General features: G+C 37.4%; 1 protein-coding gene across 1 annotated transcript; it reads right to left on the reverse strand.

Moving 5' to 3' along the window:
- Positions 1 to 21,784: 21,784 nt before the first annotated feature.
- LOC136406888 (alcohol dehydrogenase E chain) lies at positions 21,785 to 41,197 on the reverse strand. The gene is made up of 9 exons (XM_066387170.1): positions 41,111 to 41,197; positions 37,614 to 37,715; positions 33,004 to 33,142; positions 30,761 to 30,848; positions 30,443 to 30,662; positions 27,592 to 27,852; positions 24,572 to 24,707; positions 23,565 to 23,703; positions 21,785 to 22,046 (listed from the first exon to the last, which is right to left on the reverse strand). The coding sequence occupies exons 1-9, from the start codon at positions 41,126 to 41,128 to the stop codon at positions 22,022 to 22,024; spliced, it is 1,128 nt and encodes a 375-aa protein (XP_066243267.1). The 5' UTR covers positions 41,129 to 41,197; the 3' UTR covers positions 21,785 to 22,021.
- Between the last annotated feature and the right edge of the window lie 30,892 nt (positions 41,198 to 72,089).

The raw sequence follows: 72,089 nt of genomic DNA on the forward strand, positions 1-72,089 counted from the left end.
CTATGTACTTTATTGTTTCAGGTCTTATGTTTAGATCTTTGATCCATTTTGAGTTAATTTTAGTACAAGGGGACAAACTGTAGTCAAGTTTTATTTTTTTGCATGCGGCTTTCCAGTTTTCCCAGCACCATTTATTGAAGAGGTTTTCTTTACTCCATTGTATGTCGTTGGACCCTTTATCAAAAATTATTTGACTATATATATGTGGTTTTATTTCTGGGTTTTCTATTCTGTTCCACTGGTCTGAGTGTCTATTTTTCTGCCAATACCATGCTGTTTTGATTGTTGTGGCCCTATAATATAGTTTGAAGTCAGGTATTGTAATGCCCCCAGCTTCATTCTTTTTCTTTAGGATTGCTTTGGCTATTCAGCGTTTTTGATAGTTCTGTATAAATCCAATGATTTTTTGCTTCATTTCTTTAAAAAATGTCATTGGAATTTTGATGGGAATTGCATTAAATTTGTATATTGCTTTGGGTAATATGGCCATCTTGATTATATTTATTCTTCCTAACCAAGAACAAGGTATATTCTTCCATCTCATTATATCTTTTTCAATTTCCCTTAACAATGGTTTATAGTTTTCATTATATAAGTCCTTTACATTCTTTGTTATGTTTATTCCTAAGTATTTTATTTTTTTTGTAGCAATCATGAAGGGGATTGTTCTTTTGAGTTCTTTCTCAAATGTTTCATTGTTGGCATATAGAAAGGCTATTGACTTCTGTATGTTAATTTTGTATCCTGCGACCTTACTGTATTGGCTTATTGTTTCTAGTAGTCTTTTTGTGGATTCTTTGGGGTTTTCGATGTATAGGATCATATCATCTGCAAAAAGTGATACCTTTACTTCTTCTTTTCTGATATGGATGCCTTTTATTTTTTTCTCTTGTCTGATTGCTCTGGCTAGAACCTCTAGTACCACATTAAATAAGAGTGGAGAGAGTGGACAACCCTGTCTTGTTCCTGATTTAAGGGGGAAAGCCTTCAGTTTAGTGCCATTTAATATGATGTTAGCTGATGGTTTATCATATATGGCCTTTATCATGTTGAGATATTTTCCTTCTATACCCATTTTGTTGAGAGTCTTAAACATAAAATTGTATTGTATTTTATCAAAAGCCTTTTCTGCATCTATTGATAAGATCATGTGGTTTTTGTTCTTTGTTTTGTTGATATGGTATATTACGTTAACCGTTTTACATATGTTGAACCATCCTTGAGATTCTGGGATGAATCCCACTTGATCATAATGTATTATTTCTTTAATATGTTGTTGTATTCAATTTGCTAGTATTTTGTTTAGTATTTTAGCATCAGTATTCATTAGAGATATTGGTCTGTAGTTTTCTTTTTTTGTGCCATCCTTGCCTGGTTTTGGTATAAGGGTTATGTTGGTCTCGTAAAATGTGTTTGGAAGTATTGCTTCTTCTTCAATTTTTTGGAAGACTTTGAGTAGAATAGGAACCAAGTCTTCTTTGAATGTTTGATAAAATTCGCTGGTATAGCCATCTGGGCCTGGACTTTTATTTTTGGGGAGGTTTTTAATGGTTTTTTCTATTTCTTCTCTACTAATAGGTCTGTTTAGACTTTCTGCTTCTTCTTGACTCAGTCTTGGAAGGTTTTATTGTTCTAGGAATTTATCCATTTCTTCTAGGTTGTTGAATTTAGTGGCATAAAGTTTTTCATAGTATTCTACAATAATTCTTTGTATATCTACAGTGTCTGTGGTGATTTCTCCTCTTTCATTTTAGATTTTGTTTATATGAGTTCTTTCTCTTTTTTCCTTGGTAAGTCTTGCCAAAGGTTTGTCAATTTTGTTGATCTTTTCAAAGAACCAGCTCCTTGTTCTATTAATTTTTCTATAGTTTAACTGTTCTCTATTTCATTTATTTCTGCTCTGATTTTTATTATCTCCTTTCTTCGGCTGGTTTTGGGTTGTCTTTGTTCTTCTTTTTCTAGTTCCTTAAGGTGGGAAGTTAAGTGGTTCACTTGGGCTGTCTCTTGTTTGTTCATATATGCCTGAAGTGATATGAACTTCCCTCTTATCACTGCTTTTGCTGCATCCCATAGATTCTGATATATCGTATTGTCATTTTCATTAGTCTGTATATATCTTTTGATCTCTGCGCTTATTTCTTCTTTGACCCATTCATTTTTTAAAAGTCTGTTGTTTAGTTTCCACATTTTTGTGGGATTTTTTTCCTCTTTTTTTGCAGTTGAATTCTAGTTTCAAGGCTTTATGATCAGGAAATATGCTTGGTACAACTTTGGTTTTTCTGAATTTGCTGATGTTGTTTTTGTGGCCCAACATATGGTCAATTCTTGAGAATGATCCATGTACACTGGAGAAAAATGTATACTCAGTCACTTTGGGATGAAATGTCCTGTAGATGTCTATCATATCCAGGTGCTCTAGTGTTTTGTTTAAGGCCACTATATCTTTGTTGATTCTCTGTTTGGATGACCGATCTAGAGCCATCAGCGGTGTATTGAGGTCTCCAAGTATGATTGTATTTTTGTCAGTATTTGTTTTAAGGTCAATAAGTAGCTTTCTTATATATTTTGGTGCTCCTTGGTTTGGTGCATATATATTAAGAATTGTTATGTCTTCTTGATTCAGTGTCTCCTTAGCCATTATGAAATGGCCATTTTTGTCTCTGAGTACTTTTGCTGTCTTGTAGTCAGCATTATCAGATATGAGTATTGCTACGCCTGCTTTTTTTTGGATGTTATTTGCTTGGAGTATTGTTTTCCAGCCTTTCACTTTGAATTTGTTTTTATCCTTGTTACTTAGATGAGTTTCTTGTAGGCAGCATACAGTTGTATTTTCTTTTTTAATCCATTCTGCTACTCTGTGCCTTTTTATTGGTGAGTTTAATCCATTTACATTTAGTGTAATTATTGACACTTGTGAGTTCCCTATTGCCATTTTATAGATTACTTTCTGTTAGTTTTTTGTCTTGTTTGATTCTTCTCTTTCATTTTTCTATCTTTTGTTTTTATTTAGTTGTATTCCATACATCTTTCCTCTGTTGCTATCTTTTTTAAATCATGTACTTCTGTGGTCGTTTTTTCAATGGTGGTTACCTTTAAGTAATGGAAAAGGTTCCTACCCTCTTCATTGTAGTGCACTATTTTGTGAGTACTTTTGCACTCCATCGTCCTTTGCTACTGTTAATCTCCATCCTCTCCCCCCCCTTTCTTTTTGTTGTTGTCACAGTTTAAATTTGGTTTTATTGTGTTCTTCTTGGAGCTTTTACTTGTGGCTTTTTTTTTTTTGGTTCTTTGAATCTGATTGGAGAACCCCCTTTAGTAATTCCTGGAGTGGGGGTTTTCTGATGATAAATTCCCGCATCTCTTCTGTATCTGTGAATGTTTTTTATTTCTCCTTCATATTTGAAGGATAGCTTTGATGGGTATAGTATTCATGGCTGAAAATTCCTCTCTTTCAGGACTTTAAATATTGAGGTCCACTCTCTTCTAGCTTGTAGAGTTTCTGTTGAGAAATCGGATGATAATCTAATGGGCCTTCCTTTATATATTGTATTCTTCTTTACCCTGGCTGCCTTGAAATTTTTTCTTTGCCATTGGTTTGTGCCAATTTCATTATGATGTGTCTTGGAGTAGGTTTGTTGGGGTTAAGAAAACTCGGAGTTCTGTTTGCTTCTTGAATTTGAGGCTTTAGTTCTTCCCACAGGCTTGGGAAGTTCTCATCTAGTATTTGTTTATGTTATCCATTCCATTTTCTCTCTCTTCTCCCTCTGATATACCTATTATTCTTATGTTTTTCTTTTTGATGGAGTCAGATAATTCCTGTAGGGCTATCTCATTTTTTTAAAATTTTTGAGTCTCTTTCTTCTTCTCTCTGTTGTGCCTCAAGTTCCTTTTCTTCTATTTCACTAATCCTACATTCTATCTGGCCTGTTCTATTAGCTAAGCTTGTTACCTCATTTTTTAGCTTGTGAATTGAGTTTTTCATCTCTGTTTGATTTGTTTATAGTTTCAGTTTCTTTGGAAATATATTCTTTTTGTTCATTGCGTTGTTTTCTGAGCTCCCTAAATTGCCTTTCTGTGTTTTCTTGTATATCTCTGAGTATTTTTAGAATGTCTATTTTGAGTTCTCTGTCGTTTAACTCCAAGGTTTCCAACATATTAAATTTTTTCTCCATAGATTTTTCCTCATCTATCTGTGTTACCTCTCTTTCTTTTGTATCCATGATATTCGATTTTCTCTTCCTTAATGGCATCTGAGGGTGGTTTTGTTGATAGTATTAATGAGATTTAATAAAGAATAAAAAGTTAAAAAAATAAAAAAATAAAAAAGAAAAAAAAAACAAAAAGAGTCAGTTTTTTAAAATTAATAATTAAATAAAGAAAAATAAAATAAAAATTTTTAAAAAGGAAATTATTCCTCCCCCTCCTTTTTTCCTCTCCTCTCTTCTCCCCTCTTTCTTGAGAAAATCTTGTGGTGAACTGTGAATTATATTGTACTAAATAGAACAAACAATGCCTGTAATGGGGCCTAAATTGGGGATATGTAATAAAGGGGCAAAAAAATAAAATAAAAGAAAAAAAAGGGGGTATGGACCCACAAAAAGCAAATAAAAAGATTTGGGTCAAGAATAAAATGATTTGCTTTTAGGTGTTGGTTGACTAAGAGGTATGATGAGAGGAATAAGAGGGAAACAGGAAAATGGGGGGACAAATTAAAAAATTACTATTGTATTTAGTGGAACAAGAACTAGATAAAATGGAGAGCCAGGGAGCACTGCTAGTGAGTTAAAAAGGTGAAGTAAAAACCTCCCAAAATGCCACATACATAAGTTTGAGTCCCAGATAAGATAATTTGTTTGTTATTGAGGTTTGAATGAGAGGAGACATAAAGGAGAAAGGAAGAAACTAATATAGAGAGAGAAAAGAAAGAGAGCAAGAAAAAAAGCGGGTACCACTAAAAGAAGAAAAAAGAGGAGAGAGTTAAGGGTTTTGGAGTGCAACCCTCATAGAGAGAAAGGAAGAGGAAAGAAAAGATAATGGGAGATGTAACACTTATGGGTAGTGTAGTTCAAGGAGAGGAGAGAGTAAGACCGGCAGAGAGTTAAATGACCAAATTGGAGGAGGAAAAAAAAAATCAAGAATGAAGATAAGAGAAACAAGTGAACGAATATAATAAAATGGGATAGGTTATGAAGTCTGCGGATTATTCTTGATTTTGAGAGGTTATCTTATTGCTTTTTCTTTTCTCTCCCTCTTCCTGGTCAGTGACTCTGTACCCCAGGTTCTGCCCCTTTGGCACTCTCAGGTAGAGGTTTGCAGCTGATAAGTCTCTATGGCGATGTCATGTATTGTGCTTCAGTCTCGTTGGCAGTCGAGGCTCATTAGCATTTATAGGCTCTGACAGTGAGAGAGTCCATGTTCCTGGAGCCTCTCTCCTAGTCTTTCCTTCCTCAGCTAGTAGCCTGATATTCCAGCTATAATGTTGCTGCTGCCTCTGCCTGGATAGTAAGAGGCTTTAAGAGCTGGCAACTCCCCACTCTATTCCCACTCAGCACAGGGCTCTGGGTAAGGCTCAGTCAGTCAGAGCTGCTAGCATAATCAGGCGGGGCTTCCGTTTCTCAAAGACCTCTGGCTCTGCCACTCTGTCCATTAACACGGGGGCAGGCGCCCACTCCCGGGGTGCTTGGAGGAAACTCTCACTCACTATCTGTGTGCAGATCAGGATATCAGGTTGGCAGTCTCTCTGAGTGCAACCCCCGCCCGCATGGAAAAGTTCCAGCATTGGAATTGGCTCTCGCTCCCTCCCCGTGCGTGGCTTTTTCAGGGTGCTGGGATGGCCTGGAGATTCTGCTTTTGGCCCACACAGAGGCCTCTGACTCTTTCCCTCTGTGGGATAACATGGGCTCCCACTCCTGAGGTGCTGGCAGGAGTCTCTTGCCCACTCTCCGTGTGCGCCGACCAGGATATCAGGCTGGCCGCCTCACATTTTGAGTGAAACCCCCGCCCACACGGAAAAGTTCCAGCGTTGGAATTGGCTCTTGCTCCCTCCCTGTGTGCGGCTTTTTCAGGGTGCTGGGGTGGCCTGGAGATTCCGCTTTTGGCCCACACAAAGGCCCCTGACTCTGCCCCTCTGTGGGATAACATGGGTGCCCACTGCTGAGGCGCTTGGAGGAATCTCTTGCCCACTCTCCGTGCGTGCCGACCTGGATATCAGGCCGGCTGCCTCATGCTCTAAGTGAGACCGCCACCCACACGGAAAAGTTCCAGAGTTGGAATTGGCTCTCGCTCCCTCCCCATGCGTGGCTTTTTCAGGGCGCTGGGGCAGCCCGGAGATTCTGCTTTCAACCCACACAAAGGCCTCTGACTCTGCCTCTCTGTGGGATAACACGGGTGCCCACTCCCAGGGCTTTTGAAGGAATCTCTTGCCCACTATCTGCGCGCGCCAACCAGGAGATCGGGGAAAATGGCTGCCCCACTTGTCTTTCTTTGTCTGGGTTTGGTGCGAGTGTTAGCTTGTATTGCCTGGGTTGCCACAGGAACAGTGTTTCCTCGGCTTGGATCTCCGTGCTACAGCCTGGTTCAGCCATTTGTGCCGTGGCCTAGATCTATTCACCCCCTTTGCCCGCCTTAGTTTCTATATTCTCAGTTCCCAGTGAAAGCAGCCCTGTTTAGGTTAGTGAGGAAGGCAGAGCATTTCTTACTCCCTGTTTCTTTCGGGGTTTGATTATATATTTAGCCAATTTTTCGCTTGACCATACCTTCGGGTGTATTGCGAAACATCTGGAGGCTCCAAGGATAGGTTTTTCTGTTTCTGGTTGAAGATCTTGTTGAATTTTGGGGGAGATTTATTGGTATCACTTCCTACTGCGCCATTACTCTGACGTCATCTCCTCTAATTTTTATATTTTTTTATTCTTATATTTTTGTGGATGTTTTGTTTGTTTTTGATTTTTTGTTTTTGCTCTTTGTTTTCTGTGTTTTTTTTTACTTGTCATTATTTTAAAAGTCTTTATGTTTTTCATTGTATTTTTCCAATTTTTATTTTTTATATTTTAGATGTTTTTAATTAGAGTTCTTAATAATACCACTTTCACATGCCATCAAGGAAAAAGAAATTAAATACCATGGCTATACAAGACAGACAAGTAATTCAGAAAGAAAATAAAAAACTCAAGAAAACAATCTCAATCACATAGAAACATTGGAGTTAAGTGATAGAGAACTCAAATTTAAATTCTGAAAATACTCAATGAGATGCAAGAACACTCGATAGGCAATTTAATGGCTCAAAAAACAAATTAATGAACAAAATGAGTACTTCATCAAGAAAAGTGAAACTTTAAAAACAGAAATGAAGAAGTCAATACACAAATTGAACACTGAGATAGCAAGTTGAGCTAATAGAACAGGCTAGATAAGGAGAGGATCAGTGACATTGAATATAGGAAACTAGAGATACTACAGAGAAAAGAGAGAGAGACTCAGGAGTTAAAAAACATGAGAGCATTCTAGAAGAATTTTCTGACTCTATCAGAAAGAGCAATATAAGAATAATGGGTATATCAGAAGAGGAAGAGAAGGAGAAGGGAATGGAGAGCCTTGTCAAATAAATAATTAGTGAGAACTTCCCAAGCTTATAAAAAGAGTTAGATCCTTGAATCCAAGAAACAAACAGAATGATGCATTACCTCAATTGAAACAAAACTTCTTCAAGGTACATCATAATAAAATTGTTAATAACCAATGACAAAGAAAGAATCCTCAAAGCAGCTAGATAAAAGAAGAACATAACATATATAGGAAGGCCCATTAGGTTATCATTGAACTTCTCAGCAGAAACTCTACAAATGAGAAGAGAGTGGATCCAAACATTTAAAGTACTAAAAGAGAGACTTACCAACCAAGAATATTATATCCACCAAAGCTATCCTTCAAATATGAAGGAGAAATAAACTTTTGCAGACATACAGAAGCTGAGGGAATTTACCACTAGAAATCCCCACTGCAGAAATTACTCTAGAGGGTTATTTGACCAGATCAAAGAACAAAACATTCAAAACTACCAGTTAAAGCTCCAACAAGGTCACAATAAAAACAAGAATAATCTGTAAAATCAGTAACATAAAAAAGGAGAGGATAAAAATCTACAGTAGGAAAGGAGGATGGAATGCAAAAGCACTCAGAAAACAAAGGACTCTTATACATATGAAAAATTTTCTCTTAATAACCTAATGGGAACCACACAAGAAAAAGCCACTATGGAAACACATAGTTTAGAAAAAAAAAGAAGCAGGGGAAAGAAGTAGGAATGCTAAAACACACACAAAAAACTGACAGAAATAAAAAAGAGAAGAACCAAACAAGATAGAGCTACCAGAAAATAAAATATAAAATGGCTATAGGAAGTACTCAAGTGTCAATAATTACCCTAAATGTAAATGGATTGAACTCACTAATAAAGAGTCACAAAGTAGCAGATTGGATCAAAAAGCAGAACCCAACCATTTGCTGCCTTCAGGAGACACCTCTAAACTGCAAGAACAAAAGTAGACTCAAAGTGAAAGATTGGAAATTGATTCTCCAAGCAAATAATACCCAAAGAAAATCAGATGTACCCATATCAATATTTGAAAATGCTGACTTCAAGACAACAAAAGTGACGTCACGGAAATGGCGCCGTGAGCAGCGCGTCCGACAGATCTCCCCAAAATCACAACAAATTTACCAACTAGAAACAGGAAAATTTATCTTCGGAGCAAACTGAAAGCAAAAGGACTGTTATCACTTGAATCTGAGAGACGAGGGTGTGGAGGAAGCTACCGCAGGGACGTTCATTCAAGCCGCGAGAAAGTGCGCCTGTGGTAAGTCATCCCGCACTCCGGAAGCCGCCGCCGGCCGCCGCCGCCGCCGCCAGCCGCCACCGCCGCCAGCCGCCGCCGCCAGCCGCCGTGAGCAGCGCTCGGGTCGGTTGCAGGGCGAGCGGCAAGCAGCCACTGGCGCGCTCCCGGTCTGGTTGCAGACCGAGCATTGCAGACCGAGCACCACTAACGTTCCCAGCGGCCCGCGCACGGGGAGCGGGAGAGGCCCCAGGGCGGTATTCCCTACTTGGGAGATTCTCTCCGCGGGCGGGGCACCTCACCCAGCCATTCAAGCTAACAATCAAGCGTTGGGGGAGGGGCGCGCGCAGGCAGCCTGAAATACCTTCGGGAGCACAGCTGCGACCCAATTACTAAAATTAACTTAACCCGTGAAATCTGCGCACCCTCGGTTCTAATTGATAAGATCTCTCTCAGTTCACCGACCCAAGACAAGAGGCGTGATATTTTTTGGTGCCTCTCGCTAAAGGGGCGGGGGCAACTTCTGATTGATAGAGCCTCCATATTCAGGGATAAACGCTAACAAGAAGGACTTGGCAGATAATAAGATCTATACCACACTAGTCGCAAGCAGAGACTAGTGCCTCTTCTTACCGGCCAAAACAGGCTACAAAGAGTGGAAAGCCTGGGTTGAGAGGTCCAACGGAATGCTAGGCGCTGAACAATCACCTTGACAACAATTGACTCCCACCCCCGCCTGATTACACTGGAGGCCCTGACTGTCAGAGCCCTTCCCAGAGCCTTGCACTGAGTGGGGATAGAGTGGGGATTTCCCAGCTCTTTGAGTCTCTTACTCCCCAGGCAGAAGCAGTGGCAGCCTTGTGGCTGGATCGCCAGGCTGCTGGTTCGGGAGGGGGGGACTGGGAGAGAGAATCCACGAAGGCGAACTCTCTCGTCGTTAGACCCTGCAGACGCCGGCAGGCCTTGACTACCAACAAGACTAAAGCCAATTGTGTGACATTGCCATAGAACCCCATCAACTGCAAGTCCCTGCCTGGGTGTGGCGCAGGGGCAGGGCCTGGGGTGCAGAGTTGCCGACCGGGAAGAGGGAGAGAGGAGAAGGAGGAAGAAGTTGACATCTCAAAATCAGGAAAAATCCACAGACTTTGCAGCTTGTTCCACTGTTTGTTGGTTTTTTTTTTGTTTTTTTTTTTTGTTGTTGTTGTTTGTTCCTTCTATCTTATTGCCTTTATTTCCTCCACCTCAGTCCTTCTATTCTCTGCCCATCTTATGCTTCCCTTTTCTTGAACTACACTACCCATAAGTGTTACATTTTATTTCTCTTCTTCATCCTCACCCTCCTTTGGGGTTATACTCCAGGACACTTAATTCTCACTCTCTCCTCTTTTGGTTTTTTTTGCCTTATTTTGTCTTTTTCTCTTCCTTTTTTATTTCTTCCTTCGTTTTTCTCTTTTTCTTATTTTTTCCTTTCTATTCGTTTTTTCTTTTCTCGTTTTACTTTCCTCCCATTTAATCCTCAATCACGAACAAATTAGTTAATTTGGGACTCAAGGTTTTTTTTGGCTTTGTTTTTCTTTTTCAGTTTTGTTTTTGTTTTTTTCTGGTTGGTTTGTTTTTGTGGCATTTTGGGTCCTCCCAACCCAAGGTCTCCATTGTATTTGGTCTTTGCTCCACTTAATACAACGTATATTTACTTATTATTTTTATTTTTTCTTCTTGATTATTCCTTTTTTTGTCCTTTTTTCTGGTTCCCTCTTGTCCCTCTCATTATATCTCTTGGTTGACTGTCACCCGCAGGCAGATCAACTTATGCTTGTCTAAGATTTTCTTCCTTTTTTTTTTTTTATTTTTTATTTTTTATTTATTTTTTATTTATTTTTTTATTTTTTGCCCCCTTGAACTCTTCACTGCAAACCAGGCCCTCCATTATAGACATGATATTTCCCTGAGGAGGGGAGAGGAGGGAAGGAGAACAAAGAAAAAAAAAAGGGGGAAATAATAAATTATTACTGCTTTTTTTTGTGGGGTGTTTTACCCTTTGTTTTTTTGTTGTTGTTGTTGTTGTTGTTTTTTTTTTTTGTTTGTTTGTTTTTTTTGTTTGTTTTTTACTTTTTACTCTTTATTAATTCTAATTAGTGCTATCAACAAGACCACCCTCAGATGCCAATAAGAAAGAGGAAATCGAATATTATGGATACAAAAGAAAGAGAGGTAACACAAATAGATGTGGAAAAATCTATGGAGAAAAGACTTAACATATTGGAAGCCTTGGAGCTAAATGACAGAGAATTTAAAATAGAAATCTTAAAAATACTCAGAGATATACAAGAAAACACGGAAAGGCAATATAGGGAGATCAGAAAACAACTCAATGAACACAAAGAATATATTACCAGGGAAATTGAAACTATAAAAACAAATCAAACAGAAATGAAAAACTCAATTCACGAACTGAAAAACGAGGTAACAAGCTTAGCTAGCAGAACAACCCAGATTGAAGATAGGATTAGTGAAATAGAAGACAAACAACTTGAGGCACAACAGAGAGAAGAAGAAAGAGACTCAAAAATAATAAAAAACGAGAAAGCCCTACAGGAATTATCTGACTCCATCAGAAAGAATAACATAAGAATAATAGGTATATCAGAGGGAGAAGAGAAAGAAAATGGAATGGAGAATATACTCAAACAAATAATAGACGAGAACTTCCCAAGCCTGTGGAAAGAACTAAAGCCTCAAATTCAAGAAGCAAACAGAACACCGAGTTTTCTTAACCCCAACAAACCCACTCCAAGGCACATCATAATAAAGATGACACAAACCAATGACAAAGAAAAAATTCTCAAGGCAGCCAGGGAAAAGAAGAGTACAACATATAAAGGAAGGCCTATTAGATTATCATCAGATTTCTCAGCAGAAACTCTACAAGCTAGAAGAGAGTAGACCCCAATATTTAAAGCCCTGAAAGAGAGGAACTTTCAGCCAAGAATACTATACCCATCAAAGCTATCCTTCAAGTATGAAGGAGATATAAAAACATTCACAAATACAGAAAAGATGAGAGAATTTATCACGAGAAAGCCCCCACTCCAGGAAATACTAGAGGGGGTTTTCCAACCAGATTCAAAGAACAAAAGAAAACAACACCACAAGTAACAGCTCCACCAAGAACACAATAAAACCAAACTTAAACTGTGACAACAAAGGAAAAAAAAAAGGGGGGGAGAGAATGGAGATTAACAGTAGCAAAGGACGATGAAGTGCAGAAATACTTATAAGATAGGGTACTACAATGAATATGGTAAGTACCCTTTTCATTACTTAATGGTAACCACCCTAGAAAAAACCACCACAAAAAAACATGACTTAAAAAAGGTAGCAACAGAGGAAAGAAGTATGGAACACAAACAAACAGAAACAAATGATAGAAAAACAAAAGAGAAGAATCAAACTAGATACAAAACTAACAGAAAGCAATTTATAAAATGGCAGTAGGGAACCCACAAGTGTCAATAATTACACTAAATGTAAATGGATTAAACTTACCAATAAAAAGACACAGAGTAGCAGAATGGATTAAAAAAGAAAATCCAACTATATGCTGCCTACAAGAAACACATCTAAGCAACAAGGATAAAAACAAATTCAAAGTGAAAGGCTGGAAAACAATACTCCAAGCAAACAACACCCAAAAAAAAGCAGGTGTAGCAATACTCATATCTGATAATGCTGACTACAAGACAGAAAAAGTACTCAGAGACAAAAATGGTCACTTCATAATGATTAAGGGGACACTGAATCAAGAAGACATAACAATCCTTAATATATATGCACCAAACCAAGGAGCACCAAAATATATAAGACAGCTACTTATTGACCTTAAAACAAAAACTAACAAAAATACAATCATACTTGGAGACCTCAATACTCCGCTGACGGCTCTAGATCGGTCATCCAAACAGAGAATCAATAAAGATATAGTGGACTTGAACGAAATACTAGAACACCTGGATATGATAGACATCTACAGGACACTTCATCCCAAAGCGACAGAGTATACATTTTTCTATAGTGTACATGGAACATTCTCAAGAATTGACCATATGTTGGGCCACAAAGACAATATCAGCAAATTTAGAAAAATTGAAATTGTACCAAGCATATTTTCTGATCATAAAGCCTTGAAACTAGAATTCAACTGCAAAAAAGAAGGGAAAAACCCACAAAAATGTGGAAACTAAACAACATACTTCTAAAAAATGAATGGGTCAAAGAAGAAATAAGCGCAGAGATCAAAAGATACATACAGACAAATGAAAATGAAAATACGACATATCAGAATCTCTGGGATGCAGCAAAAGCAGTAATAAGAGGAAAGTTCATATCACTTCAGGCCTATATGAACAAACAAGAGAGAGCCGAAGTAAACCACTTAACTTCACACCTTAAGGAACTAGAAAAAGAAGAACAAAGACAACCCAAAACCAGCCGAAGAAAGGAGATAATAAAAATCAGAGCAGAAATAAATGAAATAGAGAACAGAAAAACTATAGAAAAAATCAATAAAACAAGGAGCTGGTTCTTTGAAAAGGTCAACAAAATTGACAAACCCTTGGCAAGACTCACCAAGGAAAAAAGGCACAGGACTCAAATAAATAAAATCCAAAATGAAAGAGGAGAGATCACCACAGACATCATAGATATACAAAGAATTATTGTAGAATACTATGAAAAATTATATGCCACCAAATACAACAATCTAGAAGAAATGGATAAATTCCTAGAACAATACAACCTTCCTAGACTGAGTCATGAAGAAGCAGAAAGCCTAAACAGACCAATCAGCAGGGAGGAAATAGAAAAAACTATTAAAAACCTCCCCAAAAATAAAAGTCCAGGCCCAGATGGTTATACTAGTGAATTCTATCAAACATTCAAAGAAGACTTGGTTCCTATTCTACTCAAAGTCTTCCAAAAAATTGAAGAAGAAGCAATACTTCCGAACACATTTTATGAGGCCAACATAACCCTCATACCAAAACCTGGCAAGGATGGCACAAAGAAAGAAAACTACAGACCAATATCTCTAATGAATACAGATGCTAAAATTCTAAACAAAATACTGGCAAACCGAATACAACAACATATTAAAAAAATAATACATCATGATCAAGTGGGATTCATCCCAGAATCTCAAGGATGGTTCAACATACGCAAAACGGTTAACGTAATACACCATATCAACAAAACAAAGAACAAAAACCACATGATCTTATCAATAGATGGAGAAAAGGCTTTTGATAAAATACAACACAATTTTATGTTTAAGACTCTCAACAAAATGAGTATAGAAGGAAAATATCTCAACATGATAAAGGCCATATATGATAAACCATCAGCTAACATCATATTAAATGGCACTAAACTGAAGGCTTTCCCCCTTAAATCAGGAACAAGACAGGGTTGTCCACTCTCTCCACTCTTATTTAACGTGGTGCTAGAAGTTCTGGCCAGAGCAATCAGACAAGACAAAGAAATAAAAGGCATCCATATTGGAAAAGAAGAAGTAAAGGTATCACTTTTTGCTGATGATATGATCCTATACATTGAAAACCCGAAGGACTCCACAAAAAGATTATTAGAAACAATAAACCAATACAGTAAGGTCGCAGGATACAAAATTAACATACAGAAGTCCATAGCCTTTCTCTATGCCAACAATGAAATATTAGAAAACGAACTCAAAAAAATAATCCCCTTCACGATTGCAACAAAAAAAATAAAATACCTAGGAATAAACATAACAAAGAATGTAAAGGACCTATATAATGAAAATTACAAAGCATTGTTAAGGGAAATCGAAAAAGATACAATGAGATGGAAAAATATTCCTTGTTCTTGGATAGGAAGAATAAATATAATCAAAATGGCCATATTACCCAAAGCAATATACAAATTTAATGCAATTCCCATCAAAATTCCTATGAGATTTTTTAAAGAAATGGAACAAAAAATCATCAGATTTATATGGAACTATAAAAAACCCCGAATAGCTAAAACAATCCTAAAGAAAAAGAATGAAGCTGGGGGCATTACAATACCTGACTTTAAACTATATTATAGGGCCACAATAATCAAAACAGCATGGTATTGGCAGAAAAATAGACACTCAGATCAATGGAACAGAATAGAAAGCCCAGAAATAAAACCACATATATATGGTCAAATAATCTTTGATAAAGGGGCCAACAACACACAATGGAGAAAAGAAAGCCTCTTCAACAAATGGTGTTGGGAAAACTGGAAAGCCACATGCAAAAGAATGAAACTCGACTACAGCCTGTCCCCGTGTACTAAAATTAATTCAAAATGGATCAAAGACCTAAATATAAGACCTGAAACAATAAATTACATAGAAGAAGACATAGGTACTAAACTCATGGACCTGGGTTTTAAAGAACATTTTATGAACTTGACTCCAATGGCAAGAGAAGTGAAGGCAAAGATAAATGAATGGGACTACATCAGAATAAAAAGTTTTTGCTCAGCAAGAGAAACTGATATCAAAATAAACAGACAGCCAACTAAATGGGAAATGATATTTTCAAACAACAGCTCAGATAAGGGCCTAATTTCCAAAATATACAAAGAACTCATAAAACTCAACAACAAACAAACAAACAATCCAATAAAAAAATGGGAAGAAGACATGAATAGACACTTCTCCCAGGAAGAGATACAAATGGCCAACAGATATATGAAAAAATGCTCAGCTTCATTAGTTATTAGGGAAATGCAAATCAAAACTACAATGAGATACCACCTCACCCCTGTTAGATTAGCTATGATCAACAAGACGGGTAATAGCAAATGTTGGAGAGGCTGTGGAGAAAAAGGAACCCTCATTCACTGTTGGTGGGACTGTAAAGTAGTACAACCATTATGGAGGAAAGTATGGTGGTTCCTCAAAAAACTGCAAATAGAACTACCTTATGACCCAGCAATCCCTCTACTGGGTATATACCCCAAAACCTCAGAAACATTGATACGTGAAGACACATGTAGCCCCATGTTCATTGCAGCACTGTTCACAGTGGCCAAGACATGGAAACAACCAAAAAGCCCTTCAATAGAAGACTGGATAAAGAAGATGTGGCACATATACACTATGGAATACTACTCAGCCATAAGAAACGATGACATCAGATCATTTACAGCAAAATGGTGGGATCTTGATAACATTATAAGGAGTGAAATAAGTAAATCAGAAAAAAACAAGAAATACATGATTCCATACATTGGTGGAACATAAAAATGAGACTAAGAGACATGGACAAGAGTGTGGTGGTTACCAGGGGTGGGGGGAGGGAGGACAGGGGGAGAGTTAGGGGGAGGGGGAGGGGCACAGAGAACTAGATAGAGGGTGGCGAAGGACAATCTGACTTTGGGCGAGGGGTATGCAACATAATTTAATGACAAAATAACCTAGACATGTTTTCTTTGAATATATGTACCCTGATTTATTAATGTCATCCCATTACCATTAATAAAAATTTATTTAAAAAAAAAAAAAAAGACAACAAAGGTAACAAGAGACAAAGATGGATATTTCATAATGATAAAGAGGACATTGTATCAAGAAGACATAACACTTCTTTATACACACACACACACACACACACACACACACACTGAACCAGGGAGCACCAAAATATATGACATCTGCTAATTGATCTAAAAATATAAACAGACAAAAACACAATCATACTTAGAGATTTTAACACATCATAGATGGCTTTTGATAGATCACCCAAACAGAAAATCAATAAAGAAATATTTGCCTTAAGCAACACACTAGACTTAATGGACATAATAGACCTTTACAGGACATTTCATCCCAGAACATTAGATTATACATTCTTTTCCAGTGTGTATGGAACATTTTCAAAAATAGACCATATGTTGGGTCACAAAACTAACATCCACAAATTCAGAAAGATTGAAATTATACCAAGCATATTTTCTGACTGTAAGGCATTGAAATTAGAATTCAACAACAAAAAGGAAGTAAAGAAACCCACAAAAACATGAAAATTAAATAACACACTTCTAAAAAGTTACTGAGTCAAAGAAGAAATAAAAGCAGAGATCAAAAGATATATGCAGACAAACAAAAATGACATGACATATCAAAATTTCAAGAATGCAGCGAAAAGAGTAGTAAGAGGGAAGTTTATATCATTACTGGCTTATATTAATAAACAAGAGAAATCCCATGTAAACAATCTAACATCACATCTTAAAAAACTAGAAAAAGAACAACAAAGGCAACCCACAGTCAGCAGAAACAAGGAAATAGTAAAAATTAGAGCAGAATATCCCTGGCTGGTTGGCTTAGTGGTAGAGTGTCTGCCCAGTGTGTGGATGTCCTAGGTTTGATTACTAGTCAGAGCACTCAGAAGAAGCGACCCTCTGCTTCTTCACCCCTCCCCCTCCCTCTACTTTTTTTCTCTCTGTTTTCCTTTCACAGCTATAGTTCAATTGGTGTGAGTTGGCCCCAGGCACTGAGGATGGCTCTATGACCTCCACCTCAGGTGCTAAGAACAGCTTGGTAACTGAGCAACAAATCAATGCCCCTAGTAGAGTATTGCTTTTTAAAAGGTTAGCTGGGTGAATTTTGGTTGGGGTGCATGTGGGAGTCTGTCTCTGCCTCCCCTTCTCTCATTTAATTAAAAAAATTAGAGCAGAACTAAATGAAATAGAGAGCACAACAAAAATTAATACAACAAAAACTTGTTTCTTTGAAAAGATCAACAAAATTGACAAACCCTTGGCTAGACTCATTAAGGAAAGAAAGAGGAAGGACTCATATAAACAAAATCCAAAATGAAAGGGGAGAAATTACCACTGACATTATAGATATACAAAGGATCGTAGTTGAATACTATGAAAGAATATATGTCACCAAATTCAACAATAGAAGAAATGGATATATCCTGGGACTATACATCTTCCTAGACTGAGTCACGAAGAAGTGGAAAACCTAAATAGACCCCAAAGCAGGGAGGAAATAGAAACAACTATCAAAAACCTCACCCAAAATAAAAGTCCAGGACCACTACATTACACTAGTAAATTCTACCAAACATTCAAAGATTTGGTAGCTATTTTTCTCAAAGTCTTTCAAAAAAATAGAAGAAGCAATGCTCCTTAACACATTTTTTTTTCATTTTTCCAAAGCTGGAAACAGGGAGGCAGTCAGACAGACTCCTGCATGCGCCCGACCGGGATCCACCCGGCATGCCCACCAGGGGGCGATGTTCTTCCCCTCTGGGGCATCGCTCTGTTGCATCCAGAGCCATTCTAGCGCCTGAGGCAGAGGCCACAGAGCCATCCCCAGCGCCCGGGCCATCTTTGCTCCAATGGAGCCTCGGCTGTGGGAGGGGAAGAGAGAGACAGAGAGGAAGGAGAGGGGGCGGGGTGGAGAAGCAGATGGGTGCCTCTTCTGTGTGCCCTGGCCAGGAATCGAACCCGGGACTCCTGCACACCAGGCCGATGCTCTACCGCTGAGCCAACCGGCCAGGGCTCTCCTTAACATATTTTATGAGGACAACATAACCCTGATACCAAAACCTGGCAAGGACAACACAGAAAAAGAAAATTACAGACCAATATCTCTAATGAATACAGATGCAAAATATCCTAAACAAAATACTAGCAAAATTAAATACAACAACACATTAAAAAAATAAAACACCATGATCAAGTGGGATTCATTCCAGGAGCACAAGGATGCTTCAACATATGAAAATCGATCAACGTAATAACCATATCATCAAAACAAAGAGTGAAAATCATATGATCCTATCAACAGATGCAGAAAAGACATTCGATAAGATACAACATCACTTTATATTTAAAACACTCAATAAAATGGGTCACCCCATTAAAATTAATAAAAATTTAAAAAAAGAAGGAAAGTAACTCAACATAATAAAGGCCATATATGACAAACCATCAGCTAATATCATACTAAATGGTGAAAAAATGAGGGCTTTTTTTTCTAAAATCAGGAATAAGACAAGGTTGCCTACTCTCTCCACTCTTATTCCACATGGTTCTGGAAGTTTTAGCCAGAGCAATCAGGCAAAAGAAAAAAATAAAAGGCATTAATATTGGGAAAGAAGAAGTAAATGTATTACTTTATGCAGATGACATGATCCTGCATATAGAAAACCCCAAAGACTCCACTGAAAAACCATTAAAAACAATAAACCAATACAGTAAGGTTGCAGGATACAAAATCAATATACAAAAGTCCACTGCCTTTCTATATGCCAATGAGAAAACTTTGGAAAATAAACTCAAAAAACAATTTCTTTTACAAGTGCAATAAATAAAATAAAATACCCAAGAATAAACTTAACAAAGGATGCAAAGGACCTGTATATTGAAAAGTACAAAGCATTATTGAAAGAAACTGAAAAAAAACCACAAGGCAATGGAATAATATTCCATCTTCATGGATTGGAAGATTCAACATAGTTAAAATTATCATATTACCCAAAGCAATATACAAATTTAATGCAATTCTTATTAAAATCCCAAAGTCATTTTTTAAAGAAATAGAAAAAAAATCACCAGGCTTATATGAAACAATAAAAACCCCTGAATAGCCAAAGCAATCCTGAGAAAAAAGAATGAAAACAGAAGTATCACACTACTTGACTCTAATTATGCTGTAGAGTCATGATAATCAAGACAGCATGGTATTGGTAGAAAAACAGACATACAGACCAATGGAACACAATTAAAAGTCCAGAAATAAAACCACATACATATGAACAAGTCATCTTCAACAAAGGAGCCAAAAACACACAATGTAGAAGAGAAAACCTCTTCAATAAATGGTGCTGGGAGAATTGGAAAGCCACATGCAAAAGAATGAAACCTGACTACAGTTTGTCCCTCTACACAAAAGTTATTTCAAAATAAATCAAAGAGCTAAATATAAGATTTGAAACAATAAATTACATAGAAGAAAACATAAGAACTAAACTCATGGACCTTGGTCGTAGAGAACAATTTATGAATTTGACCTCAAAGACAAGGGAAGTAAAGGCAAAGATAAATGAATCCAATTATATTAAATTAAAAAGCTTCTGCACAACAAAAGAAACTGACAACAAACAAAAAGGCAGCCAACCAAATGGGTGATGATATTTGCAAACAACAGCTCTGATAAGGGATTAATATCCAAAATATACAAAGAACTCACAAAGCTCAGCAACAAACAAGCAAACAATCTAATTAAAAAATGGGGAGAGGACCTGAACAGACTCTTCTCCCAAAAGGATGTACAAATGGCCAACAGATATATGAAAAGATGCTCATCTTTACTAGCTATTAGATAAACACAAATCAAAACTACAATGAGATACCACTTCACACCTATTGGATTGGCTATTATCAACAAGATAGGTAAGAACAAGTATTGGAGAGGCTGTGAAGAAAAAGGAACCCTCAGTGGGAATGAATACTAGTACAACCATTATGGAAGAAAATATGATCTTTCTCAAAAAATTAAGAATAGAACTACCATATATATGACTCAGCAATCTCTCTTCTGGGTATCTACCCCCACAACTAAAAAACATTGGCATATAAAGACACATGCACCCCCATGTTCATTGCAGAATTACTCACAGTGGCCAAGACATGGAAACAACAAAAGTGTTCTAGGATAGCGGATTGGATAAAGAAGATGTGATACATATATACAATGCAATATTACTCAGACATAAGAAATGATGACCTATTGCTATTTACAACAACATGGATGGACCTTGAGAACATTATAGAGTAAAATAAGTATATCAGAAAAAGCTAAGAGTATATGATTTCACACATAAGTGTGATATAAAACTGAGACTCATGGACATAGATAAAACATAGATAAAAGTGAAGTGGTTACCAGGGGGAGGGACGTGTAGGGGAAGGAAGGGGGAAGGGAGTTAATAGGGACAAATATACTGTGATGTAAAATGATTTGACTTTGGGTGGTGGGTATACAACATAAATAGTTCAAATGCTATAGAAATGATTATCTGAAACCTATGTACACCTATGTACTCTTATTGATTAACATCATCTCATTAAATTAATTTTCTAAATAAAATTTAAAAAATAATAAAAAAGAAAAGAAAAAGACACAGTAATTAATAGAAAAATTCTAGATTGAAATTAATTTTTGCAAAAATGTATGTATATATATTTTTTGGGGAGGGAACATTGCTTTAGATGTTTGTGCCATTTCTTAGTTACTATTTCACACACTGTGTCCACATCTGTTTCATACCTGTACTTTAAGCCACCATATTACTTTTTACTTACCTATGACTCATTTTTAATCAATTGCAATAATTATTTAAGATGGTCTAATAAAGCACTTTCATAAATAAAGATTCTAGATTTTTTAAAATATGTTTTCAGGAATAGTTCACATTTAATATCTGGACCTCACATTTATTACAGGAAGCATGAAACTATTTTTATTTAAAAGAATAATTATATATTCAGTGCAAAGAGTATAAAAGCAATAAAAACACTTCCCTGCATCATATAAAAATGTTTGTGTGACATTTCTCTAAGGAATTCCCTGCATTTAGACATTCTGAAACTTTTTCATTCAAAAGTCTGAGTGTATCCTTTTCAAGACATATTTTTTATCTTAGGCTTTGGTACATTTTATTAAAAAAATAGAAATAGTGGAAGTAGAGGCAAAAGCAGAAGACTTCAAGCACAAAAGCCCATCATGTGTATTTTGGGGTCAAGTATAATAAAAACCTTTTCTACTGGCTTCAGTGACTAAGGGTGGCAAAGATACAAAATGTGCAGAGTCAAAAGAAATACTTTTCCTCAATGGGAATGATGACACAATTCAACATGAGTAGAGTGATTAAGAAGGAATGTTTATTGCTCAGTTTCTCAGCTGATGTTTCATTTCATTTTCACTTGCATTTTAAAGATTTGCCTAAAAATGATTTCACATCAATTTTTGTTTCTTGGAAAAGCTCCCATGTCTAAGTTATTGATAACATCTCTGAAGAACAGAGTTATTGATGTTTGCCTGATGTGCCAGATGATGAAGGAGCCAGACGACTGCTACAAGTGGCATTTGTATGATCTCAAAATGTCAGGACCGTACGAATACTGAAACAGAAAATGAAAGATATTGTTTTAATGTTTAGGTAATTCACACTTTTCCATGTGAGAGACCAAGGAGCATTTGCTGTGTCTCAGAAAACAGCTGTGTGTTTCAGCCACTCCATTCCCATCCCTATGCATTCAAGTCAGAGAGCAGTTCACCTTTTCAGCGTTCGGTCTTGTGTTTTCTCCAAACTTAAACTCAAACATAACATCCTGGACACGACTGTCATTTAGTCTTTATTATGTATTAGCACCCTCAAAAAACCATTTTTGAAAGCTTACATGCCTGGCAAAATAATGAATTCAAAACAATGGGTAATAAGTTCTTGCTTTGTTACATACCCCATAGATGCTTCTTATTCATTTTGTCATTTAAACTCAATGTTCTGAGGCAGGTTGTAATGTTATTTCCATTTTAGAGATTAAAAGTACTGAGATGTAGAGAGATTTGTAACTTTCTCTAGGTCACACATCTAGTGTGAAGTATTGGGAGTAAAACCAGATACAAAATTGCACAAATTATAAGATACCTGAAGGAAGGAATGATGTAACAGTGAAGACCATGTTGAAGGTTTAATGGAGCTCTGATAAAGCAATGCTTAAGGAGCCTTAGAAGTAGATTTGTATTTAGAGAGACTCCATTCTTGGGAAGATGAGAAATGTATCATTTACACTGGAACTCACATTCTTTCTAAAAATCATCTTCTAATGGATACTTTTATTAAAAAAGGCCTTCATGCCTTTAAAAACTACATATCTAGTTCGGTAGGACACTTGAATCTATGTAAACACAATAAATTTAAATCAATTAAAAAAAGATAATTTAGAAACCGAAGGATAATGTAAATAAAGTAAAAAGAACCTGTAAAAATTCTTAGATTATCTCTGTAAAAAGAGATAATCAGTGTTGTGCCTCATCTATATGTGAAAATGACTATTTTTTAAGTGGTTGAAAAGTTAAATGGTAGGAGTAGGAAATAAAATTGGATTATTCTTCTAAGGTTTGAAGAAAATGTAAGACTTAAACATTTAAAGTAGCATTCCCTTTAACAACCATTTTTATTTCTTTGTAAATTGAAAAATAATGACAGGCAGTATTTTTAAAGAAATAATAGTGATATCTGTATAGAAAAAAATTCCAAAGTAGTTTCACCTCCTCCAATCTATAATTTAAATTTACAGCCATTAACGGTCAACCTTTTCAGGTGGTCAGGAAAGGCTGTAGTGATTCCATGTTATGATTATGACTGCGACTCTGATTCTTTTTCTTTGTAGGGGTGAGTGTTCTCTTGTAAATAAAGATGAGTGGCTTTGATTATTTAGATTCACTGAAACCTGCACATGTAATTTTACTTCAGCAGAATGGGAAATGCAAAGCAACAGCTTCTCTGAATTTGAATCTTAACTGTTCTACAAGCAAAACTAGAAGTGAAAAACCAAGCCACTCCAATGTTTTTCTCGTATTTTCACCTTTTTTCCTTTGTTAGCCAAACCCCTACTATAAAAGGAAACTTAAAATACCTCTTTCCAGAGCGAAGCAGGTCAAATGCTTCATTTATTTTTTCAAAAGGTAAAACATGTGTTATTAATGGATCCAGTGGGAACTTCTTGGCCATAAAATCAGCCACAAGTTTGGGGACAGAATCTCTACTCTTGAAGCCTGAAAAGAAAGTGACATCATTGTTAGATGCAGCGAGAGGTAAGATAAATAGAGAGAAGACTTTCTAAATAGAATTAAAATGAATATTCTCTACTATTTAGTATTCAGACTGACGACCATTACTGAGGTCAGTAAGAGAGTGCTTCAATATCCTCTTACAGTGGTTAGACTTTTTTTTAAAGGAGAGAAGGGGAGACAGAGAGACAGTCTCCCACATGTCCCCCAACAGTGATCCACCCAGCAACCTCCATCTGGGGCCATTGCTCAAATCAACTGAGCTGCAGGCTGGAAGGAGGGAAGAGAGAGAGAAGGAGGAGAGGGAAGGAAGAGAAGTAGATGGTCGCTTCTCATGTGTGCCCTGACCAGGGATTGAACTGGAGAAGTCCACACGCCGGGCTGAAGCTCTATCCACTGAGCCAATCTGTCAGGACTTTTTTTTTTTAACTGAAAAAAATCTGCTTAGATAAACTAGGGTTCTTAGTTACTTATTAGCTCTCACAGAGAAATTATAGTATGGATGGTTATTTCCAAAGTCAGGGAGCAAATTGCACAACTGCCTAAATTTGGGTATGAGAGCAGACATGAATTATTGCTATGGATTTCCTGGGTCCTACTAGGTATACACAATACCTTGTGCAGTCATATGTATAAAAAGAAGTGATTTTGAAAGACCCTAGTTTATGGGACGCCAGAAAAGTCATCTATCTTGTGCATTAATGTTCCTAGCTAGTTAATTTGGAACTTATAGATTCAAAAAACTTTAATTTATTTTTAACGATGTTGCTTTTTAAAATCTGGTCTTGGCACTTGATAAAGGGAAGAAATTCTGAGGTCAATAAAAATTCAGCCTTTGAGCCTAAATACATACCACCAAAAACTGCTCCTTTCCAGGTACGGCCACCCAATAGCAACATGGGGTTCAAGGAGAGATTTTGGGAATCAGGAGGTACTCCTACAATGACACTTACACCATATGCCCCTTGACAGCATGACAAGGCAGCCATCTGGAATAAAATAAATATTTGGTACCATTAAAGTGAATTTTCTGATAGCCCTCACTCATGATACACGGCATCATGCAATATTGATTCAACTAGATCATGAATGTGTGAATGGAAGAAATTGTGTCTTTGGCTTCTTCATTTCCCACCATGCCTAGGACAGCACTATGGCTTTAGGAAATACTCAAAAAATATTTTTTGAATGAGACAAAATAAAAGTTCATTAACTTGTGTACACTTGATTATTTCTTATAAAGTAATGAAGAGGCAAACATTATCAGAAACATATCTATGTCTGATTTTATCTGATTTCTCAAATAAAAGTAACGTTTTGTCATCACATGACTCTCTACAATTTGGTTAACTCAGTTTTTATTAGTTTATTAAATAAATATTTTTAACTTAGTATTTCAAACCAAGTGTTTTGGTGGTGAACAAGATAGGTCAATTACTTCATCATAATTTGTCTCTTGTTCATTTGATGGTCTCCCTTTTTTAATGGTTGCTTGCATTCTAAAATGGACATTTTTTCTAATTTCTATATTTTTTCTAGCTTTGTTGAGGTTATAATCACCAAATACACATTGTCTATATTTCAGTTTTAAAATGTTATTTTTAAGGGTATATAATGTAATGATTTAATATACATATGCAATATAAAATAATTACCTAAATCAAGTTAACACATCCATTCCCCCAGATGGCTACTATATATTTTCCTTTTGTGGTGAGAACAATTAAGATCTATTCCCTTAGCAAATTTGAAGTATAGTATACAGTATTATTGACTATAATCATTATATTGTACATTAGATCCTCAGAATTTACTCATAACTGAAAGTGAGTACTCTTTACCAATATCTCTCCACTTCCTAACCAAACACCAGCCCTGGCAACCACCATTGTATTCAATGATTCTAAGACTTCAACTTATTATATTTACATAGAAGGGAGATCATAAAGTATTTGTCTGTTTGTGCCTGGCTTATTTTGCTTAGCATACTGTCCCCTAGATTTATGTTGTTGCAAATGGCAAGATTTTCTCTTTTTTATGGCTAAAAAATATTCCATTATATACATATCATAATTTCTTTATTCATGCATCAGTTGACAGACACTTAGGTTGTTTCCACTTCTAAGGTGTTGTGAATAATGCTGAGGTAAACATAGGAGTGCAGATATCTATTCAAGGTAAAGATTTCATTTCCTTTGTATATAAGGAAATTGCTAGAAGTGGGATTGTTAGATCATATGGTAGTTCTATTTTTTAATTTTTTAAGGAAACTTTACACTGCTTTTCATAATGGTTGAACCAATTTACATTCCCACTAACAGTACACAAGAGTTGCCATTTCTCCACAGTCTTGGTAACACCATTTCTTGACCTTTTGATAGCAGCCATCCTAATAGGAGTGGTGAGTTTTTATTTATATTGCCCTGATGATTAATGATGGTGAACACTTTTTAACACACCTGTTGGACTGAAATGAATGTATTTTAAATGTGCTTTTACCTCCCCCCAAATGTATATTATTTTACTTTAAACTATACCCATTATATTCTAGAACATCAAAAGAAAGCCTTCCCCCATCCAGTCAAAAGTTTTAATTTTTTTTTTTTTTTTTGTATTTTTCTGAAGCTGGAAACGGGGAGAGACAGTCAGACAGACTCCGGCATGCGGCCCACCAGGGGGCGATGCTCTGTCCCTCCGGGCGTCGCTCTGCCGCGACCAGAGCCACTCTAGTGCCTGGGGCAGAGGCCAAGGAGCCATCCCTAGCGCCTGGGCCATCTTTGCTCCAATGGAGCCTTGGCTGCGGGAGGGGAAGAGAGAGACAGAGAGGAAGGAGGGGGGGGGTGGAGAAGCAAATGGGTGCTTCTCCTATGTGCCCTGGCCAGGAATCGAACCCGGGTCCCCTGCACGCCAGGCCGATGCTCTACCGCTGAGCCAACCGGCCAGGACCCCAGTCAAGAGTTTTAAACTTGTATGTAGTGGAAAAATTGTTCAGGATCCCCCAGCAATATATAATAATTAGTCATTTAATTTTGGAGTACGACATTTGGTGTTTTGAAATAAAGTAATAATGAGGAACTAGAAGAAATATAGTTGGAGATGTCTTCCCCATGGTAATTGATAATGTTGGTAATTATTTGAAAGTAATATTATGTATGTTGTAGAGATGATGTAAGCACTGGAATGTTGGAAATAGTATTTCCTATCAACACTAACATTTATGACGTGTTTACCACTTGACACTGTGCTAAGTGTTTTACATGTATTCTCTCATGTAATTCATATTTATATGTACCTCTTAAATTTTTTTGGTGAAAAAAATCTGTTGACTTTTTAAAGTTTTCAGTCAAATGCATTAATTTGGGGACTTAATATATGTGCCAGACACTATTCTGTGTGCTGTGGTAAAATGGAGCACATTTTACATTAATAAAATTATACTTGCTTTAAATTGCTTATAATTTATTTTGACCAAATTATGATTTATGAAAAAATAGAGTTCATTAAAACATATAAAATGTATTAAACCATTTTGTTAAAAATTGTGAGGAAAAATTAGAAAATAAAATGCCAATTTGAGAACAGAATTTACTAGAGTTTTTATTTTTTAACTAAAAGCTAACAAAGTAAATTTAAAATGGATCAATAAAAAACCCTTCTTCTCTCTCTAATTGGGAAATATTACTTAAAATAAGTTTCCTTAGCTGGTGGAATAAAACATTTCTTAAAATAGTAAACAATCCAGAAGTCTAATAGGAGATGGAAAATCATTCATAGTTTTGCAATATTCTGTACATATAATACTTATATTCTACTGTCTAAAAACATACTCCAGAATGCAGAAACATGTATTTCGAGGCATTTCATAGTACATACCATGGTGTCAAGCCGACCAATGACTTCAAATGAAAAATCCACACCTCCGCCGCTCATTTCCTGCAGCACCTCCTCGATGGGTTTCTTGAAGTCCTGTGGGCTGATGCACTCAGTGGCTCCCAATTCCTTTGCCTTCTCAAATTTGCCTTTGTTGATGTCCACCCCAATGATCCTGGCAGCTCCAGCTGCTTTACAGCCTATGATAACAGACAGGCCGACTCCTCCAAGGCCAAACACTGCACAGGTGGAGCCTGGGGTTACCTGTGTTTCAGGAAATGCAAAATTGGATTAAGTAATGATTGCTGGAAAAAGCCTAAGCTGTATAAAGTGTCAAGCCTTATCCGTTATCAGAACTATTGAGACTCATGTCCAGTTTGCTATTAAAACCTCTTTTGGGCCTTGGCAGATTGGTTCAGTGGTAAAGTGTCAGCCTGGTGTGTGGAAGTCCTGGGTTCGATTCCTGGTCAGGGCACACAGGAGAAGCAACCATCCACTTCTCCACCCCTCCTCCTCCTCTTCTTCTTCTTCTTCTCTCTCTCTCTCTCTCTCTCTCTCTCTCTCTCTCTCTCTTTCTCTTCCCCTACCACAGCCATGGCTCGAATGGTTTGAGCAAAGTTGGCCTCGGTAACTGAAGATGGCTCCATGGCCTGCTTCAGGTGCTAAAATAGCTCTGTTGCTGAGCAACAGAGCAGCAGCCCAGAGGGGCAGAGCGTTGCCTGCTGGGGGCTTGCAGGTGGATCCTGGTCAGTGCACATGTGGGAGTCAGTCTCTGCCTCCCTGCCTCTCACTTAATAAAGTAAATAAATAAAATAAAATTTAAAAAGCCCCCAAAACTTCTTTTGGCTTCAGTTGGTTTATGTTTAAATTGAGGGGTTTGGACTAGATCCATGGTTCTCAAACTTTTGCAGACAGTGTCACCTGGAGAGCTTTAAAATCTCTCAGTGCCCATGATCAATTACATCAGAATCTCTGCAGGTGGGACCCAGTTCCCAGGTGACTTTACTGGGAAACCCATGCTGGGAGTCCCAGCTAGTCAACTGGCTGATCTCTGAGCTCTAGATGCCAATGACTCCCATCCTGAAGAGAATCTAGAGGCTGGAATCCATTGACAGGCTTCAGCAAATTGCACATACACAACAGCAATTTTGGAGGAATGAAATAAGTGGAAAAGTTTACTCCAGGAGACCAAAATATGATCTAATCAAACCCTAAATGTTTAACTCCTTGGTTTATTAATTCTCAGTAGTTATGACCAGTATAATGAGAGCAGAAATTCGCTGTGAGGCAGAGAAACAGTTTTTCTCTGCTCAAAGCCAAACTAACAACAGGGAAAATTTAACTGAAAACTTTAAGATAATACAGCTTGAGACCAATGTGATCTTAGTCAGTCTTTATCCTTGCTTTTAAAAATACAGTAATAAACAATAATGCATTAAAAATTGGTCTACATTTTGATAATGGATGTAATTTATATATTATCATGAGTGCCTTTGTTTTCTGTTCTGTGGGTAGGCTCAGTTAGAACACCTGCTCAAACAGATGATGCAATTGCACAAGGGATTTAGTTCTTGAGTCACACAGGAATTTGTGAAAATTGTTAAAGAATACATCCTCTCAGTTGTTGAAATTGGCTAAGGACTGTTTAATATACCTACTGTGCTGTAGGAGTCAGCCTTCAGTGTGGGTAAAATGTTCCTTCTGTCCCAAGTAATCAGTCACTTTCTGGGGTACAACATCAGTTTTTACTTAGGAAAATATGGGGCTTATAATTGTGATTTTAAAATGCAGGTAATTGTATATTATAGTTGAAGATTTAGCAGAAGTTTTGAGAAAGACATGCTACAATAGTTGCAGCCATAAGATTTTGGGCAAATAGCTTTATGTATCTGGGTGTACTAAATTTCCAACCTTTTGGAAAGAGGGGCCTTTAAAGAATTTCTCCTTCAAATCTACTACCACTGAGGTGTGTGTGTGTGTGTGTGTGTGTGTGTGTGTGTGTGTGTGTGTGTGTGTTCACGGCAGGGGAGGATGTGCAGCAGTGAAATGCCCTAATGAGTAGAATAAATGCACATTGCATCACTGAAGCTTCACTGCTGTCCTCACAGGGATCCACAGGGCTGGTATGTTGGTGATGCTTGCTCGGGAGGTGTATCAGGTGAGGCTTTCGAACCTACTGATGATCTTAATTCCAGGAATAGAGGGAGGATCCATGGACTAGATGCTCCTCAAAGACAACACTTTCATTTCATTTACTTTTGCTGCCTCAGAACCTAGCAGAACCTACGGTGCCTGCTGCCTGTTTGTGCTGACTCTCCATAGAATAAATGACTAAATGAGACCCCATATCTAAAATTTAGTCTTTCTTTTCTTTTCTTTTCTTTTCTTTTCTTTTCTTTTCTTTTCTTTTCTTTTCTTTTCCTTCTCCTTCCTTCCTTCCTTCCTTTTTTCTTCTATCTATATCTATCTATCATCTATCTATCTATCTATCTATCTATCTATCTATCTATCTATCTATCTATCTATCTATCTATCATCTACCATCTATCTATCATCAATTATCTATCTACTATATATAGAAAAATAAAGATTGAAAATGGCATCTTTACTTTTTCTTCACTAATTGTTAATAGCTTTTTCACTTGTTATAAACAGATACTTTTTTTTAGTACATTTTCTGCTTATAATTGACACCCTAAATTCTATGGAGTATACCAATGTTATTGTGGTCACAGGGGGGAAAGCTACCAGTAAACTAATAAAGAATGATCTCTGTTTCCTGTGAGAAATTGCTTTCTTTTTGGTTTCTGATAGTCTGAATGCAACTGGTTTTATCATCCACTGTCATTCCCACCTTGCCAACTTTGACTGCAGACCCGTAACCAGTAGTGAATCCACAGCCAATGAGACAGACTTTCTCCAGGGGTGAAGCTGCATCAATCTTGGCCACTGAGATTTCATCCACCACTGTGTACTGGGAGAAGGTGCTTGTGCCAAGGAAGTGATGGATGGGCTTCCCTCTGCAGGTGAACCTGGTGGTACCATCTTGCAAGGTCCCCCGAGAGAAGTTCAGACTAGCCAGTGCAAACACACAGACACACAAGGGCATGAGATAGGAGCATAACCGACATGCAAATTCATAGGCTGTGCAAAGAGAATATTGGAAACTTACTCGCTTTTCAAGCAGAAGTTGCCTTCCGGGTGTTTACAAACATTGCAATTTCTACACTGGGGAGTAAAGAGTGGGATGACTTTATCACCTGGAGGGAGATAAAGCAAATTCTTATTATATTTCTACCCAGAAATTAATAAAGCAAGGACCTAAAGCTTACGGATATTTATTAGAGTCATTTGGTTGTTGTTCAATAGTCTCTAAGAAAGAGGATTCATTTACCACAATGTCATTGATTATTGACTGACAGCATTGTTATTGGTTTGGGTTTATATGTGCCTGAAGATTGCCAAAAAGGAAATGAAGTATGGGAAACAACATGGATTTTAAAGTATTTTCACTGCATTAATACTTATCTTTTACTCCATATCCTTTCTCTTGGTGGTTGTATACATATTTCATTTAACCTTTAGTAATTAAACCTTAAGTATTCTCACTGGAAGTATGTATAAATTTTAGTTTTGAGAGGCTGCCATCATTTCACAAGATGTTGGAGATATCCAGTATTTTTTAATAGTTTGGGATACAGTAAAATTTTGAATTTTGACAACTATTTCTTGGCTTTTCAAAGTGACTACTCATTTTTACCATAAAATGAGTGTCTATTTCTTTTATTATTATTATCATTATTATTATTTGTATTTGTATTTTTCTGAAGTGAGAAGTGAGGAGGCAGAGAGATAGACTCTTGCATGCACCCAACAGGGATCCACCCGGCATACCCACTATGCGGCGATGCTCTGCCCATCTGGGCTGTTGCTCTGTGGCAACTGGAGCCATTCTAGTGCCTGAGGCAGAGGCCATGGAGCCATCCTCAGTGACCAGGTCAACTCTGCTCCAATGGAGCCTTGGCTGCGGGAGGGGAAGAGAAAGACAGAGAGAAAGGAGAAGGTGAAGGGTGGAGAAGCAGATGGATGCTTCTCCTGTGTGCTCTGCCCGGGAATTAAACCCAAGACTTCCACACTCTGGGCTGATGCTCTACCACTGAGCCAACCAGCCAGGACCAGTGCCTATTTTTTAAATTTTAGGTTTGTTTTAAAAGAAGAAGTAACAAAAATGGGACAAAAATGAATTCAAGAAATTCCTTTGAAAATCTCAACTCTCAACAATGAGTAGGCATTTTCTTTTAAGATGAGAACTGATTTTCAAATGCTTTTACCTGATAATTTAATTTGTGAATTATTTCTTTTTCCTGCTATGGGGGAGGGAGCTTGGGTGAAAAATAAGGGTGTCATTTATTATTAATTTATTGCTAGCTAAAGGAAATACTAAGAGCTGAAACTCAAACTAGACCATTTATATTTTAATGTTTTTCTGTCCACAGGTTAAGTATTTGGTAATGAGGAAAGCTGAATCTATTGGCTAAAGTAATTTTTTAAGAATTAAATATAATTTTTATTTTTAATTATCTATTCTACCTATCAACAAAACCCATAAAAATGGTTGGGCTATAACATTTAATGAATGAACTTTCTATGGAGATCATGACATGAACATTTTGTATTTATTCACTGTTTACCTCTAAAAACATTTATCTATATTATTTAAGACAAACTAAATATTAAAGATAAACTAGTACTTTGTAACATCACATTTTGCCAAGGTTAAAGGTAATAATATAGATGTTGTTTACAGTAGGGTGCCTTTTGCTAGGTCTCTCCTTCTTTTCTAACTAGTCTGTTTCATTCATTCTGTGTTCAAGAAAAGAGGCCATACTGGAGGAGAAAAGCAGTGAATGGATTCCACTTCCCACGTAAGAGAAGATTGTGTTGATTCAGTCAGAGCCTCAGGGTCCCCAGCCTATGAAGTCAGCACAGAACAGTTTACATATGCTGATCTATAGGCTGAGGACATAGACTTGTTTTTTCCCCATGTCCCATTCATAGCTCTTTTTGGACCTGAGAGAAGACAGTGCTTAGCAACACTAAAATGGAAGTTATTTAATTATGACCTCTGTCAGGCAGTGGGGTCTCCTCTGACTCTCTTTTGTCCCCAGGATCTAACCTGGTGCCTGACATCTAGTAGGTACGCAAGAAGTACTTGCTGAAGGAGAGAATGCACAAGGTATGAATGCATACATGCCTAGGCAGGTAGCTGGGCAGAAAATAAAGAGACTTCTGTTCAAGTCCTAGCTCTGCCACAGCTTTCGGCAAGGTCTTTCATCTCCCATTGCTTCAGTTTCATCATTCAGGCTGGATGATCCTGGGGTCCTGAACAGAGGTACAGTCTTGTGAATTCTGTACCTGGTTTTACTGTAGTCACCCCTTCTCCAATGCTCTCCACAATGCCGGCTGCCTCATGACCTAGGATCGCAGGAAGAGGTGTGACAAGGCTTCCACTAATCACATGGTCATCTGACCGACAGACTCCTGTGGCCACCATCTGCAGGGTAAAGAGACATAATTAGTTTCAGAAAAAATTATGGCCCTCAGATGAATTTAACCTGCCCAATTTCCTGAAGTTGTACTTTTAAAGAGTTTTCAAATGTTTTGCTAATTATCCCTAATTTTCCCAAATATGAAAGATTCCATTTGTCTCCAAGATTACTGTTTAAAACCCTCCTATATGTTCCTTTCCTGCCTTAAGCAATTCATAATAACGTTTCTCAAATATTTAATGAGTTGTATGTAATAGACAGGAATGCATCCTTTTTCATAAAAGCAGAAACTGCAGATTAGCATCAAGAAAACTAAGTCAGTTAAACCCACTATATAATGCTATCTGATTTTGAAGTTTTTTGTTTACTGATTTTAAAAATCTATTGTGTTAACGTGAATTCAAGTATCCCACTAAATATAACAACACCCTCCACTCCCAACAACGTGTCCCTCATTGCTCCCTCCCCTTTTCTTCCTCCCCCAACCCCCTTTGGGATTTGAAGTCCTGTTATATTATATGTATCTATGTGTTATATACAGTAATCCTTTGTCTACCGTGGGGGTTAGGCTCCAGAACCCCCTGCGACAGGCGAAAATCCATGAAGTAGCGACATTATATTAATTTTATTATTTACATATATTTTAAAGCTTTATAAACCTTTCCCACACTGTTATTAACCTTTCTCACACTATTATAAATGCTCCCTATGCTCTTAAACACTTTCTACATTTTTAAACCTACATAATTTTGATAACATGTAAAATTCTATATGGGTACTCACTGATGAATATATTATAACTTGAATGATGATGTTTTAATTAATGTTTTTTATATTGTTTTCAATATTTTAGGCCAAAGATGCTTATTTTACTGCAAAAATAATTAAAGTAATAAAAATATAAAAATACCTATATAGCAAAAAATTCCGCAATATAGCGAAAAATCTGTGATACAAAATTAGAAAAAATCCGTGATACAGTGAGACCATGAAAAGTGAATTGTGATATGGCGAGGGACAACTGTATGTATAATTTGGCTAATTTCTTCACCTTCTCTGATCCTTTCCCTTAATCCCCCTTCCGACATCTGTCCCTCTGCTCCCTGTGACCCTGCCTCTGCCTCTACACCATTCCTCAGTTCACCATGTTCATTAGATTCCTCATATAAGTGAGATCATATGACATTTGTCTTTTTCTGCCTGGCTTATTTCACTTAGCATAATAATCTCCAGGGCCATCCACACTGTCACAAAAAGTAAGATTTCCTTTTTTTCACAGCCGTGTAGTATTGTATTGTGTAAATGTACCACAGCTCTTTTGTCCACTCGTCCACTGTTGGAAACTCAGGCTGTTTCCAGACCTTGGCTACTGTAAACAATGCTGTAATAAACATGGGGTGCATACCTTCTTTTGAATAAGTGTTTTTGGATTCTTAATATTTATTCCTAGAAGTGGGATAGCTAGGTTCAAAAGGCAATCCCATTTTTAATTTTTTGAAGAAACGCAATACTGTTTTCCACAGTGGCTGTACAAGTCTGCATTCCCACCAGCAATGCAGGAGGGTTCCCTTTTCTCCACAGGCTCACCAGCACTTGCTGCTTGTTGATTTGTTAATGAGCGCCATTATGACAGGTGTGAAGTGATATCTCATTGTGGTTTTAATTTGCATTTCTCCAATAATTAGTGACATTGTTCATTTTTTCATATGCCTATTGGCCATCTGCATGTCCTCCTTGGAGAAGTGTCTATTCAGGTCCTTTGCCCATTTTTAATTGGGTTGTTTGCCTTCCTGGTGTGAAGTTTTAGTAGTCCTTTATAAGTTTTGGTTTTTAACCCTTGATCAGATGTATCAGCAAGTATGTTCTTCCATTGAGTGGGTTGTCTTTCTATTTAGTTAATGGTGTCTTTTGCTATGCAAAAGCTTTTTAGTTTGATATAGTCCCATTGTTTATTTTGTCCTTTATTTCACTTGCCTGTGGAGATATATAGGCAAAAATATTTGAGAATATTGGAGAGTTTACTGCCTATGTTTTTTTTCAATATTTTTATGGTTTCACAACTTACATTTAAGTCTTTTATTCTTTTTGAGTTTACTTTTATGAATGGTTTAAGTTGTTGGTCTAGTTTCATTTTTTTGCATGTATCTTTTCAATTTTCCCAACCGCAGCTATTAAAAAGACTGTCTTTACTCCATTGTATACTCTTGCCTCCTTTGTCAAATATCAATTGACCATAAAGACATGGGTTTATTTCTGGATTTCCTGTTCTGTTCCATTGATCTGTATGCCTATTCTTATGCCAGTACCAAGCTGTTTTGATTATAAAGGCCTTGTAGTATAACTTGATATCAGGAAGTGTGATACCTCCTACTTTGTTCATTATTTTCAAGATTGCTGAGGCTATTTGTGTTTATTTTTGGTTCCATATAAATGTTTGAAATATTTGTTTTAGATCTGTGAAGTATATCATTGGCATTTTAAGAGGAATTTCATTGAATCTATAGATATCTTTGGGTAGTATGGACATTTTAATGATGTTAATTCTTCCTATCCTCGAACATGGTATATGCTTCTACTTGTTTGTACAGTATCTTCCTTGATTTCTTTTTTCAATATTTTATAATTTTCTTAGTACAAGTCTTTTACTTCCTTGGTTAAATTTACTCCTAGGTACTTTATTTATTTATTTATTCATTTTGTTACAGTAGTGAAGGAAGTTGTTTCCTTAGTTTCTCTTTCTGACAGTTTATTGTTGGTGTATAAAAATGCTACTGACTTCTTAATATTAATTTTATATCTGGCCACTTTGCCAAATTCATTTATCAGGTCCAGTAGTTTTTTTATTGAAACCCTATGGTTTTCTATGTACAGTATCATGTCATCAGCAAATAATGACAGTTTTGCTTCTTTTTTTGTGTGACAGAGACAGAGAGAGAAACAAATAGGGCAGACAGGCAGGAAGATGAGAAGTATCAATTCTTCATTGCGGCTCCTTAGTCTCCTTACTTGATCACTGATTGCTTTCTCATATGTGCCCTGACCAGGGGAGGGTGAGAGGGGGATGCAGTAGAGTGAGTGACCCCTTGCTCAAGCCAGTGACCTTGGGCTCAAGCCAATGACCTTGGGCTTCAAGCCAGCAACCATGGGGTCATGTCTATGATCCCACACTCAAGCTGGTGACCCTGTGCTCAAGCTGGTAAGCCCCGTGCTCAAGCTGGATGAGCCTGTGCTCAAGCTGGCAACGTTGAGGTTTTGAACCTGGGTCCTCTGAATCCCAGTCCACCGCTATATTCACTGCACCACCGCCTGGTCAGGTAATAGTTTTGCTTCTTCTTTTCCAACTTGGATGGTTTTTATTCCTTCTTCTTGTCTGATTGCTGTGGCTAGGACTTCCAGAACTATGTTGAATAAAAGTAGAGAAAGGGGGCACCCCTGTCTTGTTCCTGATCTTAAAAGGATTGCTTTTAATTTGATTTTGAAATCTTGATATCTGTATTCCTTTGCACATTTTTTTCTGTATGAATACATCCATTTCTATTTTATTAGTATGAAAGGATTTCTATCTAAAATGGAACTGGAAAAAAATAAAATGGAACTGGAGGATATAAAATGGAAATCTTATGCCCGTCTCATCAAGAAAACAAAACACAAGGACTAAGAGACTGATTTCCTATAAATACCTGATTTATAGAAAACTGATAATATTGGAATTTTCCTAAATGATAAAGCTTTGGTCAGGGGTTGCCTCATATCAACCTTGGGAAATTTTGCTTGTGGTTTCAGAGACAAGAACAAAAATGACCCAGTTGGGATTGATGCCACAACATAAACTGAACTGAGCTTTGTTTGTTTTACTGAATTGGTTTTGTCTCCACTGAGAATTTTCAAAGCTTTTCTCCATTTTTTTCTGGTTTTTTGTTTTAAAGATGAAAAATAATTTTAATTAAAAACAAGAGAATATATGGCTGTAATATTATCATCAGATTAAGTAAAATTCAAGGCCCAAACTAATTAACTAAGACAAAAAAGGAGCATTATATAAAAATAAAAGATACCATCATAAAAAATACATTTTAATAGACTATAACTGAACTCTTTCTTCTTCAAATTTTCCGCCAGTAAGTATAGTCTACCCTGAACCCTCAAGGGACTGACCTGTAGCTTGCTACAATTTGCATGTTCCAAATTGTAATTCCTTGGTTATTCTTGAGTTAATTTACCTTTTGACCATTTTGAGCGTGACTCAGTTTACTCCTTTATTTAGGCCAACATTATGATTGTACTTTATTTACTTTTTGTTCTTTTTAAAAATTTAACAATTTGTATTTATATCTTTCCTTGAGAAGAAATGTAGTTCCACTGTTTGGATTACCATATTAAAAAACACCTCTTAACAAATTTCTGGTTATTTTTATTTGCATTATTCTCTGAATTTTTTAAACTTAAAATTAAATAAAAGTGAAAAAAATGTTTCACCTTTATCCGAACTTCATTTGCCTTAGGGGGTGCTACTTCCACTTCCTCAATGGAAAAGGGTTTCTTGATCTCCCATAGCACAGCTGCTTTGCATTTTATTACCTGGAAATTGAACAGAAAGATGATACCTGTATTGTCCCACTTTTGAAATCAGAGATTACGACTTTCATCATTTTATGTGCAACATCTACCCCAGCAATTTTCAACCAGTATTCCACAAGAATTTTTAAGTCATGCAATACCTGACTATTTAGTCAGGGGCACTAACCTATTTTCCCTTAGATTGTCAAATAAAAATTTGAAAACAGCCAACACCCCAATAGCCCTCTGTTTTGAACGCTTGGTCTAGAATCATAAATACAGAGGTCACATAATAGAGTTCCATCTTATTGGTCATCTCGCTTAATAAGGTTGGTTAATTCTTGGTACTAAAAATCCTTATATACAAATATAGGCACTTGATTTTTTTAAAAGTACTTTGGAGCAGAAAGGGTGGGTAATTACTATTATTATTATTTGTTGTGTAAACCAATCAAAATTATACCTACTTCTTGGTCAGATCAGCAAAAAAAAAATATATATATATATATTTTTGTATTTTTCTGAAGCTGGAAACAGGGAGAGGCAGTCAGACAGACTCCCGCATGCGCCCTACCGGGATCCACCCGGCATGCCCACCAGGGGCGACTGCTCTGCCCACCAGGAGGCGATGTTCTGCCCCTCCGGGGCGTCGCTCTGCCCAACCAGAGCCACTCTAGCGCCTGGGGCAGAGGCCAAGGAGCCATCCCCAGCGCCCGGGCCATCTTTGCTCCAATGGAGCCTCAGCTGTGGGAGGGGAAGAGAGAGACAGAGAGGAAGAAGGGGTGGGGGTGGAGAAGCAAATGGGCGCTTCTCCTATGTGCCCTGGCCGGGAATCGAACCCGGGTCCCCCGCACGCCAGGCCGACGCTCTACCGCTGAGCCAACCGGCCAGGGCCAAAAAATATATTTTTTAGTGTGCTGCAGAATTATAATAATTAGTTTATATGTGCCAAGAGATGAAAAAGGTTGAAAATCGTAGCTCTAGCCTCTTGTCTGGAACCTAACAAATGTTATAAAGAAATGAACAGCTTCCGATTTGCAAAGAGGATAAAAATACCTTCTTAAAAAGTATATAAAGCAATAACCTAAGGACAGAGAAATAAAATTAACTATGAGACATTGAGATAAAATGGAGTATGTTCTTTTAGGCCACCTTTAGATTTTTGTTTTTGTTTTCCAAGGGTTGGTTTTTTCCTGATATTTTCTAATGTGTTCCTGAAATTGGTGGTTTACCCACAACTCTGGCTTGTACATGAAGTTTTAAATCACAGTTTATTTTGTTGACAGATTCACTGTCCATTCACATAAAATCTACTGTTTTCTCACTCAATTCTCTACTTAAATTAAAATGGTCAATACATGCCTCCCTGCATAGGATGAATCTTTTTCTCTATTTGTCCTCCTTTGATTTTCTGCCCCACTACTTCTGTGTCCTGCTTGTTTGCATCACGCATTTAAAAATGAGCTTTGGCAGCTCGTTTATTTTAACTAATTTATATGTAGCTATTCTTTCCAGATTAGATGTGAGCCAAAAATGGCAGAGGTTACAGCTACACACCCACACACACACCCACACACCCCCCCACACACACACACGTATACAAATACATATTTAAAAATGGGATAACTGTGTGTTTGGCTTTTTATCTAGTATAGCTTACCCATAGATGTTCTTCAAAATTAAAGTTGAACACATATTTTTAGTACTTGAGAATGTAATATAAAACTTGTCTTCATTGTTACAAATCTTACGCATTTAAGAGTTTTTTCTAGACAAACTATTCTGTAATAATTTTAATTACGAATTTACAATTCATAATTGTAAATATGATGAAAAGTTAAATTGAAATTAATTATTTTTTATAATTTATAGTCATTATTAATATGCCAAATTTTTTCATTTTCTTAAATGTTTGTTATGGTCAATGTCACAATAAATATGAGAGTACTTAGAAATAATACACTAATAGTACATAGGTCCTGATTATCAGATGTTTATATAATGGGAAGGCTCACTGTGGCCTGTGCTGAATAAGTTACATGCTTGATCTTTACATCCCACAGGGAAGTATTATTAATTTATTGATCTATTTTACAGATAACAAAGTTGTATCTCAATTGACTCAGTAACTGATTAATTTTCACAAAGTCACAAAGTTGGCTACCCAGAGAGTTAAGATCAATCCAAGTTTATCTTTTCACCATTCCATGGTAGTAAAAGATTAACCAAAGTTTAAATAACAACAACAATAACAATAGCAATGGCTAACATTTATTGAATTATTTCTATGTACCAGGCACTATCCTATGTACTAAGGAATGTTAATTTATTAAATTCTTAACAACTCTCTTATGAAGTAGATATTATTATGATTGCCATTTAGCTTTTGAGGAACATATAATACAGAAAGAGTAAACATAAATGAAGTGCTACCACAAAGTTGAAAGCTATTGATATTTCACTGGATGGGGAAAGATTGATTGTTTATCATTTACTATTTTCATGTTTCCACTTGGTTTACCCTTTTGCTCTCTGAAATCATTTTTTTCAAGCTGAGTTTTGACAAATTTAATTTTCATTTTTTCTAACTATTTTTCACTTGGAATACTAATCAGTAATAAATGAAAAATAAAGAGAGTTGAAATGATAATACTGACAATTGGCTATCCTTGAGCTTTTCAACTGATGTTATCAATATATAGGCCTGATATGTATGTAACACAGTGTGTGTAGAAACCTCAGGATCTTTAAATGGTGTTATAGTAGAGTGTGTGGTCTGCTCTTAACATAGCAAATGTACTAAAGACAGTTGCACTTTTAGAATTTAGCACTTAAACAATATAAATTTACTTTATTGAATGACCACCTGCATTTCTCTGTAACTGTGATGATATTGCTTCATAGGATTTCTATTAAAATTTCCTGAATTAAGCCAAATAGGACTCTTTTAAATTAGAATTTTCATGTTAATGTTGGCTTGCTTAACCTTAATGACTCTAATGCTTTGAGATCAGTAGAACTTTTGTCAGATTTAACTTTCCTCTGGTATTTATTTAAAAAAATGATTACAAAGAATAAGATTTAAGTTATGGTTTCTTAATATAAAAACAAATTCTTAATTAAAAATATTTCTAACTTTAGATTTTCAAATTACTCATGATTTGCTTAACATAGGAAATAAAGACTTTAATAGATACAAATGTTATACATTCTTGTTAAAGATAGTTAGGAACAGCCTATCTCAATTATAGTTCAATAACCATTGCATAATGAGGCATATATTCTATGTTATATTTCAGTATGTATTGTTTTTAATTTAGATATAAATTTTAAATTATTCATTAAAAGCAATATTTCTTTGTGTATTAATAATAATGATATATTTTTAAAAGTAAAAAGAAAAAACAACTGCTTACTTTTCCTACTGTGCTCATGTTTCTTGTCTCTGCAGGCCAGAAGACTGACGAATTCTTGCAGACTCTTTCCTGCTTGAGTACATAAATCAGGTATGTTGCACAGATTTTTTATTTGCTTGAGTAATGCCCAGTTCCACGCATGTGATCTGGGGTTGTTAAGCCACACCCATCAGTTTATTTTCTAACCATATCAAATTAAAAAAAAAAAAAAGGGCACTGACCCAGCACTCAAACTTTGACTTTGTTTGCAATATGTCAATTACAGATAACAGTAAGATTTCTTTGGTTAAATATTTCCCTACACATAAATTTTAATCTCCCTGGATTTTATATTTATTCTCTCTCAACCCCTGTTTTCCCTTTGTGTGCACTAAACTCTGACTTTTAATCCACATGTTGCAATTAGAAAGAAGAAAGAGTAAGGAAGCAACGTAAAGGAGAGAACTCCAAGCCAGAGAAATGTGTTTGCTCCAGGACTCTCTTCCTCTTCATAGCAGAGGAATCAGATACCAGTCACAGCAGAGGTGCTCATGAACCTGGCATTTTTGCTATACTTAATACCTATCAGCACTGACTGGGCACCTCCCTGTTCGGGCAATCAGCTGCATACAGTGGAGTGGCACTGATGAATAAGAGATGGCCTCTACCTTTGCCAAGAGGCAGTAGAGGGCTATGCTATGACATGGCTTTGGACCCAAGGCAGGCCCTATTCTTACTAGCTGTGAGTTTGCCATTAGTTTCTTTACTGACAAAATAATAGAATAATAGTACCACCCCAGAGGGTTGTTTGTTGAACAAATGAGACAAGCCCTTTAAATAATTTATCAGGAAACCTGGCAGATAAGATAATCTTCAATAAATATTACCTACAATGATTATTCATAAAAGAAAGCTCACAATCTATGGGGAAAAGAACACAGGCAAACAAGTCAGACACTCTGGATGTGCTGTTTCAAAGGGACGACATCTGATTGAAGGACTCTGAGGAGGCTTTATAGAGAGAAGACATTTATGTTAAAAACTAAATAATTATCTTTTTGGCAGAGTAAAAAAAAGTCTTGTGCATTTCCATTATCCTTTGGTTAGTGCCTTGAATAAGAAAAAAAGAATATGAGTTTTATTTTTAATAAATCTCTTGTATTAACACTTGGGGAACACAGTGCATTCAACTACTTAATTAGATATAGCCTGTCAACATGTATACATTAATATAAGGGGTACATTTCCCTAGAATTGTCAAGCGAATGACCCTGTTTTCAAGTTTACTAATGCAGGTGTAGAGAGTCATTCTGGGCTATAGCACATCTACCGAGAAGAAAAGACACTACTTGTAGAGAATGGCCAGCACCCTGTTTTTCTCACCCCCACCTTCATTTGTGGAGAGCAGTGTGACAAAAAGGAGTTGGACCACTTTTCAGAGATTCTGGGTAGCATCAAGGAGTTCATATGTCCTGATCAATTTGAAAGGCTCATTGGACTTGCATGAGTTTATAGAGTGATGGGGGGATAGGACATAAGGAATAATTTGAATTCAATTTATTTTAGTCCATTTGGGCTGCTCTAATAAAAATATTGTAGCTTGGTTTAAACAACAAAAAGTAATTTCTCATAGTTCTGGAGGCTAGGAAGTCTAACATCAAGGTACTGGTGAATTTAGTGTCTGGTGAAAGCCCAGTTTCTGGTGTGTGGACAGCCATCGTCTCTTTGTGTCTTCACATGGTAGAAGAGGCAAGGGAGTTCTCTGCAGTCTCTTTTTATAAAGGTATTAATCCACTTTATGATGTAATCACTTCCTAAGGCCCCACTTCCAAATGCCAACACATTGGGAATTAGGTTTCAACATGTGAATTTTGAGGGACACAACCACTCAGTCTATAGCAGGTGTCCAACCTGGTTCAAGTGTCCAGCCTGAATCAATCAATTAAAACCAGAAAGTTGAAGTCATGCAGCTATAGAGAGCTCCACAATCTCTAACGGTGTCACGAAGCTGGTAAGTGACAGTGGCAGAATCCTAAGTCACATCTGTCTAATTAGAATCCTATCTTTTCCACTACTCTACAGAAAACAAGGAGGACAGAACAGGATTGGAATAAGACATTCAGCTATCTAGCCATAAAGTTAACCCCTACCTTTTTACAAGGCCTAACAAAGAACATTGAAACTAGCAAAGAACTCAGAAATTATCCAGTCTAAATTCCTTTCTTCTAATAGGCCAAATGACATGGCAAAGCAATGTTGTTAATATTATATTTACCTAAAAGATACTTGAAAAGAAATAAAAGGTGTAACTCTTCTCATGGGTGCATAACTAATCTAATAGCTTTCAAATGTTATGGAGTGGAGGCCAGGTATGAGGAGAGGTTAATAATAGCCAAACATTTAAATTGCTAACTCAATATGTTTAATCTACCCAAACCCCACACTATAAATTGTTCTTGATAGTTTTATTCTTTTTTTCTGAGTGCCAAACTGAAATAATCTGAATGTTTAAGTGAAATATTCTGGGTCAGCATGATGAAGAGCTATGCAAATGATCATTTTTGACATGATGCAGAAACAAAAATATTTGTATAATGGTTTTAAAGTAATGCAAAATGGCATGAATTCCATAATTTCAGTAATATAAAAATATGTATTAGGGAAGGGTGCATGGACAGCAAAGTGGTCTAAACTGCCTCTTTTCAGACTCTCCTAAAGCATGACCGCCCTCAAGAGAACATTTAATCTTGTTAACTATCCTGTATTTTAATTCTTTCCTTGCTATCTCATAGATTCATGTAATTTTCTTTACATTCTTTTCTTAATTCCAAATGCATAAAAGAAACTGCAAACTCATTTCTTGGAAGCATTTTTCTCCGTCTACATAGATCTTGCTTCCAGGCACATCCTCTCTTTAGCTCAAATAAATGATTTAAAAATTGTCTACAGGTTTGAACATTCATGTGTTGACAGATTTTATAGGTCACCCTGAAATATTCTGAGTAGGAAGAAATGTGAAAGACTGGTTTCACACCCATGTACAGTGGTTAAGAATAAGGAGGAACAGCTCAGTTGCAGAGGTACCCACTGAAGAGTGAGAAGTTCCAGCCCCACACTGGGCTCCCCAGCCTGGAGCACCAGTGCTGGGAAGAGGAATCCCCATAACAGCTGGCTGTAAAAATCAACAGGATTCAGTCCTGGTGAGATGGAAGATTGCTGTAGACCTAGGCATTCTCCTAAAAGGTCTGAGCACAGATTTACCTGCTCACAGACACTCACCCTGAGGTCCAGAGAAGGGACAAGCAGCTCAATAAGTGCCAAGGACATATGGAGAGAGATTGGTTTTCTGGCTTCAGGACAAGGGCTAGAGGGGCAGCTCTCTTAGAGAAGAAACCCAAAACACTGATTTGAAAGAATACAGACACCCTTATATTTATTGCAGTATTATTTATAATAGCCAAGCTATGGAAGCAGCCCAACTGCCCATCCACAGAAGAGTTGATAAAAATGTGGTGGTACATATATATATACAATGGAATATTACTTGTCCATAAAAAGAATGAAACCTTACCATTTGCAACAGCATGGATGGACCTAGAGGTATCATGCTAAGTGAAATGAGTCAGTCAGAGAAAGATAAATACCATATGATTTCACTTATATGTGGAATCTAAAGAACAATGTAAACAAGCAAAATTGAAACAGACTTGTAGACACAGAGAGAAGACTGATGGTTGCCAGGGAGGAGGGGAGTTTGAGGGGTTGCTGAAAAGGATGAAGGGTTTGGGAAGTACAAACTGGCAGTTACAAAATAGTCATAAAGATGTAAAGTACAGCATTGGGAGTATAGTCAATAATATTGTGATAACTATGTAGGGTGCCAGGTGGGTATTGAAAGTATGTGGGGTAGCACTCTGTACAGCATATGATTGTGTAACCACCATGCTGTACTCTTGAAACCAAAATAATACAGAATGTAAACAGGCAGATTAAGGTCAGTTGAGGCCCTGGCCGCAGAAGAAAATATTGGGCTTCTTAAAAAAGAGAGGGGGGGGGGCAATAAAAATACATGTTAACCATATTTTTAAATAAATAAAAAAATATTATGTACCATTAATGTTAAAACTGCACATATGAAACCAAACTTGGTGTCATTAGAGAAAAGTATCAAGTTGTTGTTTTGTGGGGCCCTTCAGAAGTTGGGGCCCAGGGCAGGTGCCCAGTGCACCCGCCATTAAATCTGCCTCTGAATGTAAACCATAATGGAATAAAAGAAAAGCAAGGACCTATAATTAAGAGTACTTTAACCAGCAAACATTTAAAATCGAAAGACAAATAAAGTGCTTCCCAGACAAGAAAAACAAACAAAACCAAACCAAAGGAGTTCATCACCATCAAACAAGTATAACAAGAAATTTTAGTCTGACCAGGCAGTGGTGCAGTGGATAGAGTATCGGACAGGGATGTGAAGGACCCAGGTTCAAAATCCCGAAGTTACTGGCTTGAGTACAGGCTCATCCGGCTTGAGCGCTGGGTCATTGGCATGAGCGTGGGATCATAGACATGACCCCATGTTCACTGGCTTGAGCCCAAGGTTGCTGACTCTTAAGCAAGGGGTCACTCACTCTGCTGTAGCCTCCTGGTCAAGGAATATATGAGAAAACAATCAATGAACAACTGTGGTGCCACAACAAAGAATCGAAGCTTCTCATCTCTCTTCCCTCCTGTTTGTCCCTATCTATCCCTTTCTCTGACTCTGTCTGTCAAAAAAAAAAAAAAAAAAAAAAAAAAAAAAAAAAGGAAAGAAATTTTAAAGAGACTTCTTTAAGAAGAAGAAAAAAAATCAAAAAATGACTAAGAAAATATAAGATAAAAAATCTCACCAACAAAGGCAAACATATAATAAAGCAGTAGATTAACCAACACAAAAGCTAGTACAAAGGTTAAAAGGCAAGAAGACATAACAATCATAAACATATATGTGCCTGAAAAGAGATCATTAAACTGCCTGAGCCAAAAACTGGTAGAACTAAAACGAGAATATAGATGAACCCATTATTTTAATTGGAAATGTCAACATCTCTCTAGCAAAAAGGACAGACCCAGCCAGCAGAAGATCAGTGAAGACATAGTTGAACTAAGCAACACTGTCGATTAACTAGATATATGACATTTCTAGACTACTTCATTTAACAGCAGCAGAATACACATTCTTTTCAAGCTGACATGGAACTTTTGCCAAAGTAGACCACATTCTGGGCCGTGAAATACAATTTAACAAGTTTAAAAGAATAGAAAACACACAGTTTCTGAGCTCAGATCGCAATGGGCTTAAACTGTATGTTAATAACAGAAGGAGAACTGGAAAATTCTAAAATACAGGGAGATTAAACAACCCACTTATAAATAACACATGGATCCAAGAAGAAATCTCAAGAGAAATTTAAAAATATTTTGAATGAAAGAAACATGAAGGCACAACTCACGACATCTGTAGACTACAGCAAAAGCAGTGCTTTGAAGGGAATATATAGTCTTCGCATTAGTGTCACTCCATGTCACACAGCTGCTTGCCCATTAGTGTCACTCCATGTCTTCCTCCAGCTGCTCTCCACCCTCCTGGCACCAGTCTTGCCTCTCTCCTCAAAAGCAGCTGCAGCTGCTGGGCAGTGTGAGTGTGAACTTCTTCTGAGCAAACACTGGGCCGTGCACCCTCCCCAGAGGTCTAAGCCCCCACCCACCCCAGCGCTGGCAACCCTACCACTTCTTTTTTGTTCCCCCGGTCCTCTGAGTCTTAATATTCTTAACGCTCTGAGGGACCTCATCATGCCCTTTGTAAACTTTTGGCTTTCAAGTAACTCTATAACCAATTTTCTGTATTAAATCTACTTTGTTTGAAATACAGAGTTTTCCATTTTCCTAACTGGATGCATTGATATCGTGCTTGGCACCAAGAGTGGTCCTAGAAGCAGACCCTCAATTAAACAAAGGATTGAGTTGAAGTCCTTTTCACTGGTCATAATTTGCTGAAACAGAAAGCATGGGCGTGAGTATGATTAAGGGACTTGAGAAGAAGGGAAGAGATCCAGAATCGTCAACAAAGAGGAAGCAAACAGAGACGAAGACCCCAGCTAGTTGCTCTTTCCATCGTAGATGTGATACAGACCTGATTGGCAAGCTTTGGCCCCGTCCCTGTGCCTTCAAGTTTTCCAGAGCACCTCCAACAATCTAAAATATAGTACTTTTTGACTCTTTACATGATACAGTCACCAAAAATGTTGTGCTCAGCCACATATAACTTTTGCACAATGTTTTGAAATTTGTTTTAAAATTGTCATTCATTTTATTTTATGAATCCTAGACTGTCATCAGTTCTTTTATTATTGTCTGGCCTGTGATGGTGCAGTGAATAAACCGTCGACCTGGAATACTGAGGTCGCCAGTTCGAAACCCTGGGCTTGCCTGGTCAAGGCACATATGGGAGGTGATGCTTCCTACTCCTCCCCTCTTCTCTTTCTCTCTCCTTTCTCTAAAATGAATAAATAAAATATAAAAAAACCCTCTTTTATTGTCTTCATCATTTTTCCAGGTTTGATTATTCATTTTCATTTTTTTCTAACATTATACATGCATATAGACATGTACAAATTTTTTTCTATGAAGTCTCTTAAGAAAAACAGCAATATTTGCTTTCTCGCTTTTTCTTAAGTTGACTCCTTCTTAGAAGCCACTGTGTTCAAATTTTGATGCATATGTTCCTAACTTGGTTTTTCTTTGGACATTTCTGTTGATTCCCATTTGGGAAGATGAAATTTTGGGCTGGTCATTGTCACAAAACCAAACCAAAACAAAACAAAAAAACCCCTCCCTTGTTTCCCAACAGAGTAATAGAATAATTTATATTATTATGACTATATAAGTGCTATTTACAGATGAATCACATAGTTTCAATGCTTTTATTTCTCTTTGCCCTGGTGCTGTTTTTAATACTTCCAAATGAATTCAATGCCCATTACATTGCCAGTTGTATAATTCCCCACTCAAGACATGTAGGATGCATTGTGCACCATCAGTTTTGTTTTGCAGAGAAATCTTTCCTGGAGTTTTTGATTTGCTTCAAATGGCCTGTGTGCTCTGCCTCTGGGGCTAACCCAATTGTGTTGGGGTTTTTTTGTGTGTGTGGCTGCTGTGACAAATTACCAAAAATTGGCTGGCTTAAACAAGAGGTTTATTTTCTTCTAGATCTGGAGGCCAATGGTCTGAAGTCAGTATTACTGGAATGAAATCAAGGTGTTGGCTGGGCTGCGCTCCCACCGGAGGCTCTAGGAGAGAATCTGTCCTTGCCTTTTCCAGGTTCTGGTGTTGTCACACACTCTGGCTGGTGGCCATACACTCTGACCTCCTCCTCCTTCCCTGTTTCTCTTCCTCCTCCTTCTTCAGATTGTGTTTGGAAGCTTGTAGGATGTTCTGCTTATCCCTGGTCATCTAAAAGTTTACAATGATTTATTCCGGTGGGTCTATTTTTATCTTTTTTTAACTAGCATTCAGTGGCTTTTAAAATATTATGAAGATTAGCTTTCTTCAGTTCTAGAAAATTTACTTAAATTTTTTATTAATGTTCTTCCCCCCCTTCCCTTCTCTTCCCTTCCCTTCCCTTCTTTCCCTTCCCTTCCCTTCCCTTTCCTTCCCTTCCCTTCCCTTCCCTTCCCTTCCCTTCCCTTCCCTTCCCTTCCCTTCCCTTCCCTTCCCTTCCCTTCCCTTCCCTTCCCTTCCTTTCCCTTCCCTCCCTGCTTTATGTTTCTTTGTTCTGGAACTCGTACTACTCTGATATGGTGATGATTTGGTACAATCATTTTCTCTTCTCATGCTCTTTTTTCCTTTCTTTCCAAATTGTGTTTTCACTCCCTCCAGCTTCAAATGCCCTGGTTAACTGAAGGCACAGGTAGCATAGTCAGAGTTTGCAGTGCACCATACGCTCCTCCTCAGGTCAGGGGGGAATTCCTGGGCCTGCACCTGCACTTCATCTTGAGTTCAGTGGTGGGGAAGGAGGTAGGTTGGAATCAAAGCCTATAGTCGTGTCCTGTAGTAGTGCACCAGCTCAGAGTGCCCTGTTGGCTCATAGCTATAAAATATTTATTCCTAGGATCAAGAACTTCTAGTTTTCTTTGTATCCCTCAAAGTTATTACCCTGTGAATTTACGTATCTTATATTTATGGAAAGTAGGCCTTGATTTTTTGTTTACCACGCTCATTAGTCCCCTGATATATTATGAATATAGTCATACGATGATTGGTAAGTCCATAGTCCACTTAGGACCTGTCTTGTTGCTTGAACAACTAGATAAAAGCACATCTCAGTGTACCAGAGGCAATTACTGTTGTCCCAAAGGAATTATTAATAGCTCACCTTTTACTTTTCAAAAGTGTTCTAGTTCATATGATTAGTTATGTGGTTATCTCACTTATACCTGCATGTGAACTAGACGTGGGCACAAGACACCTGGATGAAACTTAGATTTAGTCAGCTGCAAAAGATCCCTCTGGAATAAAGAAAACTTTAAAAAAAGTTTTAAGAGTTAAAACTTCATGTTAATTGTTTAACCAATGGCTTTCATGGTAGTGGTCTATTCAACAGTACTGTAATAATTAAAATATAAAAAATTCTGTATTAATTAATGGAAGAACACATAACTAACCTTTACTACTTTATAAATCAGAATAGCTAGTCTACAACTAGAAAAGTAAAGTGTAATGTAACATAAAATTTGATAGTCTCAAGAAAATTACTCTCAGAAACTGAGGTAGAACATAGTAGAGTCTATGTTTAATAACTACATAGCATGTATTTAGATATTTAATTTTGTTAAGAACTGTTTATTATAAAACCTCAGTTAAGTGTTCACTGGAAGTTTAAAAGTGGTAATTGTATTGAAAAAGGTCAACTTTTATTTGTATAAAACTTGCGATAACCTGGAGCTACTGTGTAAGAACAGATAAAATTATTGAAATGAGAATGAGCAAAAAGTAAAATAATTATATGATAGCTTTAATAAAATTGGTATTGGAAAAGATTAATAGTCATACATACCAACTTGGATTTTTTTTTTTTTTTTATAATCCAGAAGGCCTTCTGTGTGCTGCTAGCACAAACATCAAACAAAACCAGAACTTGTTTATTAGTTGAACTGCAAGCTGAGTGGAAATTTTTAAAAGCCTGGTTTGCACAGCTGTGTGAAAGATTGCCCAGGCAAGTTACTTAAGAGAATTACCATGTTAACAAATGTTAAGAAATTTTCTTTTTATGAAAGAAAAAAAAAAGCAAAATCATTCTTATGTAAGTATTATGTCTCTGCCCTACTATTCACCCGGAAATCCAGGCATTGTGGTAAACTTGGCTGTATGAAGTTGCCTTAAAGTAGACCCCTGTCATCTCAAAACAGATTCATGTTTTTATTTACTCTAATGTCAAAGGCCAGTATCCTCCTGGGTTGCCTTGTCTTATGGTTTGAGTTTTAGGGAGGGAAAGCTAAGGATGCTAAGAATAATTTCAGGGAAAAAAAATCTCTCCTGAGTCTAAATTTAAGCCTTGTGAAAGTAGAAGCTAAGAGAAAAGTTTGAGTGAAGTACATTTTTTTAATCAGTAAAACAGAATTCACAAGCACTCCTCCACCTTCACCCCCAACCAATGCTCAAATAAAAACAAATAGAAAAGGTTTGGAGGCGTCATGAGCTATTTATCTCTCTTACAGAGACACTCCAAGGCATGCGACAACATTCAACCATGGATGATTTCAAAGGCTGAGGGACTCTAAGGCTTTTTGAGCAGTTGTCATTTATTTGTTTTTAAATTAACTTTATCAGTGTCAACTTCATGTACAAAAAAAATGCATCCATTTGAAGTGTACACATCATGAGTCTTTTTTTTTCTGTATCCTTTCTTTTTTTTATTTTTTATTTTTATTTTTATTTTTTTATATATAAATTTTTATTTTAATGGGGTGACATCAATAAATCAGGGTACATACATTCAAAGAAAACATTTTCAGGTTATCTTGTCATTTAGTTCTGTTGCATACCCATCACCCGAAGAGAGATCATCCTCCACCACCCTCCATCCAGTTCTCTCTGTACCCCTCCCCCTCCCCCTCTCCCTCGTTCCCTCCCCCCACCCCCCGTAACCACCACACTCCTGTCCATGCCTCTTAGTCTCACTTTTATGTCCCACCAATGTATGGAATCCTTCAGTTCCTGTTTTTTCCTGATTTGCTTATTTCACCCCGCACAATGCTACCAAGACTCCACCATTCCGCTGTAAGTGATCCAATGTCATCATTTCTCCTAGCTGAATAGTATACCACAGTGAATATGTGCCCCATCTTCTTCATCCAATCCTCTATTTTTTTTACAGTGATTAAAAGCCTTTAAGCAAACTCTTGGCCAATACAGCAAGAATCCATAAAAGAGTAGTGTCCTTAACATGTTCACCAAGTCCAAGTTGGCCCCATCACCATGCCAAATCCCTGAAAAATGCAACCCAACCACAGTTCAGTCTGTTAGGAGCTGTCACAGAGAGCAGGAGTCCAGGAAAGTTCCCCACAGGAAAAGTCCGCATGGCACTGGAATTGTTGTCACCATTCTATACTTTGCAGTTCATGTCCAAGTCCAATGACTGCTGCTTCTAGCTGGTAATGATTCAGGTAGACTGGAAAAAGCCATTTGCAGCATGCGTGGATATGGAGCTTCTGTTCTCCTCTGCCTGGAGAGTTGTGACCAGGTTGTTTTTCCCTGGAGCTCTGTGACTGTGGCATGGTAAAGAGAACCTTGGGATACACTAAGCTGGGTGGCAAAGGTAAATTCATAATACAAGTTGGCAAAAGGAGGAAAGAGAGCTCTAAATTAGGAGTAGGTCCCAGCCTAAAATATGAGTGGGGCATTGAGGTAGGAGAGATAAAGGAAACACTATATATTAAGCAAAGCAGCAGAAAATAGGACTATCAACACCCACAACAGAGATCTTTGAGGGAAGAATAAAAAACCTGACTATTCAAGCAAAACATAGTTAAGTGGCCCTTGTGCAAATGAGATCAGTTTACCTGCTTCTTGGAAGAAATACCCTAGGCTCATCCACAGTGTCGTAGATGGGGCCGACGGCCCTGGGCACCTTCAGCCTTCAGTGGCAAAACCCAGCTTTCTGGGCAAGGTTAGGTCATAGGTGGCTAGAGCAGGGCTGGAAGAGACTGAACCCTCCCTTAGAGGAGCGAGGGGGAAGCCCACCTTCCAGTGTCCCTGTTTCCTCACATCAGAGGCGTGTAAACCTGGCAGGCTTTAGCTCAATGACCTTCCTTTCCACTATTGAAGCAGGACACAGATGGCATCCTATGAGACCCCTTTGGGGCATTGGAGCCTTTAAGGGTGTATCCTAAAAGCTGGTAGTTCCCCTGATCTCTATTGGGCTTTTTCTGCCTCTAGGTATCTTAAAAGCCATTCTCATAAGATCTCGCTGAGGGGTTTGAGGATCCCCATCCGCCTATATAAATCTTTTCCATATATCTGGAGCTATTTGGAAAAAGACAAAACAGTGTTATTAGCTAGATCTAATAAAGAAGGTAGTAGTTTGCAGGCAAAAAAGATTTGGTGTCTCCTGTTCATCAGCATTCAAAAGAAATGTAAAATTTTTTTTAAAGTATAAAGCATGATATGGTAGACATGTCGGAGTCATTGGCCTGGTGTGCAGGATTTCCGGGTTCGATTCCTGGCCAGAGCACACAGGAGAAGCACCCATCTACCTCTCTACCCCTCCCCCTCTCCCTCCTCTTCGTCTCTCTCCTCCCGCCCGCAGCCAAGGCTCCACCGGAGCAAAGCCACCCCGGACACTAAGGATGGCCCCATGGCCTCCGCCCCAGTCGCTAGAATGGCTCCGGTTGTAACAGAGCAACACCCCAGATGGGCAGGGCATTCCCCCCTGGTAGGCATGCCAGGTGGATCCCAGTCAGGCGCATGCAGGAGTCTGTCTGACTGCCTCCCCATCTCCATCCTCAGAAAAATACAAAAAAAAAATAAATAAAAGAAAAAATACTACAAAAAAAAGGGGGGGGGCATTCCCTTGTGCTAAAGCTCCAGGGAGCATGGAGTGAGCTTGAGTATGTCCTATGAAACATGGAGCTCTATGTTGACATATAAGTCTTTGAAGAAGGAGGAACTGCTGAAATAGTTTATCAGCATTTGTCCCTAAGACAGCAGTCTTTATAGTGGGAACACCATACGTAAATATTTGCTGTCTGTCTATAGATTAAGGGGGGAATATGGCAAATGCTGAATAGCCATGATCTTTGTGCCCCTCTCCTCCTCCAAACCCCTCCCTCTCTTCCCACCACCCTGTAACCCCAACACTGTTGTTCATGTCTCTGAGTCTCATCTTTATGTCCCACCTATGTATGAAATCATATAGTTCTTAGTTTTCTCTGATTTACTTCTTTCACTCAGTATAATGTTATTAAGGGCCATCCATGTTGTTGTAAAAGATCCTATGTCATCATTTCTTATGGCTGAGTAGTATTCCATAGTATATATATACCAAAGCTTTTTAATCCACTCGTCCTCTGATGGAGACTTGGGCTGTTTCCAGATCTTTGCTATTGTGAACAATACTGCCATAAACATGGGGGTGCATTTCTTCTTTTCAAACAGTGCTATGGTGTTCTTGGGGTATATTCCTAACAGTGGGATAGCTGGGTCAAAAGGCAGTTCGATTTTTAATTTCTTGAGGAATCTCCATACTGTTTTCCACAGTGGCTGCACCAGTCTGCATTCCCACCAGCAGTGCAGGAGGGTTCCCTTTTCTCCACATCCTCGCCAGAACTTACTCTGTGTTGTTTTATTGATGAGCGCCATTCTGACTGGTGTGAGGTGATATCTCATTGTGGTTTTAATTTGCATTTCTCTAATCATTAGTGATGTTGAACATTTTTTTATATGCCTGTTGGCCATCTGTGTGTCCTCTTTGGAGAAGTGTCTATTCATTCCTTTTGCCCATTTTTGGATTGGATGATTTGTCTTCCTGGTATTAAAATTTACAAGTTCGTTATAAATTTTGGTTATTAACCCCTTATCAGAGGCTATGTCAAATATATTCTCCCATTGTGTAGTTTGTCTTTTTATTCTGTTCTTATCGTCTTTAGCTGTGCAGAAGCTTTTTAGTTTGATAAAGTCCCATTTGTTTATCCTGTCTTTTATTTCACTTGCCTGTGGAGACAAATCAGCAAATATATTGCTGTGAGAGATGTCAGAGAGCTTACTGCCTATGTTTTCTTCTAAGATGCTTAGGGTTTCACGGCTTACATTCAAGTCTTTTATCCATTTTGAGTTTATTTTTGTGAATGGTGTAAGTTGGTGGTCTAGTTTCATTTTTTTGCAGGTAGCTGTCCAGTTTTCCCAACACCATTTGTTGAAGAGGCTGTCTTTACTCCATTGTATTGTCTTACCTCCTTTGTCAAATATCAGTTGTCCATAGAGCTATGGGTTTATTTCTGGGTTCTCTGTTCTGTTCCATTGATCTATGTGCCTGTTCTTATGCCAGTACCATGCTATTTTGAGTACAATGGCCTTATAATATAACTTGATATCTGGAAGTGTGATACCTCCTGCTTTTTTCTTCCTTTTCAAGATGGCTGAGGCTATTCGTGTTCTTTTTTGGTTCCATATAAATTTTTGGAATATGTGTTCTATGTCTTTGAAGTAAGTCATTGGTATTTTAATCAGTATTGCATTGAATTTATAAATTGCTTTGGGTAATATAGACATTTTAATGATGTTTATTGTTCCTAACCATGAGCATGGTATATGCCTCCACTTATTCGTATCTTCCCTGATTTCTTTTATCAATGTTTTATAATTTTCCGAGTACAAGTCTTTAATCTCCTTGGTTAGATTTATTCCTAGGTACTTTATTTTTTTGGTTGCAATGGTAAAGGGGATTGATTCCTTGATTTCTCTTTCTGACAGTTCATTATTAGTGTATAAAAATGCCTCTGATTTCTGAGTATTGATTTTATATTCTGCCGCCTTGCCAAATTCATTTATCAGGTCTAGTAGTTTTTTGACTGAGACTTTAGGGTTTTCTATATACAATATCATGTCATCTGCAAATAATGATAGTTTTACTTCTTCTTTTCCAATTTGGATGCCTTTTATTTCTTTTTCTTGTCTGATTGCTGTGGCTAGGACTTCCAGAACTATGTTGAATAAGAGTGGTGAAAGGGGGCACCCCTGCCTTGTTCCTGATCTTAAGGGGATTGCTTTTCATTTTTGCCCATTGAGTATGATGTTGGCTGTGGGTTTGTCATAGATGGCCTTTATCATATTGAGGTATGTTCCCTGTATTCCCACTTTGCTGAGAGTTTTGATCATGAATGGGTGCTGGACTTTATCAAATGCTTTTTCTGCATCTATTGAAATTATCATGTGGTTTTTCTCCTTTCTTTTGTTTATGTGATGAATCACATTGATTGATTTGCGAATATTGTACCAACCTTGCCTCCCAATAATAAATCCTACTTGATCATGGTGTATGATTTTTTCCATATATTTCTGGATCCGGTTTGCTAATATTTTGTTGAGGATTTTTGCATCTAAGTTCATCAGGGATATTGGCCTATAATTTTCTTTTTTTGTGTGTCTTTGCCTGGTTTTGGAATCAGAATTATGTTTGCCTCATAAAAGGAGTTTGGAAGTCTTCCTTCTTCTTGAATTTTTTGAAATAGCTTGAGAAGGATAGGAGTTAGTTCTTCTTTGAATATTTGGTAGAATTCACTTGTGAAGCCATCAGGCCCAGGACTTTTCTTTTCTGGGAGTTTTTTGATAGCTGTTTCAATCTCATTTGTTGTAATTGGTCTGTTTAGGTTTTCTGATTCTTCCAGATTGATTTTTGGAAGATTATATGATTCAAGGAATTTGTCCATTTCATCTAGGTTGTCTAGTTTTTTGGCATACAGTTCTTCATAGTATTTTCTTACAATATTTTGTATTTCTGTTGTGTCAGTTGTTATTTCTCCACTCTCATTTCTAATTTTATTTATTTGAGTCCTCTCTTTTTCTTGGTGAGTCTCGTTAAAGGTTCCTCAATCTTGTTTACCGTTTCAAAGAACCAGCTCCTGGTTTCATTGATCCTCTGTATTGTTTCTTTAGCCTCTATGTCATTTATTTCTGCTCTGATCTTTATTATTTCCTTCCTTCTACTAGCTCTGGGCTTTACTTGCTGTTTTTTTTCTAGTTCTTTTAGATGCAGGGTTAAGTTGTTTATTTGAGCTTTTTCTAGCTTCTTGAGGTATGCCTGTAATGCTATAAACTTCCCTCTCAGGACTGCTTTTGCTTTGTCCCATAAATTTTGAGTTGATGTATGCTCATTATTGTTTGTTTCTAGGAATTTTTTAATTTCTTCTTTGATCTCAATGTTAACCCATTCGTTATTTAATAATGTGCTATTTAGTTTCCAAGTGTTTGAATGTTTTTCAATTTTTCTATTGTGGTTGATTTCTAGTTTAATGCCATTGTGATTAGAGAAAGTGCTAGATATAATTTCAATCTTCTTAAATTTGTTGAGCCCGCTTTTGTGCCCTAACATGTAGTCTATTCTAGAGAATGTACCATGAGTGCTTGAAAAGAATGTATATTCTGCTGTTTTAGGGTGAAAGGTTCTGAAGATATCTATTAAATCGAGTTGATCTAATATGTCCTTTAGGTCTGCTGTTTCTTTGTTAATTTTCTTTCTTGAGGATCTATCTAATGATGTTAATGGGGTATTGAAATCCCCTACTATTATAGTATTGCTGTTGATCTCGCCCTTTAAGTTCATCAAAGTCTGCTTTATATATTTAGGTGCTCCTATATTAGGTGCGTAGATATTTATAATGGTTATATCTTCCTTTTGGATTGCTCCCTTTATCATTATGTAGTGACCTTCTTTATCTCTAACTATGGTCTTTGTTTTAAAGTCCATTTTGTCTGATATAAGTATTGCTACCCCAGCTTTTTTTTCATTTCCATTTGTGTGAAATATTTTTTTTATCCTTTTATCTTCAGTCTGTGTGCATCTTTTGATTTAAGGTGTGTCTCTTGTAGACAGTATATGTATGGGTCCTGTTTTCTTATCCATGCAGCTACCCTATGTCTCTTGATCAGATCATTTAATCCATTAATATTTAAGGTTATTACTGATATGTAATTGTTTATTGCCATTTTTTTTCTTTAAAACTGTATTTCTCTTTTGCTATATTCTTTTTTTCCTTTGATCTGTTTACAACAAGTCCCTTAGCATTTCTTGCAGCCTTGGTTTGGTTGTAGTGAAATCCTTGAGTTTTTTTTTGTCTGTAAAGCTTTTTATTTCTCCTTCAATTTTAAATGATAGCCTTGCTGGATAAAGTAGTCTTGGTTGTAGGTTCTTGTTCTGCATTACTTTGAATATTTCTTGCCATTCCCTTCTGGCCTCAAGTGTTTCTGCTGAGAAGTCAGAAGTCATCCTTATGGGGGCTCCTCTGTAGGTGATAGTCTTTTTTTCTCTAGCAGCTTTTAATATTTTCTCTTTATCATTTAGCTTTGGTAATTTAATTATGATGTGTCTTGGTGTTGGTTTCTTTGGGTTTCTCCTTAATGGAGTTCTCTGTATTTCCTGAACATGTGAAATGTTTTCCTGCCTTAATTGGGGGAAGTTTTCCGCTATAATATGTTTGAACAAAGTCTCTAACCCTTGTTCTTTCTCTTCTTCTTCAGGAACCCCTATGATGCGGATGTTATTTCTCTTCATGTTGTCAAAGAGCTCTCTTAGAGTTTCCTCAGACTTTTTGAGTCTCTTTTCTTTTTTCTGCTCTGCTTCTGTGCCTTTATTTTTTGTGTCCTCTAACTCACTGATTCGATTCTCTGCTTCATTCATCCTGCTTTTAATTCCTTCCATTGTATTCTTTATTTCAGATATTGTATTTGTCATTTCTGACTGATTCTTTTTTATTATTTCAATGTCATTTTTTATATATATTTGTTATCTCTTTATTTAGGTTTTCGTAATGGCCATCTATGGTTGTTCTAATATCTTTGAGCATCCTAACAATCGTTATTTTAAACTCTGCATCTGGTAATTTGGTTATATCTGATTCACTTAGGTCCTTTTGTGGGGATTTCTCTTGGTTTATTTGTGTTGTATTTCTCTGCCTCTGCATTTTCTCTTCACGAGAGTGGCTGTGATCACGTGCTCGGGTGCACAAGCGTTGGTGGCCTTGGCCTTTGACTCGCCCCCGTGTGTGACGTTATGCTTGTTCCTGAGGGCACTGGTGAGCACCTTTGCTCAGCTGCGGGTCTCCGCCTGTTTCCGAGCTTTCGCCCTGCCCTTGCAGGAGGATCCCACTCAAGGAACCACTGCTAGCCTTGGCTCTACCGCCGGGCAAGGCTGCGTGCCCAAGCTCAGCTCCATAGCGGAACTCCGCCTCTTCTGGGCTTTTGGCTTCACCCCCATGGGAGGAGCCGGCTACCAAGTCAGACCACAAGCCTGGGTTGCATGGGTGGGGTAGGGCTGTGCTCCTGCGCCCTTGCTCCAGGGCTGGTCTCCACCCTTTCTGGGGTTTCCGCCCTTCTCCCGGAGGCTGGATTACAGGCTGCCGGCAGCTGAGCTTGACTGCTTTTGCACGCCCCCTTCTCCCCAGCTGGGCAAGATTGAGCTCACACCTGAACCCAGTGGTGGCCAGCCGGCTTCCGCCCCTGCCAGCAGAATCGCACTTTTGTCTCCCGCTGCTGCCCACTCTCTGGTGCACCCTCAGCCACGTGGGTGGGGGCATTGCAGCTCGGACCCTAAGACTCACTACTGTAGACCCAAAAGCTCCCTTCTTCTATGTGACTCTGCTCTGAATGCCGCGGGGGAGCTTGTTTGGCTGCTCTCCTGCTTCCCTTTGCTGGTATTGCTGTTTCTGGGGGAAATATTCACTTCAGCTTTGGGGATTGACTCGTCCCAGGGGTTAGGGTGGCTATCTCCCAAAATGTTTCTCCCTATGCCTCCTAGAGTACACTCTCTTCCTGTTACTCTGGTCCTCTCCTCTCTCCCCCCATCCCCTGGAGCCCCAGGTGATTGTTTTTGAGAGAGATGTTCTGCACGGTCCCTTTAAGAAGGATCCTGGGTCTGAGAAATCAGACTCTCTTACAAACAGTATCCTGACTTGTTTCCAGCTAAATACTGTCCTTATGCCTCTTCTGGGCTCTGGGGCTGCAGGCTGGGACTTTGTTCCTGGGGCTCAGGACCCTTTCCCCTCTGCTAAACTCACTTCCCGCCACGCGAGTCTCGCCCTGCTGCCGTTCGCTCCGAGGAGCTGGGCAGCCCTCTTCGCATTTCCGCTTTTCCTACCAGTCTCGGTGTGGCTTCTTCAGTGTTCCTTGGTTGAAGAGTCCTCTTAGTTTAGTCCAAAGTTGGTTTTTCCAGATGATAGTTCATAAAATTAGTTTGTAATCCACTTTGGTTCTGGGAGGTAGATGATGGTACGTCTGCCTACTCCAGCACCATCTTGTCTCTTCTGTATCCTTTCTTTCATGTCCACATCATGAGTCTTGACTAATGACTATACCTCTTAAGTCTGCCACCACAAACAAGATAATCCTATCCATTACCTCAGAAGTTCCCTGTGCTGTTTGCTGTCAGTTCTCCTACAAACTCCCAGCCCTAGGCAACCACAGATCTGCTTTCTCTTATACAGATTTCTTTGCCTATCCTATAATTTTAAATAAAATCAAACCAGTACACAATCTTTGTGTTTATTTGGTTTTTTTTTTTTTCATGTAAATACATTGTGTGTATCAGAAGTATTTTTTTATATTGTTAGTGGCCATTTATTGATTTTTCATAATTTGTTTATCCATTCACCAGGGGATGGACATTTCCTGTTGCAATTTAGGCTAATATGAAAACAGCCACTATACACTATTGTGGGCAAGTCTTTTGTAAACATATGTTTGCATTTCTTTTAGATAAATATCTAGGAGTGGAATTGTAGAGTCATATGGTAGGATGTTAAACTTTATAAAATATGGCCACACTGTTTTCCAAAGTAATGTACCTTTTTACACCTTGCATTAGCAGTGTATGTGAATTCTAGTTATTTCACATTCTCATGAACACTTGATATTAATATTTTTGAATTTGTCAATCTGGTGAGTAGTGTATTTCAATGTGGTTTATTTATTTATTTATTTATTTTTAATGATGGAATATCAAAATATTTTAATAGAAAACAGAAACAAGAAAAACAGACTTGCCCATTACATTTCAACATTAAGTTGCAGGTTCCAGTGAATGCAGTAAGACAAAGAAAAAAAAAGAAACAGTATGTGGGGCAGCAGTGTTAGGCTTGCTCGCTGGTATACTGGCTACAGTCACTTTGCTTGATTAGTGCGTGAGCACCTGGCAGAGGCGTGCCTACATAGCATATGTAAGGCTACGGGTGCCTGCGCTAAGGGGGATCATGAATGGCAGATCACCTGCCCGCCACTGTGAGGAGCTTGGGAAGCTGTTTCCCTTGCCTGTGTGCTTGTCTGCTGTTGTGAGACTCTATTAAATGCAATGGCCCAATGCTTTTCAGCTCCATGGTTTCTTTACCATCTGCCTGAATCCAATGTGGACCTGCCTGGCCTTGGCCACTGGCATTACACAGTATAAATACAGAAAAAGTCCAAAGATTTTTTTACTATGATATATTAAAATTTTTTAAATTGAATTTACTGGGGTGACATTGATTTATATATAAAATTATATGTTTCAAGTGTACAATTCTATACTACATCATCTGTATATTGATTGTATTGTGTGTTCACTATCCAAAGTCAAGTCTACTTCTATTACCATTTATTCTCCTTTTACCCTCACCTACCTGTGTAAGGCCAGTGGTTGTGGCCATGCAGATATGCATTGAATTCAGGCAGATGGTAAAGAAACTGTGGAGCTGGAAAATGGTGGGTCATTCTGTTTATTAGAGTCTCTCAACGGTGGGTGAGCAAGCAGGCAAGTAAAATCGCTTCCCTCTCTTCTGGCTGACGGGCAAACAGGTGTGTGTGGTGGGGGGGACCCCTTTTCCCACAAACAACAGCAAAAAACAGTCCCTGCAATGGCATTAGGCAATCCACAATCTATAATCTGCCGCCCTGAGGGCCAAGCACCTGCAGCCTTACATAGACTATACACACCTGATGCTGCCCTGTGCTCATGCACCAATCAGGCAAAGTACAAGCGAGCAAGCTTAACACACTTGTTTACCCAACATTCTACCCCTTTAGGATTGCTTGCTTCACAATCTATGGGACAGTTATCTTCTGCAATGGTCCCTGTGTAAGAAGTGAGGCACATTACATAAACAAACAGACTGCAGCAACAGCACAAGTTATATACAATTACAATAATTACAAAGGTGTCCTACAAAATGTCTCCCTGAGCACTCTTCTCAAAGTGCTAACTGGAAACCCATCTCTAGCCCCCTACCCCATGGTAGATGGGAGGGCCTGTATAGTGCAGGGCAGTGTCCATGGAAATCGTAAAGTATCCTTGGTGCATCTCTGTAACTGGATAAGAGCATCTTCCCGGTGCAGGAGGGCCTCCACTGAAGCTGGGCCCCCATCAGGGTCCCCATACCATCCAAAAGTGGCATGTCCCTCCAACAAGGGAGCTGGTGCCCCCATCTGGTTGCAGTCCAAGAGTCCATTACATCACTCAATGATCATTCCATGATAGCCCAGGTGTCTGTGCAAATCACCAAGGTAAAGGTCCATTACAGGCAATTAAGCATACAGCTCTTTATTAACGGACCTCAGCCCCTTTCCATAAGTGCTCTGTCCATTGCCACAAGTGCCATCCAAACCCCTCAGCAAGCTTACAGGGCCTGGTGAGGTTAAACACATTCAAGACCTGTGCTGCCTTGATAGTTTTCGTATTTCATACTACTGCCACTGCAAAAAAAAAAAAAAAAAAGTGCACCTATTATCTTCTAATGCCAATATACCCACTTCACATTAGCAGATGATCAATAGATTGCCAGTTTCACATGGGGCCTTAGATTTCCCCACCTATCCCTGTTTGGTGGGTCTCTTGGCCTTTTTCCCTATTCAAACTGGAACCATGGGTCTTGGGGAGGATCCTCCTCTCCCACAGATGTCTACAATGCGTAATCCTGCAACTGTGCAACCTCAACCCCAGCCATTTTGTTGGCACTTGCTGGGGATGTCTGCTTTTTCAGTGGCTGGAACCTCTATTACAGCTCAAGCTGCTGCCAAAGCTCTAAAAGGACTTTATTAGACCTGCCATCCAATTTATTCATATCTGCCCCAGCTGCAATCAAATCTACCCACGTCTGTGTTCAGGTAACCCTTACAGGCCCATTTCCCTTATTAGTTAGGGAGGTAGCATGGGCAGCAGCCCCCACTGCTTTATGATCCCTTGCTGCCTCCAGATCCCTCAAATCTGCTACCATCTGCATAACCATGTTGATGGGTGGCCGTACATAGGGGCCCAAGATAGCCACTAGTGACCCAAAAAGGGCTGATGGGGCGCTGCAGAGAATAAGGTCCCACATTCCTGTCATAAACACTTCCTCATTTGGCTCACAGGACCTCAGGTTGAATGCAGCATTTTTTATACCTAGTTCCTGAAGGACTTTTACTAGCTCACTATAGCACTGCCACCAACTCACTGCTCCTGGCAAGTCTCCAGCATTCTGCTAGACTTTACGGATGGTGGCCATCACCCATTCTAATAGGGTATGGCTTCCTGGGTTTTCATGGCATTTCTAAAGATGCTGCCTTAAGGAGGATTGTGTGGTAATGGCAGCCAGATTCTCCATCTCTGTTCCAGAGAGCATGATGCCATCCATTCTTATGTCCCACAACCTCAGTAACCAGGCTGCCAGGGGCTGAGTAGGTTTCTGCCTTAATTGTGCCCTCAACTCTATCAGATTTTCCTGGGTGTAAGGCAGACCACAGAGTGCTACACCACCTGCAGAGGGGGTTGTGCCTGCCCCTGAGGGACTCTTGGCTGCTGGCTGGGTTTTTACCTTCTGGGAAACCAGTGGTCATGCTCTGAGTCTGCGGATGTCATCTTCAGCTCAAACCTTCTCAGAAGAGTAGGAAACATCTGCTCCCACTGGCTCACAGCCACTTCACTACCGTGGATGCAGCTCCATCTTCAGTGCTTGCTTTGGCTCCTGCAGCTGCTGGTTCTCGACCTGAAGCTGAGATTCCAGCTCTTGATCTCGCAGTTGTTTCTTCACCAACTGTCAGTGCCAGTGTCCTGCTTCCAGGGCAAACTGGAGCTAATGAACCTGTAACTCCATCTCCAGAGATCACTCCAGTTCCAGACGCCATTGGTGTTCAGCCTCCATCTCACACTGCAGCTTTCAAGAGCAGTCAGCCTCCTTCTCCACTACTCGCTCCAATTCAAGCCATTGCTGATTCTCAGCCTGTAGCCTGACCTAAAGTTATTGGACCTGCAGCTCTTTCTCCAGTGACCATTCCAGCTCATGCTGTTGTTGCTGCTCAGTCTGCAGCTTATCCTGGAGCTTTCCACCTCAGGTAACTTCTCATACAGAGCTATTGGTTTCCTCTCACAGGTTTGTAAAAGACACCCAGCCACAGTCCCCAACAGGACAGCCACTGGAAACAGCCACTCCTCTATTTCACTCTTCAAGGCTGTTGGCAGCTCCATACCACTTTGATCTGAATCCTGCTCATAGCACTAGATATAAAGGCTGGTGGTGGCAATGCAGATGTGCATTGATTTCGGGCAGACGAGAAAGAAACTGTGGAGCTGGAAAATGATGGACCATTCTGTTTATTCGAGTCTTGCAATGGTGGATGAGCAAGCAGGCAGGGAAAAGTGCTTCCCTCTCTCCTGGCTGATGAGCAAACAGGCTGGGGGAAAAAAACCTTCTCCCACAAACAATAGCAAAAAATATCCCCTCCCAATGGCAGCAGGCAATCCACAATCTACAATCTGCCACCCTGAGGGCAGGAACCTACAGCCTTACATAGACTATACACACGTGGTGCTGCCCTGTGCTCATGCACCAATCAGGCAAAGTACAAGCAAATAAGCTTAACACACTTGTTTGCCCAACAATTTGCTCCACCCCCCTTTCCCTCTTGTAATCACTGTACTGGTCTCTGTGTCTATGATTTTTCTTTTTTTTTTTTTTTGCTTAATTCTTTCACCTCTTTCACTCAGCCCCTCACCCCTGCTCCCCTCTGACAACTGTTGGTTTGTTCTCTGTATCTAGGAGTCTGTTTCTATTTTGTTTGTTAGTTTATTTTGTCATTAGATTCCACATATAAGTGAAATCATATAGTATTTGTCTTTCTCTGACTGGCTTACTTCAGTTAGCTTAATACTCTCCATGTTCATCCATACTGTTGCAAATGGTAATATTTCCTTCTTTTTAATGGCCAAATAGTATTCCATTGTGTAAATGTACTACAGCTTTTTTCTCCACTTATCTACTCAACTTAGGGTTGCTTTCACAGCTTGGCTATTGTAAATAATGCTGCATTGAACACAGGGATGCACATATTCTTTTAAATTAGTGTTCTATGTTTCTTCAGATAAATTCCTAGAAGTGGAATTTCTGGGTCATAAGACAGTTCCATATTTTAACTTTTTGAGGAACCTCCATACAGTTTTTCACAGTGGCGGCACCAATCTATATTACCACAAACAGTGCATGAGGGTTCCCTTCTTTCCACATCCTCATTAACACTTGTTTGTTGATTTACTTTTAATAGCCATTCTTACAGGTCTGAGATAATAGCTCATAGTGATTTTAATTTGCATTTCTCTGATGATTAGTGATGTTGAATGTCTTTTCATATATCTATTGGCCATCTGTATGTCCTCTTTGGAGAAGTGTCTATTCAGACCCTTTGCTCAGTTTTTAATTGGATTGTTTTTTTGTGTGTGTATGTTGAGTTTTATAAGTTCTTCATATATTTTGAATATTAACCCTTTATTAGATATATCACTTGTGAATATGTTCTACCATTTAGTGGATAGTCTTTTCATTTTGTTGATGGTTTCCTTTGTTGTGCAAAAACTTTTTAATTTGATGTGGTTCCATTTGTTCATTTTTTCTTTTGCTTTCCTTGCCCAAGGTGATATATCTATATCTATATATCTATATCTATATCTATATCTATCTATCTATATCTATATCTATATCTATATCTATATCTATATCTATCTATCTATCATCTGTCTATCTATCTATCTATCTATCTATCTATCTATCTATCTATCTATCTATCTATCTATCTATCTATATTGCTATAAGAAATGTCCAAGATTTTACTGCCTATGTTTTCTTCTAAAATTTTTATGGTTTTGAGTCTTTTGTTTAAGTCTTTAATCCATTTTGAGTTTATTCTTGTGTAAATTTATTTTTTGCATATATCTGTCCAATTTTCCCAACTCCATTTATTTAAAAAACTGTCTTTACCTCATTGTATATTTTTGACTCCTTTGTCAAATATAGGTGTGGGTTTATTTCTCAGCTCTGTATTCTGTTCCATTGATCTCTATGCCCGTTTTCATGCCAGTACTATGCTGTTTTAATTACTATGGCCTTATAGTATTGTTTGATAACAGGTAGTATGATTCCTCCCACTTTATTCTTCTTTTTCAAGATTGCTGTGGCTATTCAGGGTCTTTTGTGGTTCTGTGTAAATTTTTGGAAGTATGCCATTGGTATCTTGATAGGAAGTGTACTGACTTTATAGATTGCTTTGGGTAATATGGACATTTTAATGATGTTAGTTCTTTCTATCCATGAACTTGGTAAATGCTTCCATTTATTTGTATTTTCTTTAATTTCTTCCTTCAAAGCCTTACAAATTTCTGAGTACAGGTCTTTTATAACCTTAGTTAAATTTATTCTTAGGTATTTTATGTCAATGTGGTTTAAATTTGCACTTATTTTAAGAATAATTAAAAACTTTTTTTCATGTGCTTATTTGCCAATTATATATTTTCTTTAATAGGTTGTTTAAAATCTCACATATTTTATGGATGGTGCTCTTATTGAGTAGTAAGAGTTCTTTATACCTGGATACAAGTATTTTTTCAGATAATGTGTGAGAATATTTTCTCCCATTTTCTGTAGCTTGCATTTTCATTTCCTTAATGGTGTTATTAGAAGCATATATTTCTAATTTTGGTAAAATATTATTTGTCAATTTGCTCTTTTGTGGTTAATACCAAGAAGTATTTGCATAGCATAATATGCAGATAATTTTGCCATGAACCCTCCTAGAAATTACATAGTTTCAGCTTACACTTTTAAGTCTATGATCCAATTCAAGGAAATTGTGTGTGTGTGTGTGTGTGTGTGTGTGTGTGTGTGTGTGTGTGTGTGTGTGTGTAGTGAGAGATTGGTACTGAGTTTCCTTTGTTTCCATGTGTATAGTTACTTGTTCCAGCACCATTATATTATCTTAGTACCTTGGTTCAAACACACACACACACACACACGTGGCAATTATTTCTGCATTCTGGAATCTCTATCATGTTCTACGGTTATTTGTCCATACTGTGCCATAACTGCACTGTTTTGACTGCTACAGCTCTACAGTAATTCTGTTTTCATTTCTCAAAACTGTTTTGGTGATTCTAGGTCCTTTGAATCTTCATGTAAGTTTTAAAATTAGTTTGTCATATTCTAAAAAAAAAAGCTTTCTGAGAATTTGATTGGAATTGTGTTAACACTATTAATCAATTTGGAATAAATTGATACCATAACAATATTGAGTCATCCAATCCTTAAACATGGTATATCTGTCCATTTAGCATCATCTATAATATCTGACAACAATGTTTTGTAGATTTCAGCGTGTGATTCTTATTCATATTTTGTTCATTTTATCTGTATTTCATATATTGAATATTATAAATGATTATTATTATTCAATTTTTATTGATATTATATTAAAATATAGTTTATTTTTGTATTTTGACATAGTATTCACTAAACTTGAAAAATATCATTTCTTAATCCTAGAAACTTTTTGGTACATTTCTTAAGATGTTCTTTGTATGCAATCATATTAGTAAAGGCAGTTTTAATCTTTTCTTTTTAATATCTCAGGCCTTTTATTTTTGTAATGTCCTTCCAATGCATTAGTTTAGACCTCCAGTACAATGTTGAATGATGAGAGTGGAATCTCTTGCCTTTGTCCCAAACATCAGCTTTCAGTTGCTATGTGTGCTGTTAACGTTAGATTTTTCATACTTTGTGAAGAGATTTTTTTTAATTATGAAGGATGTTGTATTTTATTAAGTGCTATCTTGCATTTATTGAAATAATCATATAATCTTCCTCCCCTTTTTACACTTACTTTGTGGTGAATTACAGTGATATTTAAATGCTTAACCAGCTTTGCATTCCTAGGAAAAATCATACTTGATCATAATGTATTATCATTTTTATATATTGTTGAGTTTTATCTACTAATATTTTGTTAAGGATTTTTGTGTCTGTATTGATGAAGTCTGTAGTTTTCTTGTAAGTGTCTGGCTTACTTATCAAGGCAATACAAACTTGATAAAATGAGTTGGGAAGTGTCCTTCCTTTATTTTCTAAAATTATTGGAGTAAAATTGTCTTTTTCTCCTTAAGTGTTTTATAAATGTTACCAGTGTAGACACCTAGAAATGGAGTTTATTTGTGAGAAGATTTTAAATTAAGAATTGCTTTTCAAATAGACATAAGGATGTTCAGATTTTCTGTTTTTTTCCTTGATCAGTGGTTAGTAGTTTCTGTGTCTGTCAAGGAATTTGTCCATTTTATTTAAATTGTAAAATTTATTGGAATAAATTGTTTTTAAATAATATTTTAAATGTTCTTTTAACATCTGTAATATATGTATTATTGTCTTTTGTGTTATTCCTAAATTGGTATATATGCCTTTTTTTAATTGATCAGTCTATGCTAGAGGTTTATCAATTACATTGTTTTTTCCAAATAGCTTGTGATTTTATTGATTTTTATATCTATTTTGTTTATTTTATCTATCCTCAATTTTACCTATATTATTTTTTCTTTCTCCTTCTTTCAGGTTTAATTTACACTTTTATTTCTAGTTTTATAAGGAGAATGCTTGTATCAATGATTTTGAGTTTTAGAATCAAAATGTCCTTCCGAGCAGATGTTCTCAAATTTTCAAAAGGCTTTGAAACTAAGTTGAAAGCCTTTGCCTTTACAAAGAGAAGAAAGAAGAAAGAAGAAAGAAAGAAAGAAAGAAAGAAAGAAAGAAAGAAAGAAAGAAAGAAAGAAAGAAAGAAATATATAGTAATTTCACTATTGTAGCATTGGAATCTCCTTGGAACATCACAGTGACTGGAAGGAGGCACATGATTAAGCAAAATGCATTATCCTGTGCATTAGAGTTGATTGATTTCTTCTTATGTTATCATGCAACTGGGATAATTAACTAACAAAGTTTAATAACAAGATGTGTTTTGGCACTTTACATAAAATAATATTCTCAAGAATCTAAAAACAGAAGTTCAGTATAATTTAATCATGAAGTCAGTTTGTTAAACTTTTCTAAAAGCAATAAGTAATTGAAAAGAATATATTATGTAAGCTTATTATACAGAGCATGAAAATAATATTTGGCAGTAGAATTAAGCAAAAAAAATAGTGTATTCTCTTTCTCTTTCTTCTATCATCTATCTATCTATCATCAACCTATTTATCATCATCTATCTATCTATCATGTATCTATCATCTGTCTATCTACTTATTTTTTTTTCTTTCCCAAGTGAGATGAGAGGAAATAGACAGACTCCCTCATGGGCCCCAACTGGGATCCACCCAGCAACCTGTCTGGGGCTGATGCTCTGCCCATCGGAGGCCATGCTTGCACTGAGCTAATTTTAGTGCCTGAGGTGGAGGCTCCACAGAGCCATCCTCAGTGCCCAGGACCATTTCACTAGAACCAATTGATCCATGGCTATGGGAAAGAGGAAGAGAGAAGGCAGAGGGGAGGTGTGGAGAAGAGGATGGTTGCTTCTCCTGTGTGTCCTGACCAGAATCAAACCTGGGATATCCACATGCTGGGCTGACACTCTACTACTCAGCCAACAGGCCAGGGCTTTCTATCTCTTTCTTAACTTTTGACACCTGCTTCCACATGTTTATTCTATAATCTCAGAATTGCAGAATTAGTTACTCTGAATTGAATGTCAATTATAACATGATATTTCATAAAGAGTAAGTACTGTGTATTCTAAAATCTCTGCCTTTTGAAAATTTGAGAACCTCTGCTATTAAGGACTTTCTGACTCTAAAACTCTGTAGGAAACAGAAAAACGCTCTTACTTTGAAATTTTGTTATAAACATTCTGCAGCTGAATGAGACCTTTCAATCTAAATTACTTTTGACATGATAAAATCAAAGGTCTTCTGAGACTGTGCAATTTATTCATACAGAGTTAGTGAAATATCTGGAAATGAAACTTCATGCATTTTTTAGTACACTTCACTCATATGGGGGTCTGAGCAGAAGTTTTTTAGTTCTTCAAGTTATTGCATCCTTGAGTTCAATTATTGGGTTAACATGATAATAGATTAGCCATGCCTGCTATGACAGCACACAATAAAACCAACAAAGACTATACAAAGATGGCATTCACAGTTGTAATTCAAGAGAGCACTATCAGAGTTTTGTCTTAAAAACTATATTCTTTGAGGTATACCACATGCTTCTTTCTTTAAGTCAGATTAGAACTTAAAAGAGGAAATGGAGTCGTATTTTGCTTTATCTCTCTTCTGTGTGCTTTTTTCATGGTGAAGACCTACATTGACCATTGTGAAATTTGTCCAGTCCTAAACTATGAAGTGTTGTTTCTGCCTATTAGAATTATTCTATCTTTCTAGCCAATCTACAACATCACTGCCTTTGTTTCTTTATCCAGATATTTTCATGAATGAATATATATTTGAAAATGGTCTGGAGAAAGTATATGGCATCCTGGGATGCTGACTTAAGAAAAATTGTTGCAAATGTGAATAGAGTTAGAGTGTGGAAATGGTACATGAGCAAGTCTAGTCCCATGTGTTATATTGTTCAAGTGAGAGCTGTGCACTGAATGGCAATTGCACTCTGGAAGAATGATCTAAGAGCTGTGCATGTAAATTAGAAGCAATATCTGGATAGATTTCATTTTTAAAAATTAAACAAAAAATCTTAAGTGGGGTTTATAAAAGGTAGTGCAGCAAAAAGGAACAATGCCCCAAAAATATATTTTAAAAAACCCAACTTTATATGAGAAACATAATTTTAGGGAACAATTGATTCATTGGTCTTTATCAAGTGTATGAGTGGTATATCCTCCATAAAATAAGTGCTTTGGCCATTAGACTAAGGTAAAGACTTGGATCCCAGTGGTATCTGATGGTATCTGAATAAATAGGAAACATACAATATACTACAGGTATAATACTTTTAACATTCTCTCAAAATAGAAGTTGCAAAGAGTAGAATTGAAACTCGATATCAAATCAACAATCTGGAGGACAAATCTAAGATACTAATTAAGATACCCTAGAGTAAATAAAAAAAAAGACACTTCTTAAAACAGAATGATAAAGGTTAAAAATAAGAGCTTATGATAACTATTTATTTAATTTTTATCAAGCATCTATTGTGTTTTAGATATACATTGGGCAAATTCAAACAGAAAGGAATCGAGATGTCGTAAACATTATACAGAGTAGAGTTTAAGGCAAAAACTCATGAGGCTTGACAGAGAGAATCCTTTTGTATTGATAGCAGGAAAACTGCATTGTCAAGAAATAGCTTAACATTGTCTAATGTGATATCTTTAAAGTTAGAGAAAATGAGAGAAGCATACATTTGTTGGGCCTTGGAAATGCTGATCTAAAATGAGGGAGAGAAATGCATATAATTTGGGACCACTTGATCCATGAGGATGTCTGAGCTCCAAGTTAGTTACAAACTCCTAATGAAAAATGCTTAAGCCTTTGCTACTCAAACTGAAATCCATGGGCCAGCAGTATGGGCATCACCAGACAGTATGGAGCTTGTTTGCAGTGCAGAATCACAGGGCCCGCTCTACACTTACTGAATCCGAATCTATCAGCAACCCCAGAGGATTCAAATGCACATTATTCATATGCATATATATACTTGATATATAGTATAAAGAAGATTTTAAATAATAAAAATAAGGTAAAATTACATGTGCTACTTATTTTACATACAGAGATTGTCCTCTTATTTGAACATTTATGGAAAATTTACAAAATGCTTAAGTAGGTTATAGACAAAATTCCTGTAAGAGTACTAACTATAAAAGTCATAATAGTCTGAAAACTAGGTTAAAATGTAATCATACATATTTAAACTAAAATCAACCAACCAATAAACAAACCAAAACTCTAGTTAGTTATTGTTTCAAAGAAAAAGTTAAAAATAAAACTGTGGGCCTTTTAGGAAGCTACTTGCCAAAAGGTATAAGATGCTCTCATCTGTATTCATAGGTAAAAGCTTTAATTATATAATAGAAAAACTATAGATATTTAACTTAAAAACTTTAACAGCTTTGTGGAAAGGATAGGCCAAGATACACATGCCTGGTTGCAAAACTGATTCAATTGGGTTCTTATTTATATAGTTTTAAATTATATTCTCTCACCATGCATAACATTGTCATTGTTCTTTACACTGGTGTGGAAGCCAATTACTGCTCAGGTAGTACCGTGCTGTGACCAGCCCTCCCCTGAAAATAGGAATCTTCAATTGCCTGAAAAAATGAGATCCAGGGCTAGGTTGTCTGCTTGTTAACCAGAGGGCCACAGAAGGGGATTATATGCAGCTTACAGCTGAGACCCCTTTGAGACAACCTGGTGACCTTCCAGGAAAAAGAGAAGAGGAGATTTCTGTTATCTTTTATCATTTTGTCAGAGCAAATAATGTGA

This window comes from Saccopteryx leptura, chromosome 5 (assembly GCF_036850995.1).
Source record: "Saccopteryx leptura isolate mSacLep1 chromosome 5, mSacLep1_pri_phased_curated, whole genome shotgun sequence".
Classification (NCBI taxonomy): domain Eukaryota; kingdom Metazoa; phylum Chordata; class Mammalia; order Chiroptera; family Emballonuridae; genus Saccopteryx; species Saccopteryx leptura.

Coding starts and splice junctions, on each gene's coding strand:
- LOC136406888 (XM_066387170.1), bottom strand. Junction 33,143..37,613: donor CAAATGAAGTTCGGATAAAG/GTGAAACATTTT, acceptor TTTACCCTGCAG/ATGGTGGCCACAGGAGTCTG. Junction 30,663..30,760: donor AACTTCTGCTTGAAAAGCGA/GTAAGTTTCCAA, acceptor TGCACTGGCTAG/TCTGAACTTCTCTCGGGGGA.